This window comes from Nicotiana attenuata, unplaced genomic scaffold (genome assembly GCF_001879085.1).
Source record: "Nicotiana attenuata strain UT unplaced genomic scaffold, NIATTr2, whole genome shotgun sequence".
In the NCBI taxonomy this organism is placed as follows: Eukaryota; Viridiplantae; Streptophyta; class Magnoliopsida; order Solanales; family Solanaceae; genus Nicotiana; species Nicotiana attenuata.
This window is the reverse complement of record NW_017670485.1, coordinates 522,323-594,411: the sequence shown is the minus strand read 5'-3', so window position 1 is coordinate 594,411 and position 72,089 is coordinate 522,323. Positions and strand designations below refer to the sequence as shown.

The following is a 72,089-nucleotide window of genomic DNA, read 5'->3' as shown; positions in this document are numbered from 1 at the left end:
CCCTGTTTTGCGGCCGCACAATTCATGTGCGGTCCGCACATTTTTCAAAATCATGTTGGGTTCTTTAGCTTGGTTTGCGGTCGCAGATGGAATTCTGCGATTAGCAATTTCTTATGCGGCCGCAGAAATTCTTCTACGAACCACACTCCTTCGCTTTTGCGCCCTTTATTGCCTTGCGTTTCGGAACACTCCTTTTTGAGTCATATTTTATCATGGGAGACCAAGCTTCTAACATTCCTAGAATTTGCACAATTTAATTAGTTTCGGGAACACAAATCAATAATTTCGGACTAAAACAAAAGTAAGAAGGTGCTAATAAGCAGTTAAAATTCCCACTTATCACCATATGATACCAATATGATATACATGTATACCAATAGAGTATATCATTGCTCTGGGATATTGCTAAAACTACCTGTGACTAAACTATTGTACGAAAATAATAAAAGATGCAATAAGAGTATGAGAAAATTAAAAGTATAAGTACCAAAAAAGATACCTATTACCATATGATACCAATATGATATATATATATATATACCAACAGAGTATATCATTGCTCTGGGATATTGCTACAACTACCTGTGACTAAACTACTGTACCAAAATATTAAAAGATGCAATAAAAGTATGAGAAAATTTCCTGCTCACGTTGCAAGCTAGACATTTGCAAAGCAACTCGCTCATTCCGTATTTGACCTTTGACTACTCAATTCAGAATTCGTGGAAGTTTGTTTCCAATATGATTAGCAAAGTAACTATCCAAACTTGGGCAGCATTCATGCAACCAAATATGTAAAGCTAACGGGAAGCCACCGAGTCTATAAAAGAAGGCTTATTTTAAAACTTGTTGGAACATGAGTCGATTGTAGCGTTATAAACATCGATACCCCAGGGATAATTATTAAAATCACCGCTCTCAACCAAGTCAATGTAAGATCCTGAAATAACCTTTGTTTTGCGTAGAGAAAGTAAGAAGTTGTTCACAAAATAAAGAATTGCTATCTTCAACGCATCATCATTTGTCTCCCATTTCTTCTTCGTAAAATAGTCTACTAGTTGGGCCAATGTCATAGATGCAATCCCAAAATATTTTGAAATCAACCTATTCTCTGGTACGCTCTCTATACTTGTATCACCCTTACATTTCAGCCCAGTAATGAGTGCTAATTCACCCATACCAAAAGCGCAACCTAGAATCACTCTCTACAAACTGCATCTCATTTTTCACCTCAAGATGTACTTCTCTAATAAGTAAATGGTGCATAACCCGAGTCTGTACAATAACTGGTGGCCGATCAAAAAAATATCCAAAGCATATTTTCTTAAAGATCGGAAGTTGCGTCTTTTGTTATATCTCAATCTACCTTTGGTTTATAATCTATGTCCATAGGCACAAGGAAATCCCAACACTGCAAAACATATTCATAGAAATAATTTCAGAAATAGAATTCACTTAAAAATGCAACTAAAACAATCAAAAATGCTACAGCGGCCATATGTAACCAACATGGCATATAACTATACCAATAAGGTATACAGTTCTACTGGCTAATTCTTGGCAACTATAAATGACTATACTACTATTACATAACAGACAAACATAAAGAGAAAAATCAAAAAGGTATGCAGCTATAAAGTATTTCAACATATTGTACGATACTACTATTATTAAAGGATGAAATAAATAGTGTATCAATTAAATGTAACCAATACAAAAGGATGCAAAACCATATGATACCAATATATCAATATAGTATATAGCTATACTAATAGAGTATAGTAGTACGAGGCTGTTCTAAAAATTGCCTATAACTATAAAAACTATTACATAACACACATACACTATGTCCATAGGCACAAGGGAATCTCAACAATGCAAAACATGATCATATAAATAATTTCAGAAATAGAATTCACTTAAAAATAACACAACTAACTGAACTATAACATAATACAAAAGCATACTAGGAAATAAAAAAATAACAATGTACTATATATTCAAAAGCACAGATCTTAATTTTAAAAAAATTACCTTCTTGGGTGCGACACCAATTTTTTTCTTCTTTACTTGAGAACCATCGCTACAATCAATATAGATTGGTTGAGTCTCTGTTTTAGGCACGGGTTCACATTGGATTCCCCCTAACTCAGAATCCTTAATAACTTTAGATTTTCCCTTATCATTCACTGCAACACCTGTTATGACTGGTTCAAAATTTATTTCGCATAATGACTGGTAGGGAGTTCTATCGACTGACGAAGCATCAATATTGTTGCCTTTTCTACCCTCTAATTTTATATTTTCAGTTGTGTTTTCAATATGACTATTGCTAGGGTTAGGAATAAACACAGACGAAGAATAAAGAAATAATGAAAACTAGGACCAGACATGACTGAGGCAACGGATTCAACAACTACTTGGGTTGAAGAATGATATTGTCCACGGCGCCACCATCTACGCGCATAATGCTTTCGACCCATAGTGAAAACAACAACCCATAGATATTGATTTACAAAAGTACAAAGAAAAATACAAAAGATTTATGATTTTAAAAATCCACTTTCACTAAAATGTACTTCACATCCAAAACTTTCGCCCAGAAATTACTATTAGACGAAGAGATAGAACAAAATCTGAAGAAAAAATTCAAAAGTCGAATCAGTAAATGCTGGGTGAAATGGGTTCTCATGGTTTGGCTATGGAGATTTTGAAACTGTCTATAGAGTTAAAGGACGAAGACAAAATAAATGAGGCATTAAATGACAGTGGGTGCAGGAATTTGCTAATTACATCGGTTGTTGGATGAAATAGCTTAAGCCGGGTAAGGGAATCAGCTAATGGGTGGGCCCCTTAAATAGTCTGGGCCGCATAGGTAGGAACATTAAATAGTTTGGGCATGGGTATTAAAGGGTAAATAGTTTGGACTTAGTAGGTATAAAGTTAGATTTTCTCGGTATTGAGCTGGTCATAATGGAATAGTGGATAATGGTACTAATCTATCTATTTTATTGTTAGGTGATTTGATGATGCAGATTGACAAAGTTTATGGGGCAAACTGGAGATATATATTGCATTGCTTATCTATCTTGTAATTGTTTTTTCATTTATATACGGATATAACTTAAATATTACTAATAGAGTAAAATATATTTTTTATACTATCAGCTTAAGTAATTGCTCTCACTTTTATGGATGTGTGGTTATCCTTAAGTAATTTGGTAATGTAAAATATAAACACTCTTTTACAAAAGTAAACTCATTTTATGTTTTTTTTAATTTGAGATAAGATAAGATGACAGAGTTTAAGGTATGTACAAAGTTGAAAAAGTGTTACAATCAGTGCAACTATAATGTAACGATCCGACCGGTCGTTTTGAGCTCTAGCGCGTCGTTCAGCAGTTTAAGGCCATTAGCAGCTTCACTACAAGTATTATGACTTGCATATATGGTCGGAATTGAATTTCGGGAAGTTCGGAGTTGATTTGGAAAGAAAATTCTCATTTCGGAAGCTTTAAGTTAGAAGAATTGACTAAGATTGGAACTTTGAGTAAACGACCTCGGAATCAGGATTTGAAGGTTCCAGCAGGATCGTATGATAATTTTTGACTTGGGCGTATGCCCGGATCGAGTTTCGGATGATCCGGGAGCATTTCGGCGCCCATTGTGGAAGTTAGCGTTTTTGGAAGAATTTCATAAATTTGGATTGAAGTACATTTCAGTGTTATTGATGTCCATTTGAGATTCCTAGTCTAGAAATAGCTCTGTATGATTGGGAGCGTGATCGGAAGTGGATTTGGAGGTCCGTAGGTCATTTTGGAGTCATTTGGCGAAAGTAAAAATTTGAAGGTTTTTGAGAAGTTTGTCCGGAAGTGGAATTTTTGATATCGGGGTCGGATTCCGATTCCTGAAGTTGTAATAGGTCTGTAATGTCAAATTTGACTTGTGTGCAAAATTTGAAGTCAATCGGACGTGATTTAATAGGTTTCGGCATCGAATGTAGAAGTTTGAAGTTCTAAAGTTCATAAAGCTTGAATTGAGTTGTGATTCGTGATTTTGACATTGTTAGATGTGATTTGAGGCCTCAAGCAGGTCCGTGTTATGTTATAGGACTGGTTGGTGTGATTAAACGGGGTCTCGGGTGTGTTTCGGGGTGGTTTCGGATCATTTCGGGCTGTATTGGAATTACTGATTGCTGGTGTCTAGTTTCCTTCTTCGCGAACGCAAAGGAAGTCCCGCGTTCACAAAGAGGAGTTTATGGGGCTGCTGAGTTTGCCCTTCGCAAACACGAGGTAGTGGACGCGAAAGCGAGGCAGTAGTTGGTTAAGCCTTCACGAACGCGGGCAAGGCTACGCGAACGCGAAGAAGGTAAGGGAGAGCTGGGCCTAGGGCCATTTTGCCTACGCGAACGCGTAGAGGATAACGCGAACGCAATGGTTCTGGGCAGCTGGCTTTCGCGAAAGCGATCAGCGGGTCGCGAACGCAAAGAAGGATTTTCTGGGCATGAGATTTCTGAGCTTCGCGAACGCGAGGGATGTTCAGCGTTCGCGATGAAGGGTCGCCTGGGCAGTGTTCTTTTAAAATAGAGGTTTTGGCTCATTTTCTCTTCATTTCTTCCATGGGAGCCGATTTTGGAGCAACTTTGGAGTGCCATTTTCATCACCAAGCATGAGGTAAGTGGTTTCTACTAGCTTTGAGTAAATACAAGGTTTATATATGGATTTAGACAAGGAAATTAGTAGGAATTTGGAATTTTGAAGTAAAACCTAGAAAATTTGTATTTTTGGATTTTGACCACGAAATTGGACATGGAATTGAGAATAAATTATATATTTGAGTTCATAATGTTATGGGTAATGTTTGTTTTCGAAAATTTTTGGAATCCGGGCACGTGGGCCCGAGGGTGATTTTATCGATTTCCCGGGCGGAGTTCGGAATTGATATAAATTGAATTGTTATGAGTGTATGAGAAAATATTTATGGGTTTGCATAATTATTGACTAGTTCTGGAGCGTTGGTCATCGGTTTGAGTCGTCGGGAGGGCTTGGAGGTCGGTAATGGAATTTCGGAGCGAGGTAACTCTCCTTTCTAAACTTGTAAGAGGGAATTAACCCCATAGGTGGAATAATTAAATATGTGCTTCTATTTATGGGGGCTACGTACGCACGAGGTGACAAGAGTCCGCGCGTAGCTACTATTATGCTTAAGTCCGGGTAGTCTAGGACCCAAAAGCATGCTATACTTGCAATATTTGTAACCTTATTGACAATTTAAATTTTTTAAATCATATCTAATTGGTAAATGAATTTCTAAAAAGGTTAAACTTCATTTTCTTAATTTAAAAGAGAATTGACTTTTCTTTGGATAAATGCTCCTTGATAAATACTTGATTGAATGTTGATTGTGTTTTCCTTTTGTGGAACGGGCCGAACGCCTCGGCAGATTAAATAGATGCATCTATGGTTCGCGCCATTCGACTCTCTGGCAGTGCACAGTTTAAATATTATGTTGGATCTATCCGTACGACCTCGGCATGACTTGCGCATGCTTGTATGCTTGCCTTGAAATTTATAAATAATGATATTACCTCCCTGGCCTGAGATAAACTGATAATTGATGAAATATTAATTTGGAAATCTCTTACCGAATGAATTGTTTACCTGCTTCATGATTCCCTTGAGTTTACTGATGTTTTTAATAAATTCACGTCTGATTATATTACTGGACCACTAGTTAGTGTTGAAGTCGACCTCTCGTTACTACTTCTTCGAGGTTAGACTGGATACTTACTGGGTATGCGTTGTTTCCGTACTCATACTACACTTGCTGTGCATTTTTGTTGCACAAGCACATGTATGTCTAGTGGTCTCGGTGGGTGCAGCGGCATGGTTGATACGGAGACTTAGGTGAGATGTATCTATGGAGACGACCGCAGCCAGCAGTCTCCTTCATAGTATTGTACTTTCTTTTCTGTCCAAATTTGTATTCCAGACAGTAATTGTATCACATTTTATTTCCTAAAAATTACTCGAGCACTTGTGACACCGGGTTCTGGGATGATTATGGGGTATTTAGTATTTAAATTGAAAAAAAATATTATTATTTACTTTGTAAAGTTCACTTTCTTTAATATTTAAATTGAAGGAAAGTTATGATTTCAGAAATATTAAATGAGAATTTACTAATTATTTGGTGTTGGCTTTCCTGACAGTTGTGTCCGGCGCCATCACGAACTTTAATGGATTTTGGGTCGTGACAACATGGTATCAGGGCACTAGGTTCCCTTAGGTCTCACGAGTCATGAGCGAGTCTAGTAGAGTCTTACGGATCGGTACGAAGATGTCTGTACGTATCTTCGAGAGGCTCCTGTTAGGAGCACTTCCCTTCTTGATTCCTCATCATGCGGTTTGATTCCTCTGAGGCTTATGCCTTTATTTCGTTTCTATTCAATCTTATGCGACGTGAAGTGCTTATTATAAATTGGGAATCAAGGAATTGTAATGGTACTACAGATGTGGTACAGGATGTTTCTCCCTGCGTAGTTATTTGGGCTATTGTTCTCGCCTTTGATAAGTTAGGATTTTAATGTGTTTTATGCCCCTACTTGCCTATGCTTTGGTTATAAATTGCTACAAAATAGTCCCATAGTGCTCACAAGTTGTACTTGATTGCAGGTTTGATCGACAAAGCGACGAATGTCAAAGATCGGCTCAAAAAGGAGTGAAACCTGCTCAAGTATCTAAGACTAAGTAAGTTGAGGAAAAGAGAACCTAGTGCGGACCGCGCAAATGTGAATGCGGCTGCACTAGGAGGTTCAGAGGATGGCAGTTTCAAGTGGGCATGCTACGCGGCCGCGGTTGGATTCTCGCGGTCAGGCTCCGCGGCCGCGCTACTCTTTTACGTGGTCCGCGGAGCAGAGATTCAGAGAGCCATAATTTTGCCAATTCCAAGCAATGCGGCCCGCGCTCGTTTCTGTGCGGCCGCGCCAACCTCCACCGCGGCCGTGCTGCATTTCCACGTGGTCCGCGGTCCTCAACTTCAGAGAAGCTGAAATCATGAGTCCAAGAGCCAGTGCGGCCGCAGTCCGCGCTGACCCTGCAGGGGTATTTTTGTCCAGTTTTTCCAGCCCAGTATAAATAGGATGTTTTACCATTTTTAGGTTAAGTTTTATATTCTGAACACAGCTGAGCTCGTGAGACCGGATATTGTAGCCATTTTCGGCATTTTTGCTCTTTATTATTGTAGTTTCTTCTTAGTAATTAATTAATATGCTTAGTTCTTCATCTATTTCTTCAATTTCTGTATCTAGCATGAGTAGCTAAACCCATTAGCTAGGGTTGTGGCTCAACCCTAGTGTGGGTAATTGATGGGTGTTGCCATCTAAGGTTAGATTGATATTGGGTGTTTGTTATTTGGGTTGATTTTATCTTTTAATTAAGGATTGGTGGTTGCAAACACTGATTCTAGCTTTGTGGGTTTAACTCTTCTTGAGAAAGAGAGTCCATGACCCCAAAATTGACCCAACAAGGAATTGGGATGGACCCATGAGAAATGGTAATCCCAATTATCGGGCTAAATCTCGAGAGAGTAATCACCCTACTTGAACCCTAGTTGCTTGGTCTAATTGGCCTACCCAATTGGTCTCGAGAGAGTCAATTGGGCAAAATCACTCTCTCTATTGAGAGGTGTGAGAGTGGGTACAATTGTCAACGGTTATAGAATAAGCCCCAAATATGTCAATCTATCCTTAGTAACATCTACCCATTAATTAGCCACCTAGGCAATGCCATGACCTTAGTGCCTTTCTCTATATTAAACACAATTTAGCAATATTCTCGTAGCATAATTTAGTTTTAATCATCAGTTTTATAATAGTAGATATAAAAATCAAAGAAAAGCAAAAATGTTTGAAGTGACATTAGGAGTACAAACACAATTCTAGACTAGACAAAAAATCCAACTCCACTACTAGCTCCCTGTGAAAATTCGATCCCGAACCACTATTCGGGTAAAAGCTATTACGACCCGCTCTTCCTACCTTAGTGTAGCGTCGAGTCGGCAGCGATCAAAAGGTAGCATTCTGGCCTTTAGGGATCAAGCACAGGAGAGTTCTATTTACTTCAGATGGCATGGTTGAGGTGGTAAAGACTTTGTGGCAGAAATGGTTAACTTGGGTTGATAGGATAGACTAGTATTTTTGGTAGAAAAAAAAGGTGCAGCCCATCAGGACCAGGTGCCTTGAGAGTTTGAAGGAGCTCATGGCTACTTTAATTTCAGAGGTTCTAAGTGGTTGATCTAGGGCCTCTCTCATGGTGTCAGATAGAATTTGAGAAGTATTCTCACTGTGAACTCTCTTAAGGGTGGATGAAGTGTGGGATGTGGTGAAGAGACTCTGAAAAAAGGATCTAGTAGCCTAATTGATGAGCTTAGGATTTGTGATTTGGTTACCCACCTCATCAGTCAACCTAAGGATCCTATTCCTCCTCCTTCTGTTAAGAGTGGTGGTGTGGAAGAATTTAGTGTTGGCATCACACTACAAGAAATTGGATAATTAGTGGCGATATTTAGCAGCAACCCTATAGGTTGCTACAACAGGTATAGTATTAGCAGCGACTTTCAAAGTCGGCACAGTTTATAAATATTTTGCAGCGACTATTTATAGGTCGCCTCTGATGTGGCTAAAATTTTTAGTCCCGCTAATATTAAAATTTTGGCGCAATATTTTTTGTGGTGACTTTTGAGAAGTCGCTGCTAAATATGTATTGTAGCGAGTGGGTCGCTCCTATTGCCTTTTAAAATAACTAAAGAAAATAAAATGTGAATCGGTCCTCTCCTAATTAAACACTTTTGAACACATCGAGTCGATGTGAAGAACAGAGAAGACGCCCAAAATCGGTTCTCTCTAGAAATCGGTCCTGACAAAAGAAATCCCAAATCAAAATCCCTCAAATCTTCTCGTTTGAAATCGGTCATCTCTTCTGCTTAAATCTCACCTAAATCGAAATCCCTCAAATCAAAATGTGAATCCCTAATCTTCTCGTTTGAGTTGTCTCTATTGACTCAAAGCTTCTTCAACTTCACGTAGTCAAGAACTTGTACACAACTGGGGAAGTCGGCAAAGGGCAAGAAAATATAGAAGTGAAATTTTAACAACTCATGTATGTTAAAATCCCTAATCTTTTCGTTTTTTTTTTTTGGAAAGAAGTTGCTTTGCCGTAATCGATTTCGTGGAGGTACGGAACTAACGATTTCTCTTCCATAATCTAACTGAAAACCTTCTTATTTTGTTAATATCATATGTCTAACTTAAAACCCATATACTGACATTTTGGGTTACGATGAGTACCGACGTTAATGACAAACTATACTGACATTAATTTAGTTAATTTTTGTATCTCTGAGTGTCTTTGGACACTAACACAATGGTATCATTCATTTTCAAGGCTCAAGTATTTTAGTTTTTTAATTTACTTTTGTTGTAACTAGAGGCGGAGTCAGAATTTTCACAAGTTTTGTTCAGTGTATGCGGGATTGTTCTTGTTCAGAGTCGGAACTTCAAGTACTCATTCATTTTCGAGGCTCAAGTATTTAAGTTCTGTTCTTGATTTGGGTGTCTGGTTGTGGATATTTTTTTTGGCTGCCTTCTTTAGAAAGTTTATTTTTTTTAATATAAGGGTCTGTGCAGTGTATGAGAGATTGTTCTTGTGAATTAGCTAAAGGAGAAATTTGTTAGCTGGATTCTGCTTTAGACCTGAAACTGAATTCTGGGTAGTGGGAAAGATTTGATTTCACGCCAACCTTAAACCTTTGTTGTGCTGAAAATCCTAGGTGTTTAACTTGGGTGTGGAGTGAAATTGCTGTATGTATAGTATGAGTGAATTGGTTGACGAATTTGGATGTTGTGGATAAAATCTTGGAATAAGAGGAAGCATTCATTGCCTATTAGGAATCTTAGTTTTATGAAATGAGTTCTGGAAGCCTGCACTTTACTTGGAATTCTTGGTGGAATGGATGTTCTTTCATTGATGTTTCAAGACTTTGAAATTGTATAAGAACTGTTGTAAATGTAGCTAGTTTTGATGGTGGTTAAACCATTTCTCCACCTCCAAGTTATAGACTTTGGAATTCCATTTTCCACAAAGCTAGTAGCTTGTATACTGGAGCTACTAGCAGCACCCTTTTACATCTTGTTTCAGAATCTACTTCTCCTCAAATCGCGGCTGATAGTTGAAACTGCAGCTACCCTTTCATATTGCTTAACTATCTACTTCCTCTTTGTAAAGCTATCTGGCAAGGTAACTAAATTTTCTATTATTTTTTAGTTTACTCTTTATCTTTATGTATATTAATGTTAAAAGCGAGGTCACACTTGAATGGAGTAATATTTATTTGACTACAAAGTATTTTCTTAAATTGTTTTCTGTACCTCCATTTTTTCCCCTCTCCTCTTCTTCACCCGTACCCACTTTTTGCGGTATATATTCCCTTGTTTTCTATTCTTCAATTCTGTACATACCCTGGTTTGAACTTGTTCTTCATTGCACACAATTCGTAAAAGTAATTCTGGAATGGACTGCTTCCTTCTTGTTTGAATAATGTATTTTTGTGACTGCTTGTCTGAATATCCCTGGTATATGTTAGTTATCATATATATTTTAATTATTATAATCCTTCCACTTTTAATTAGTAAAATAATTTATTTATTTTTTAATATAGATATGATGGATAAAAGTTGATTGAATATTAGGAATAGAGTCGACCAAAGGTATAGAGATGGAGTAGACAACTTTCTTGATTGGGCATTCAGTCAACCAACGGTGAACACTATGATTCGGTGTCCTTGTAAAGGGTAATACCGCGTTCAAACTAAGGGTTGGTGTAAGAGGAGATTTATTGAGAAAGGGTTTCTGGGATTCTTATAAAGTATGGGACTTGTATGGAGAAGTGTTAGTTAGAGTTGAAACTTCTAATACTGCAGTTTGTGATGAAGCGGAAGATGATAGCATTGAAGAGGATAATATTGCTGAAATGATTCACGATGCTTGTGGATATACGAATGTGGAGGATAATAATAATAATTCAGAGGACAATGAAGAGCCAAATGTACATGCAACAAAGTTCTACAAATTGTTAGAAGATGCTGAGACAGAACTTTATCCTGATTGTAAAAAAGTCTCGAAGTTGTCTTTTGTTGTTAAACTAATTCACTTGAAGTGTCTTAACCATTGGAGCAACAAATCGATGGATTCATTATTGAGCTTCTTTAAAGAAGTTCTTCCCGAGGGGTTATTTGTGCCTAATTCTTTCTATGAAGCAAAGAAAGTTCTTTGTGACCTCGGGTTGGGGTACACCAAAATAGATGCATGTCGGAATGATTGCAGTGTCACAAATTACAACCAGAAATGAATGAATGTTCCTATGAAGAAACTGCTCAGAAATTTTTGAAGGAAATGGCTGTCTGCAAAAGCTATGAAAAAATTGCTGTCTGCAGAAGCTATCTCACCAATCTTGTCTTGTGTCTAGTTGATCTTGTAACTGTTCCAACTAAAAATAACATCTAAGATTCATGCAACTCTTGCTTTGTGGTCCAGACAACTTTTGGAATTGTTAAGCTGTTTTTTAGTACACAACATTGGTTGCAACTTCTGGCTTTGCTTTGACATAGATTGAAACTTTTAGAATTTCGATAGTAGTTGGATATAACAAATCTCAATATGTTCCTTATATATATTACTTTTGTCTAGCGGGCACAAAGCACTTAAACGATGGTATCGTTCAAGGATGGTGTCGAGCAAGGAGCAGTTACAAGGCACTTTATATTTTATCTTTTTTGGGATATGTATATGCATACAATTACAATGCACAATGAAGTGTCGGGGTAGTATATATGTAATTGACTTTTTTGTAATGATAATATTTATAATATTCGGCTTGAGAAATTCTATTGGTGTTTGTCAAACATTATTGGTTGCTTTAATATTGATAGTCAATTGATATGAATATCTCTATATGAAACTTGGTCGTTATAATTGCTAAGAAAATAACTTTTAGTGGCGACATAGTTTTGTCAAAAAATTAGTAACTGTTGCGATATAAAAGTTGCCACTGAAGGTCAATTTCTTTTGCAGCGACTTTAGTCGCTACAGAAAACATTGTGTCTTTCATGGTTAAAACTTTTGTGGCCACTTTAGTCGCTACTAAATGACATTTATAGTGGCGACATAACCTTGCCACTGAACATAAATATTTTTTTTGGCGCATCTTGTCGCTGCTAAAGGTGAATATATAGTGGCGACCCATCTAATATTTGTTCTTATGGAATAATTTTTTGTAGCGTTTTTTCCAACCTTTTGTGGCAACTCTGTCACCAGAAAATATATACTTTTAGTGGCGACTTTAAATGTCGCCACAAATATCCTTCAGTCACGGGTTTTGCTTGTGGCAAAATAAAAGTCGCCGCTAATAACTTTTAGCAGCGACTCCTAGGGATTTTGTGCTTGATTTGTTGTAGTGTCACCTTGACAAAGCCAATTGACGTTGGATTTCAGCTTCCAAAAGTCTTCCTCATTTTGAAGGATTGCTGGTTGGATTCTAGGTTTTGCAAGAAGGAGCTCAAAGGATAAACCCTAGATTTCTGGATGCCATTCAGTCTAGCTAGAAGGTGCTTCTTTTTATGGAATATGTTACCAAACACTAACTTGTTCCATGTAGTTGCATTTGACTTACAAGTGTTGGCAGCTTCCAGCAGGTCATTTGAGGAGGTGAAGCTGGGATTGAAGACTTATTTATAAAACGCAAATGTCAACACCTAGTTATAATCGCAATCTAAACTTGCGTCTCATATATCACATTTAGAAAATGCGACTCATACATCGCATTTCCAAAATGCGACTCATAGATCTTATTTCGATGCAGGAAAGAACAACAAAGAAAGAAACTATTGTGAAGGATGTGGTGCAGCTTCCTAGATTTTCATCTCGTTGCAGTAAAGTCAGTAGCAGCATCATCAAAACGTAATCTACTGCATCCTAGAACAAAAAGTTTAGTATATCGATTTTAACCAATTAGGACATTGAATATCGATAAAAAACTAAAATGCTTCTTGTAATTACCATTATAAGAAATTAAGGTGGACTGAAATTGCCCATTTTCCTAAGGTGGATTGAAATTGCCACAAACTCCCAATAGTCCTAGATATTGATCTCGTAATTTCTTCTTTTTCTTGTTCCAAAGGCAAAAGTGACATGACGTACATTTAAGATTTTTTTCGGCTGATTAATTGACAAAATTAAAGTAATAGACAAGAATGAAGTGACAAAATAATTACAATGTGGATTTTGCAACCAGATTTATTCTTGGGGAATTAATGACATTCCTTACTGAGCTGAAACGAAAGTAATTTTTCAATTATATATTTTCTTAAGTGCTGTACAACCAATGGCGTTATTTGTCATGCTTGCAATGATAATTCAATAAGTAATGTCATCAATTAAGTTAGCTTCTTTGTATTTGGGAGTTGAAATTAGTTAAAGTTAGTTACAACTTTTGCCACCAAAATTGTCGAGTGATCATGAGTGGCATGACAATAATTATACCACCGTCACGCTTTTGTTTAACTGTATCGATTCTTTTGATTAATTGGTAAAATATACTCATTTTAACTTTTAATATGATTCATTTTAAGAATTTAATTGGTTTCAAAATATTTGATAAACAAAAACTACTATTTCTTTTTTACCTTATTGCTTTAATTAGTGGAAGGTTACTGACACATATAAGAAAGAGATAAAGAAAATTTTAAGGTATGTATTCTCATGATTAAGGCCAAATATTTTTCTCCAAAAATAATAAACATTCCGAACATTCAAGACATTTTATTATGATGCCTGCTCAAGAGATTAGTGCGATATAATGATTACAATTATTATAGTCCTTTATCTTTATACTTTAGGATAAGGTTTTGTGAATGGCTATTTCCCATATAACAAATCTTAATAGACCAAATCTAATTATTAGAGTCAAAATTCGGTCTACATACCCTAAAGCAAGACTAAGGAAATTAGCCAGCTTGATTGACTCATAAAAGACATTAGACTCATAAAAGATCTATAGGGCTTAAAATCTACATACATAAATATATTACTGCCTATGTTCTATTTTATGTAACATACCTTTTTTTTTGTTCCAAAAATAATTTAGTTTTAATCTTTCAAATTGATCCTTAATTACATAGTTTAATGGCTATACGAAATGTCTATGACATATTTTGGAACACAAGTTTCAAATTTCAAGAAAAATTAAAGTGAAAAAGCATTACTTTTAGGTGTTAAGTACTTAAAGTTACGCTTATGTGAGAGCACATAGAAACTCTTGAAACTTAAAAATAGGCAATGGTGTTAGGACCGAAAAATCAGGTATCATGCGGAATCTAGCAAAATAAACCTTATCGACGATAAGTCCGACAACAAATAAGAAATATACCAAAAGAGATACAAACATTTAACGTGGTTCGGTCAATTGACCTATGTCCACGACGGAGATGAGCAATCCACTATAATAAAAGAAAGTACAAAATATCGAGAGAACAACCTCAGGAAAGGCAAACACAAGTGACACACTAACACTTGTCTTGTACAGTTCTCCCCCTAAACAAGACTCTCAAGCCCCCTACGGCTACATCGTGGATGCTACTGAATATGAATGATGAATCTTCAATTTATAGAGCTCCAAACCTTTTCCTACAAGAAAAGGGACTAGTCAAATATGGAAGAATTATACTTTTCTTTTAGGAAAAAACTTATTTATGGTAAATATGTTGTCCTTTCCTTCATGAGATAGAAAAACCAATTATGATAAGAAAATCTGGACAAACACGTAACAAATGAAAAGAGAGCGGTTTTTCTCAAGAATACCCCCATTATTGCTTTTAGCTTCTCTTGGCTTCATTTAGCAAAGTGCACTTTCTTCAAACAGAGAACAACATTCTACATATTTTATTACTACATTTGGATTATTTAACAAGCTAGTTAGATGGTGCATAAGTAATGATTTTCATTTTCATAGTAAAAATCATCACTCCTACTAGAGCTAGAGAAAAGATTTACGCTACTAAATAGACCATTACCACAAGCGACAAAGTTAAACAACATTATCAACATTGGTCAAGGGCAACATAATGATGAGGTTAAGATAAGATTTACGCTAAATTATGATTAGTGTAACAAAATGATGGCACCAGCATTGGCAATTTCATTTGGTTGATTTCCAAAATGGCACACGTGAGCCCTACCCTTGCATTCTTTCTCATCATTTATTTATCTGTAAAAGGATATCAACTTTTTGCATCCCATAATGATTTATTTATTTCTTTTTACTTTTTCTTTAAGGAGATTGTCGTATGTTTAGATTATAATATTAATGCTAATTTGTTGTTAGATCATTCATCTCGTACAGATTGGCCGGGTCAGGAACCCGGCCGAACCAATTCAGAATCTCATTTACTAAGGAAAAGAAAAAGTAAAATAGAAAACAAAACAATAGAGATGGAAGATAGATTGACAAATTAGAAGGCAGTATTTGTTGTAATGAGATGGATCACGCCAACTAATAAAGACTAAAGAGTATGATGATATGAATGAAAATACGTTGGACGTTGGGAATAAAAATATTCTGATAGAAAATATTTTGCTTTTTACGAGCAATACACAATGTCAAATCAATAGAAGCATTGTATTTCAAATATATAAAACGCATAAAGAGAAAAACAAAAAACGATGGCGCCAATCTATAAGATGACGTCTCATGGAGGACTATTTATGAGTGTTAAAAGAATGCCTTTGTTAAACCAGGATAATTTAAAGTCCTTACTATTAAATGCATTCTAGATTTTCTCGATATATTTTTACCTGTGCCAAATTGTGTTGAAAATTCCTTTTTGGTTCGATCAATATATTTCAGCAAATAAAATATGTAATTTTATACTCTGTTCATAATAGACAAAGAAATTGTTGGAAATATAATAACAATAATGATAGCAATGACAATGGCAATGATGATAATGAATAAAACTAATAACACAACGAAATAACAACAACATCAAGTAAAAAAAATACTACTTTTTTATAAGCTTTAAACTAATTAATTGCAGTGTTGGAAATTCTTTTCAACGAGGATTAGGTATGAAGTCATTTAGTAACGAAAGTTGGTATATGGCATTGGTTATGAACTAATTTGTAGAGTTTGTTATAGCTTAGTTGTCTTTAGCCATTATTCCAAAAAAAAAAAGGATATCTTATACTACTATTTAGACTTCCAATATGAATGACCCTTTTTAATATTTTTGATATAATTAAGGAAATTAGTATGAACCTTCGAATTTACCATCAACTTCTGTTGAAGTGAGGCAAAGCGTAAAAGTAAAAATAAAAAAATGAAACATTATTATTACAGACTGTTAAGGGTTCTCTTTAAACTGTGATGAAAAAAATAATTTCGGTGTAAGGCTTTGACATTATTTTTACGTCTGTTTAGTTGAACAATTTCGGTAATATTTTATATCGGATCAACATTTAATAATTTATACAAGAATTAATTTATGGGATAAGACACCTTAATGACCAAAATCACCTTAATTTCATCTTTCTATTTTTTTATTAACTTAAAAATTAAAGGTGTAACAGTAAACTATTATACCACCATATATCTCATTTCAATTGCATTTAACCAAATAATCGCTGCAAGAAATAAAGGTATTAGAATAATTTAGTACGTAATTATTACTCTCTATATTAGAATCTTTGCTAGCGCTTGGATATAGATTTGATTGAAACTTGAAAAAATAATTTTTGAAGTTGTGTTTGCACATGCATTTTATTTAAAAAAAAGTTGAAGTTTTGTGAGTGGAAGAAAAATTTTCACCAAAAATTTGCCCTAAGCCAGTTTTTGAAAACTTGAATTTTTTTGAATTTTTTATTCCAAAACATGATCATATTTCATAAAAAATAATATTTTAGATATCTTTTGGAAAAGTGAAGCCAAAATTTATGACCAGCTTTATATCATGGGAGTAATTTATATGGAGTACTATATGATAGTTTGGCGAATCAAACTGCAAGACCTATGTACTTGAGGAGGTAAAAGTAATTTCAAACTTTTTGAGTAATTTGAAAACCAATATAAACGCGCGTGGTATAGAAAATATATCCAGAAATAGGATAAAACCGGAAATGGATTTCATACGGTTAACTAAAGCCAAACAGTAATTTGCTGGCTGTGGGCCCCTTCCTTCAAATAGCTCCTATGGTTGGGTTCTTAGCAATTCAATGACACTGATGAAAGTCACTGCCTTTCTTTTTCTCTATTACTGTGAGACAACTTTGTCCAGACTAGGGACAACTTAACAGAGCTACCCTTTTGGTATCTGTAATTATCAAAGTTTGTACAAATATATATATATTAGTTGGAGTAAAACTCTTTGTATCAAAATTGATATTGTCCCTTTCCCTTATTCTTTGCCAATTTTAAATTCATGTTGGACCACTCTTATGCTATTCTTCTACACCTAAAAACACTTCCTTTATTTCTTGTGCAATTTGATATACATGCCCTTTGTTGTGTCACTATTTAGTATAGAATTGTTTACCGTAAAAATGGTAATAACAATTAAATTTGTTGATGGGACTCTAAAAATATGTTTTTATGCTAGTTGTAAAGCAGTTGATGCTATGTATATGAAGTTTAAGGACGAGATGCAAACTAAAATGGAGTCGAAATCGAACCGAAAGATAGCTGTTCAGGGCCTCGAGCTAGTTGATTTAGGGCCTCGAGGTCGATTCCCGAGCTCGGGCTCGGGCTATTAGGGGCAGTCGGGGAAGGGCTAACAGATGCGATAATATTAAAGGAGGCTCTTTATGGCCGATGATAAGCAATAAATGAAGAACAAGTATGAAGATGATAAAATAGATCAACAATATCGAGAGAGTGTATTAAAGAGAAAAGAGAGAGAGAGTTATCATATATTTCATGTAGAGTAGTTGGAGCAACATCAGTTCCCTACAAAATAGTAAGGATCCCCTTATATAGGAGGGGAACCTGACATAGTACAAGAGCATTAATTACGAAGATAAGGGGATGGGACAACTCGGTAGCACCAGGCTCTGCTAGTGCTAGTTGCACGCCTTGGGAACTCCCCATCCCCGGTATTGCCTTTAGGTCGGGCGTTGGTGGACTTCGAGGGGGAGAACTCGATCGCAACCTTACAGCCTCGAGGTCTCGAGATGATCTCCCAAAAACGCCCTGCTGAAGAGAAATCGGGCCCTCCGATTTTACCGTATACAAGAATTAAGTTCGATAGTAATTTTCTAACCATCTGGTTTAATACAATCTTGTTATTTAATGTACAATTTGTGATTCAGTTAAGTTTGCTCCTTATCAATCTATATTAATCATGATGTATATGAAACTAAGAAATAAGAACTATCAATGCTAGAAACATAGAGAGTTTAGACACATTTCAGTCTTACCTACCATATATAGAGGCACCCTCATATTTGTGCTTAGAGACATGTTAGCCATTGTAGCTCACCAAAAAATAAGAGTACCACACATCCATTATTTATTAGTTACCCAACTAGGTGTATTGGGAAAAAACTGAATTTATAATTGAAGGTGACGTGGCATGACACGTGGACTGGTCAAATGGTCAAAACATGATGATCAGTTAAGAGGCACGGGCAATATCAGATACGAGGAGAAGAAAGTTAAATAGGCACGAGATGCTATTCAAATGATACGAGTCTCGTATCTATTTACTTAATTAAAGCCAGGAGGTCAGAAGGAATTGAAGATATGAATCTGATGGCATAAAAGAGTCTAAATTCAGTATTAAATGTCAAATACGTTAGGGAATCAGTATTGAATAGGAATGATTGTGTAACGTTTCATTTAATGTCATTTAATGCTCATAATTGCCTCTTTAAGGCTAAGGCATTATACCTTTTCCTAGAAAAATCAACTATAAAAGGAGGAGGTCTCAGCATTTGTAAGGACACGAAATATCATTGAGATTACATTGAAATACAAACTTATTTACTGCTTTATTATCCTCAAAAATTTCTTATTCTTTTCGTCTCCTGATTATCAGTAACCCGATTTTTCCTCTTAATTTCTAGTTTTAACCGAAATTCTATTTTTTGGTTAAACAAATTGGTTCCGTTACCGGGAATCTGATAATCAAGCATATCTCAATCTAATTTTCTTGATTGCATCAATCATGTCGAACAACAATGACAACACTCAAGGAAACCCAGAAATTCAGACAATCCAACAACTTCAGGGAGATTCCCCACAAGGCTCTCCACAAGATTCTCCACGAGGCTCCCCACGACGATCTCGTGAAGGCACTCCTGATGGATCTTATACAGATGGACAGGCTCAATTCGAAAACGTTGAAACCATGAATGAGGCTCTGCAAAAACTTATTGCCTCTCAAGTCAATAACGCTCTCCAAGCTTTTGTTCGCCAATTGCCTGCTGTCCCACCCACATCTGCTCCGAACAACAATACTTTGGAGAATCCTCGTTCAGGATTGATTAATTCTGGCAGCGGTGGAACCCCTAGTGAAACACAAGAGAGAGACCCAGGTAATCCAGTTAATTCTGATTTACAAAGTCTAGTACTAACCTTGCAGAAACAGCTTAAGGAGCAAAATGAACGCATAGAGCAAATACCTGGAGTTCCGCCCGTGATCAAGGGTGTGGATATAGATAAATATTCCAAACAACCATGGAAGCCAAGCGCTGCTCCCCTTCCAATTCCAAAGAAGTTTAAGATGCCTGATATTCCAAAGTATGATGGTACATCAGACCCACGAGATCACGTTACTGCATTCACAACAGGTGTCAAGGGCAATGATTTAACTAAGCAAGAAATTGAGTCGGTCTTGGTCAAAAAATTCGGTGAAACACTCACTAAAGGAGCCTTAACATGGTATTTTCTTTTACCTGAAAATTCTATAAATTCGTTTGCTGAGCTTGCAGATTTATTTATCAAAGCACACTCGGGAGCTCAAAAAGTTGAAAAACGAATGGAAGATATCTTCAAAATCAAGCAAGGAGACTCAGAGTTGCTTAGAGAGTTTCGTAGATAGATTTCAACGGGAAAGAATGACGCTGCCACGAGTACCTGACAATTGGGCAGCCATAGCCTTTGCTAGTAATTTGAATGAGAAGAGTTCAGAAGCCACGAGGCGACTCAAAGAAAGCCTTCGAGAATTCCCAGCAACGACGTGGAATGATGTCTACAACAGACACAGCACAAAGATGAGGATTGAAGAAGACATTATTTTACGACATAAACCAGAAGAAAAGGTAAGCTCAAGGCGTGCAGAAAATGAAAAGAGATCCGGTAAAAACAGGTACGAGCCGTACATGGGACCTGCGGGAAAGGACTCTCGGTCAAGACAAGATAATCAAAGGTACGATCACCGACCTAGGAACAGGGAATCAGGCTCCTCATCAAGATTTGCGAATGATCGAAACACACGCGGGACACGAGATGATGATGGAAGTTTGAAGGCAAGATTTGGTGGATATAATTTCAATGTCACTACCTCCGAGCTCGTATCCGTTTTGAGGAGCATGGGAGATAAGGTACGGTGGCCGAAAGAGATGCGGTCAAATCCAAATAAGCGCAATCCAGATCATTGGTGCGAATTTCACAATGATCACGGGCATAAGACTTCAGAATGTAGATTCTTGCAAAGTGAAGTGGACCATCTATTGAAACAAGGGTATCTCACTGAGTTATTTAGTGAGAAAGGTAAGCAAGCCTACATGAAAAATAGGCAAGAACCACCAAAGCCCCCATCACCCAAGAGAACCGTGAATGTTATAAGTGGGGGAGAGGATATTTATGGAGTAACATATACGGCTTCAAACAAAGTTTCCAAAGTAACAATCACGCACGGGAAGCGAGTGCGACAGACCTTAGAAGATGAAAGTATCACTTTTGATGATGCAGATACAGAAGGAGTGATCACCCCCCACAACGATGCACTGGTAATATCTTTACTTGTACATGACACCAAGGTAAAACGAGTTTTGATTGATCCAGGAAGTTCCGTAAATATTATACTAATAAGGGTATTACGTGAAATGCAAGCTGAAGACAAAATGATACCGAAGGCGCATACCTTGTCCGGGTTCGATAATTCAAGTGTAGTAACAAAAGGAGAGGTAGTTCTAACAACTTTTGCTGCAGGTGTTGTTAAAGAAACTAAATTTCAGATAGTAGATATGGAAATGGCTTATAATATGATCATGGGGAGACCTTGGATCCATGATATGGATGCTGTCCCATCAACTCTACATCAAGTTATTAAATTCCCATCTCCATGGGGAATATGCCAAATCAGAGGTGATCAACAAACATCTAGGAGCATCAATTCCGTTGCAGATTCAATTGTTAATGGTGGAGACAAATAGCAATTACAGAATTTAGGTGAGGGTAACATGGAAACAACCTCACCTGAGCAGAAGCAAACAGATCTGGATTCAAGACCTGATACCATTCAAGAACCGGAGGAGAATGATAACATCAAAACAACGATAGAAGAGCTAGAGGCTGTGGTGTTATTTATACATTGGCCCGAGAGAAAAGTGTACATAGGAGCTAATCTTAGCCCGGAGGTAAAACGTAAGTTAATTGAATTTTTAAAAGCTAATGCAGACTGTTTTGCTTGGTCCCATACAGACATGACAGGTATACCACCGGAGGTGATGACTCATAAACTAAATGAAGATCCATCGTATCCTCCCGTCAAGCAAAAGAAAAGAAAACAAGGAACTTCAAAATAAGTGATCAAGAGANAAGTTAGCAATGGGTGAGGAAGTCCGTCCTTGGTTGGCCCAATACTTGGCAATCCCAGGTACTGTGCCAGAGTGGTTGCAAGCAGGGAAGAAAATTTTCAGGAAGACATTCAACTTTGAGGCTCGAGGGTGGTTGACATTTGTATGCAGTCGGCTTGACCCTTCTACTCATGATCAGACCATTCCACTTACCCGGGCAGTTCTTGTTGCATCTATTATGGCCGGGTACCCTATCAATGTGGGCAATGTGATGTCCCGTGTGATTTCTGTTGTGGGGCAAGAGCATGACAGGAATTATCCTTTTCCCAACACCCTATCAATGTATTTTGGGGACATGGAGGTGGAGAAGAAAAGATATGATGTCAAGACCAAGCCTGTGGCTCCTTACTCTTGGTATAGTATGCAGGGTCCGAACAACCCTAAGTCCAAGAGCTACCAGCCGCCTACCTCTGCCCCAACTGGCTAGTTTAAGGAGCCAGTTGCGGTAGAGCCTTCTACTGAGCCTTCCACCATACCTGCTGCCACTACAGTTGAGGACTTGCCTCCAGGACCTTCTTCCACTGCTGGTCCCAGTACTTCAGCTAGCCCGGGAGTGCCATCTTCCAGGACTCATCCCTTCACTGCCCATCAGTTGAGCCAGACATTAGCTAGCTTGAACAACTGGATGTCAGCTGCGATATCCAAGTTGTCCACCTTGTCTTCCACTATTCAGAACCAGTCAGCACCTCAGCCAGCTCAGATTCCTCAGTCCATTGAGGACACTTTGAAGAAGCTCCTGGAGAACTAGGAAGAGATTATGAAGACACAGGCTACTTTGACTGCAGCTGTGGAGTCACATGGCAAGGCTCTGAAGGAGCTTGCCAAGGAGCACAGGAAGATGAGGAGGTCAAGGGCTTCCAAAGAGTCCATGAAAGAGCTGCGGAAAGATGTGGATAAGCTATTGGCAGACCAGATGCCTTTAGACTTGTTATTTGGGGATCCAGCCCCTCCAGCAGCAGCACCAGTGCCACAGCCACAGAAGGAGCAGGTTCCCAGGCAACCTAGGAAGAAGAGGAAGCTCCCCAGCACAGCGGATGCAGTTATTGAGGTGGTAGTCCCACATGAGGCTTCCTCCACTTTGCCTCAGGATGCACCTGTCATCCAGCCGGTCCAGGAACAGGCTCCAGTCACAGCAGTTGAGCAGCAGGAGGCCGGGAGCCAGTCTGAGGCTCCCGCACATACGGAGGACTTAGGGACCACTGATGACCCCATGCAAACGGACCAGGCTTAGGGAGCCCCTATATCCTTTCTTATGACTTTTTGATGCTTAGTTTGATAGTTGGCATTGGGGACAATGCCAGCTTTTATTCGTGGGGGTGAGCCCTGCCTTTTTGTTGATTATCTGGATGACTGTATGTACAGATTGTTAGTTTATGCTTTACTTTGATTTTCTATTTGGTATGTATATAACTTTACATTCAATACTTTTTATCTTCTATTTTGGTTTGTATATAAAGTTAAGTTACATTTTGTGTATATTCATTCCCCCTTTGTATATTCTAATTCCCTATAGTAAATATTCATTCTATTTTCTATTTTTGCAAAAAAATTTCGTTTTTAGCTTTATAGTTAGGCTCGTAGCCTCTTGTTTTGTTTTTGACGCTTCCAATAAGCCCTTGGTTTTCTTAAGGCCACGGTTCTTTCCAAGGGTGGAGTATTGTGTGAACCGGGTGGCTCTTCCCGAGGATGGATGGAGTGACAACCTTCTTAAGGGTTTGAGTCCGTTTCTTTGATTTTTCTTTTGTTTTGATAGTAGTAGTTAAGGGTACCTCAAGCAAAGCTTCACTTGGGCCTAGCACATTTGCCTTTGATCCCATGATCAAAGACATAATGTTGTGTTCAGGATGGTGAAAGTCGTGGCTTTGAGACTCTTGCGTTGACCAAACAATCTTCATGTGGTCTTTTCGGACCATTGTGTGCTTGAATCGTAACTAAGGTCGTTGTGGGCCCTCGACTCGATGTCTTTAGCAATCCCCAAGCGTGTGTGGTGAGGAATCGAATTGAGAGTCCAAGTCCCAAAGCAATGGTCTAGAACTTGCCCTGAATGTTTGTTGAGGCGAAATCCTAGGTGAAATTTGACTTGAGAAGTGATTATAGGCTCTCCTTGATCCGAATGTTAAGTTGAACATTCCATAGCCTACCAAAAAGATGATCCCTAGTTAACCCTTTTGAGCCTTAAACCTTTTTCTTTCAAGAACCAATGCTACAAGCCTATACCCGTTCTAAATGATTACCCTCTCTTGGCACCCAAATCTTCCCTTGAGTAATGGCAAATGTCTAAGTTTGGGGGGAGAGACAAGAAAGGAAACAAAGTGGTAGAAAGGTACAAAAGTAAAAGAAAAAGGAAGGCAATGAAAAAGCAAGAAAAGAAAAAGACAAAAGAAATTCCAATGTGAACAAGAATAAAAAAGGATTCAAGGAAAACAAAAGTGAAAAAGGTGTGGAAAAAGTAGAAAAAGGAGAAATGTTTTGAATTGCATCAGAAAGAGTGACAATGTGTCTCTCTAACTCCTTGTAAAGAAGTGAAATACTCAAAAGAGTCAACAAAGTTGTGCCAAAATGAATCAAAAGAAGTGCTTAAGGGAAGATTGAACCTACTTGAATAAAAACATGTCCTACCCTTACCCAAATGCCTTCATAGCAACTCCACAAAAGCCATATAGGATCTTGATTTGAAGGAAACCTACATTAGTGGATACTTACATAAGGGGCAAGCATATGGTACCTAGAGCCGGACTTGTGACCTTCTTCTTGAGAGAGATGAGTGAAACTCCATCAACCTTGATTTGTGTGTTAATACTCTAAAAGGTGAGGTTCGCTTAGGGAGAGTTGAGGATGTGTGAGTTTGGGTTCCACAATGACCAAAGTAATTGAGATAAGTTCTGTGATGAAATGTGTCAACTCTTGATGCTCTTGTGTCACACTTGATCCATGGTTTTTCAAAGTTTAAATGTGTCAATGATGCATTCGTATTAAGGGCAATTGTTAGTCCCAATTGATGCTTGTTGAGGTTGCTTTAGGATAGCTGGAATTACTTGGATTTTCCTTTAAGGGGTGGGTCTTATTTTGTTTGCTTGAGGAAAAGCAAAGGCTTAAGTTTGGGGGAGTTGATAAGTTAGGATTTTAACGTGTTTTATACCCCTACTTGCCTATTCTTTGGTTATAAATTGCTACAAAATAGTCCCATAATGCTCACAAGTTGTACTTGATTGCAGGTTTGATCGACAAAGCGACGAATGTCAAAGATCGGCTCAAAAAGGAGTGAAACCTGCTCAAGTGTCAAAGACTAAGTAAGTTGAGGAAAAGAGAACCTAGTGCGAACCGCGCAAATGTGAATGCGGCCGCACTAGGAGGTTCAGAGGATGGCAGTTTCAAGTGGGCATGCTACGCGGCCACGGTTGGATTCTCGCGGTCCACTGTCAGGCTCCGCGGCCGCGCTACTCTTTTACGCGGTCCGCGGAACAGAGATTCAGAGAGCTATAATTTTGCCAATTCCAAGCAATGCGGCCCGCGCTCGTTTCTGTGCAGCCGCGCCAACCTCCACCGCGGCCGCGCTGCATTTCCACGCGGTCCGCGGTCCCCAACTTCAGAGAAGCTGAAATCATGAGTCCAAGAGCCAGTGCGGCCGCGGTCCTTTTTGCGCGGTCCGCGCTGACCCTGCAGGGGTATTTTTGTCCAGTTTTTCCAGCCCAGTATAAATAGGACGTTTTACCATTTTTAGGTTAAGTTTTATATTCTGAACACAGCTGAGCTCGTGAGACCGGATATTGTAGCCATTTTCGGCATTTTTGCTCTTTATTATTGTAGTTTCTTCTTAGTAATTAATTAATATGCTTAGTTCTTCATCTATTTCTTCAATTTCTGTATCTAGCATGAGTAGCTAAACCCATTAGCTAGGGTTGTGGCTCAACCCTAGTGTGGGTAATTGATGGGTGTTGCCATCTAAGGTTAGATTGATATTGGGTGTTTGTTATTTGGGTTGATTTTATCTTTTAATTAAGGATTGGTGGTTGCAAACACTGATTCTAGCTTTGTGGGTTTAACTCTTCTTGAGAAAGAGAGTCCATGACCCCAAAATTGACCCAACAAGGAATTGGGATGGACCCATGAGAAATGGTAGTCCCAATTAACGGGTTAAATCTCGAGAGAGTAATTACCCTACTTGAACCCTAGTTGCTTGGTCTAATTGGCCTACTCAATTGGTCTCGAGAGAGTCAATTGGGCAAAATCATTCTCTCTACCAAGAGGTGTGAGAGTGGGTATAATTGCGCAACGATTATAGCATAAGCCCCAAATATGTCAATCTATCCTTAGTAGTTTCCACCCGTTAATTAGCCACCTAGGCAATGCCATGACCCTAGTGCCTTTCTCTACATTAAATACAACTTAACATTATTCTCTTAGCATAATTTAGTGTTAATCATTAGTCTTATAATAGTCGTTATAAAAATCAAAAACCAAGAATGTTTGAAGTGACATTAGAAGCACAACCGCATCTCTAGACTAGACAGATAATACAACTCCACTACTAGCTCCCTGTGAAAATTCGATCCCGAACCACTATTCGGGTAAAAGCTATTGCGACCCGCTCTTCCTACCTTAGTGTAGCATCGAGTCGGCAGCGATCAGCCTTGCGAAAGGATATTCTGTCGTTTTAACTCAGTAGCTGTACTTCTGAGAGCTTTGAGGCTATGCACAGGTTGCTATTACACCCATGAACGATTATCGTGCAGTATTGATGTGATGGTAGGATGCTTGACTATGTGTCGGGGCAGTGAATGACTTGAAAGGAGGTCTACTTAGTGCATGATTCAGAGATTCGGTATTTTATTTCCAGCGGAGGAAAGGCAATCGGACTATAAATGTTCAGGGTTGGGTTGATGGAGTAATGAGACTTGGTATTCTCGAGCGTGGTGTAATTTTCATCTGCGATGTGGTGTCGTCGTCCTTGATTGAATGAGTTAAGCTCGCCGTTGTTATGGTTTACTTCAATTAGCCCTTGGGCGAGGTATTGTGAAATAGTGTCGGGGAAGAGGCTGCCAGAGATCACGGTGCGCGGTGGTTCAGGATTGAATCGGTGTTTTTGATGTTGATGGCCTGAGAAAAGACGATATTCAGAAAGGTTTAAAAGCTAGTAACGATCTGTTGGTTCAAGTGCTACGGAGATAGATTTTTATTTAAGGCAACAACTGGGCTGCGAAGGATGAGGAAGTACATGTGAGACGTGTCTTGTGGTGGTTAAGTTTTCTAGAAGGCCAGGTGTAAGAAGCAGAAGTCGAGTAGTTGCTTAAGGAAGAGGATTTGGCCTAAGTGGGAGAGTGGCAGAGTGGCAGAGTAGCACAGTAGCATATGGGTTCAGTGGCAGGATAACTACACACCTTGAGGAAAGTTTGGAATAATTTGGGGAGTTAAGTGGATGGTGATTGGGGCTACGGGCTTAACTTGAAATATTGGCTATTATACGGCGGGAGGTTGGATGCAACAGAAAAGAGTTGCTTGATATAGAGAAGGATACAACATGACTTTGAATTGGAGGATATTGTCGCGCATTTAGTTGATGTCCATGAGGAATTAATGGACTTGTACAACTAGTGAATGAGCATGGACTCAGGATGGGTTACTGATTTCATAGTAATTGTGCAGTGCAGCGTCGTTGGGAGATGGAGGCATGTAATTTCCATAGGTGGGTTATCTCCTGTGATCAGGTTAGCGGATGCGTGGCGTTGACAATGCTCTGCGAAGAATTCTACTGGCTGTACGGTAAGAGGTCAAATAGGTGAATGTGGTTATCAGAGTGTTCATTAAAGGTCAAATAGAAGGATTTCGAGGAATTTGGCGAGATGGTTGTGCCAGATCAGTTCAACGATAAAGAAAGAATCTTGGTGGGTTCTGGAGTTATGTAATAGTGGCTTCAAGCTAAGTGGGAGAGTCCCACCGCCTACGGTTGGATTGCATAATCGTCTATTTGTGAGATTTCTGGTTGTTAGCATACTGATGGGTTATTACGACTAAGGAAAGGGAACATCAGTGGTGATTTGAGAAAAGGATTTGAGGAATATGTGTTATAATTGGCCTTATCAGTTTATGTTCAGCCTTTGGGAAGATTCAGGATTTATGCTTCGTCCAGAGGTGATTTACAAGGGAAGGGATTCAGTCGGGTCTTTCATTGAGATGGGTGTTCATGTGCCAGCGGAGTCTTGGAGTTGATTATACTCAGGACCAAGCCAGAGCGTGTGACTCTCAACAACAGTCCTAGCAAATTCAAGGGTTAGAATGCGGTGCCTAAGATTTCAAGCCCGCGGTATGGTTAAGAATCGAGCTTTGGAAGCGGATTATGGAAAGAGGCTTAGAATGTTCTATGATATCTTCAGCTTGCAGTGTAGCATTTGGAGGAAGGAGAGAAAATGACTTCGGATTCACAGAGGAATTTTCAGAATGGGTGTACCAGTTGAGGATGCGAATATGCGCACAAGGAAGGTATGAGATGGTTCGGTGGGATTTGAGATAATATGGTCTCGTGATTTAAGGCCACTCAGGATGAGTGCGGTTTGAGTTGTTATGTGTTGACTGGAGTTATTATTATTTCTAAGACAAGTTAAGGATAAGGTAGAAGAAGTCGGGTCTATTAGCCATGGTTGAATTGGCATGATGGTGGCAACGATCAGTTCCTCCAGTGTGATTAGATCATGCAAGTGATTTATGGCGATTGTGTGAGGCTTGACAGCCACCGTAATTGGTTTTATTCAGAAGTATTCAAGTACTATGGCCTATTATGTGTAGGTGGATCGGGAAGGGTTATGGTGGTTTGGACCACTACTTGAGGATTTGCATGTTCTACGGTTATGAGAATTCAGTCGTGTGTTGCTATGGTTCTCTTGGAATGAGTTAAGTAAAAGGTTCAAGAATTATGACGAAATCGTGTACTATCTCATATTGGCATGTTAGGCACAGTAAGCGGCATGAAATTTGAAAGTGAGGATCAAGGTTGCAGTTCGGTGTTGACAAGGATGTCACGAACTCGAATGAGCAGGAAAGGAATTTAGATGTTTAGAGCGAGCTAGTATTGTCTTTAGCGTCACCTGAGATCAGTGCCTTGTGCAAGAGGCTTCGTGTATTGATTTATGGATCCTTGATTCGCTTTACAACATTAGTGCAGCCGATGGTATGGATGTGCAGACTTGTTACCCGGTACGGGAAATCCTGGAAGCGTGTTCCACGGGAAGATTATATAAGTGTGACATGTAGTCACTTGATTGATCGAAGATTTAGACCAAGTATGGAGATTGTGGTAATATCACTGATTTGAGAATTTATGACTGGAGGGCGCTCGGTTCGTTTGGTTGTGGATTGTGGAAGTTTGTTTCGTTTATGATGGTTGTTCTTATGTGTTATGGGAAAAAGGGGTTATTATGAACCCTTGAAAGGTTATTAGCCTAGTACGGTGCGATCAGAATCGGCTTGAGGTCTGTGAATGGATTTAAATATGAATATGGGCTCTATATCAGGCCAGATGTGTTCATTTCAGCATAGCGCTCCTCACGGAGGAGTATTCGGACGTTGGATGTTGTTTCGTCGTTGGCTATTTCATGTAACATTATATGGTGCTGTGTGAGTTGTGAAACAACTTGATAAATTTCATATGTGTTGAGGTTCCGCGTAGCGATGGTGTTATGTGAGTAGGATGGCTCTCGAGATTCAAATCATATATCGCACCTTAGTTGTGCTTGAGTATTGAAGCGTATGGCGCTATCTGTCTCCCCAGGGATGGTATTATGCACTTGGCATGCTCGTGTCAGATATTCGGATATTTCGTGGTTATGAGCACTTTAGCTCGGTAAGTATTTCCTTATAGATTTTGTGTATGGATCGGGTGGCACGCCGCCACGGGTATATTGTTTGGATCGAGTTGCACGCCGCAACAGTGTGATGTTGAGTACCCTATATTCTACTTTGTGTGTTTTGCTTCCCATTTTATGAGGTAGGTTCATGACACCTTTTCGGCTGTCTAATTAGTTACGTGGGTTGAGTAGTCCCTTCCAGAGTACGTTTTTCTTATGTATCACATTCAAGTTTGTAGCCTATTGGCACATTGTGGCATCATATGAGACTTTTGGTCATGTCTAGGGTGGCTTATTGCCTGAGCAGCTCGTACTGGGTGAAACGAGATTATTGGATCTAGGATCAGTGCGATCGGATTATATGAAGTATATTAAAGAGCAAATACCATTTTTGGTTCAGAATGAGGTGACAGTTCTTGTCAGGAGTATAGACTCAATGATTTGTTGACTCGGCGGTTGGTTCTGAATTTCTACACACCTCTTCCGTCGTGGCGGTATTGTAAGAGTTAGAACAGGACTCATATATGTCATGGGGTGCATTGCGAGCATCAGATTCGGGGAATATCGGCTATTATGATTAGAGAGTGTTATTATGGTCCTGTGAATGATGTGGTGCATGGTGTGAATTCAGCAAAGGTATGCAGTCATGTTCTGGTACATCATGGGGTGATTGATACGGTGTTCGTATGTTGGAAGAAGGCCTGGCAGAGAATTTCGGATGTTGGAACGGGGCTCTAAGGCTTATTTGCCTAAATGAAAGAGGATATCTTCAGATTTGATCGAGCTTATTTGTTCAAATAAGTTGTGGTAGCATGGGTAGGTGCACGAGGTGTTAAACAGTAATTTCAGACTACTCCAGCACAATTCTCAGCACGTTTGAGGACGAACGTATGTTTAAGTGGGGAGAATGCAACGACCCGACCGGTCGTTTTGAGCTCTAGCGCGTCGTTTAGTAGTTTGAGGCCATTAGCAGCTTCACTCCAGGTATTATGACTTGCATGCATGGTCGGAATTGAATTTCGGGAAGTACAGAGTTGATTTGGAAAGAAAATTCTCATTTCGGAAGCTTTAAATTGGAAGAATTGACAAAGACTGGAACTTTGAGTAAACAACCTCGGAATCGGTATTTTAAGGTTCCAGGAGGTTCGTATGATAATTTTTGACTTGGGCGTATGCCCGGATCAGATTTTTTATGACCCGGGATCGTTTTGGCGCCCATTGTGGAAGTTAGCATTTCTGGAAGAATTTCATAAATTTGGGTTGAAGTGTATTTCACTGTTATCGATGTACATTTGAGATTCCGAGTCTAGGAATAGCTCTGTATGGTGATTCTTGTATTGAGAGCGCGATCTAGAAGTCTGAATAGGTCTGTAATGTCAAATTTAACTTGAGTGCAAAATTTAAAGTCAATCGGACGTGATTTGATAGGTTTCGACATCGAATGTAGAAGTTTGAAGTTCTAAAGTTCATAAAGCTTGAATTGAGTTGTGATTCGTGATTTCGACGTTGTTTGATGTGATTTGAGGCCTCGAGCAGGTCCGTGTTATGTTATAGGACTGGTTGGTGTGATTAGACGGGGGTCCTGAGGCCTCGGTTGTGTTTCGGGGTGGTTTCGAAATCATTTCGGATTGTATTGGAACTACTGATTGCTGGTGTCTAGTTTCGTTCTTCGCGAACGCGAAGGAAGTCCAGCGTGCGCGAAGAGGAGTTTATGGGGTTGCTGAGTTTGGCCTTCGCGAACGCGAGGCAGTAGTTTGTTAAGCATTCGCGAACACGAAGAAGGTAAGGGAGAGCTGGGCCTAGGGCCATTTGGCCTACGCGAACGCGATGGGTCTGGGCAGCTGGCTTTCACGAACGCGATCAGCGGGTCGCGAACACGAAGAAGGATTTTCTGGGCGTGAGATTTCTGAGCTTCGCGAACGCGAGGGATGTTCCGCATTCACGATGAAGGGTCACCTGGGAAGTGTTCTTTTAAAATCGGGGTTTTCACTCATTTTCTCTTCATCTCTTTCATGGGAGCCAATTTTGGAGCAACTTTGGAGTGCCATTTTCATCACCAAGCATGAGGTAAGTGGTTTCAACTAGTTTTGAGTAAATACAAGGTTTATATATGGATTTAGACAAGAAAATTAGTAGAAATTTGGGATTTTGAAGTAAACCCTAGAAAATTGGAATTATTGGATTTTGACATGAAATTGGACATGAAATTGGGAATAAATTATATATTGGCCAATACATGTGGAGGCCCTTAAACTTGTCCATTTATTTAATTCAGACACTTAAACTTGGAATAGTACCTATTGAACACTTATGCTTGAGCTAATCTATATCTAGTGAGCACATTTTTCCGACTTGGCAAAGCATACATTTTCAGTCTCTTTGAGCTCGTTTGGTGTCTCAAAAATGGGTCGTCCATCCTCTTTTATTTTTTTCTCCTTTTCTTTTCTACAGAATTCATTATTGCTTCTTTCTCCTCAAAAAGGGTGTTCCAGTGCCATCTTCTGGTTTTCCACAAAATTCATGGTTTCTACTTTCTAGTCCTCTTTCCGTTGTTGTCTTCTTCATTTTAAAACCCATGTTAGATTCAAACTCATTGGTACCTAAACAAATAAAACCCATTTTTTACAATCATTGTTCTTGCAAGATCAAAATTACTAATAAATTACCTCAATTGAAGAACCTCATTTACGTATAAACAATACCACAACTTTCATTTATTCTACCATTAAAATCCAAAGAAATCTAGCAAAAACGGTGAACGAAGCAAATCTTGCATAATATTCCTCCTTGCTTAGCCACAAACTCAAAAGAGAGAGAAGCTTATTGAGAGATAAAAAAATGTCGTAAGCAGCTTTTTTATATCAATTCAATTATTCAATTGCCTTCTTGTTTTATGATCTTCGCCTTCGAATGAAGCAACCGCACTCTAGATGAGCTATAAATGGAAGACTCTGACAAAATCAGCATTTATTCAGTATTTTGGGGTTCGGTGACCATGGGTCAGACGAAGAAGACAAGGGAGGGGAAGAAGTATTTATTTTAATTATACTTATTTTAGACATGTGATTTTTGTTCATCCCCAAAATTTTTCATATTTTAGCACGTAAATATTTAATTTAGGCCTAATATAGCTATTTTAACTAATTTTTACTCTTTTATTTTATTTTATTACAAGAAAAATAAAAATTACAAAAATTGTTCCATTAATGTTTTGTAATCATTTTTAATCTTGTAAAATACCTAAAAAAATAGTTTGTTTTAATGGTTAGTCTTATTTTAACAGTTATTTTATTTAAGTAGGACTATTTAACAAATGATCGTATTTTAGCTCCATTCGCGGGAAAAGAATAAAACTTGGGCTCGAGCAACTCATTTTTAGGCCTAATTTTGGACCTAGCCCATAATTCTCAATCCGTAGCCCTAAATAATAGTACTTACGCCTAAAATCTGGAATCAGACCTAAACACACAAAAATACGCCTAAAAAAATCTGAAGGGGATCGAACAAAAAAGATCCCAGCGCCGTATAACTCCAAAAGACCCCCTCCCTAGGTCGTCTTCTTCAAAGAAAGACCTGAAGTTGAAGCAAAAAACCATGAGCTTCTTCTTCGCCTAAGGACTCAAACGCAGCAGACCCTCACCCAAGAACACCCACCAGCAGCCAAACACCAGCCACCTCTCAAAAAAAACACACTATACACACATCAGATCCCGAAGCTACAAAAAAATCCGCCGTTTTTTCTCTGAAAAAAGATCAAAGACACACAAAAAGCAAAAAGACCCAAAAATCAGACCCAAAAACTAACGCTACTAAGCAGCGCCGTTCTTCACACAAGGAGACCCATCAGCTCTTCTTCTTCAACAAGAGGACACCAGAACCCTCACCCAAAGGACCCGTTGTTTCTTCTCCATCCGTTTCTCTCGCACCAAACGTCCACCAGCTTCACGTCAACAGCCGGTTTTCACCACCGTTAAAACGCAGTCGAAGTTTCGGCGCTGAAAGTCCGTTCGAGTTAAAAGTTTTTCCGGTCAAGGTTCTGTTTGCGATTCCAGTCCCGAGGCTGTTATTTGATTTCAGTTTTTCTTATCTCAATGGTTATGGCTATTGTACAAAGCTTGGCTTGAAGTTTTGTTAATATATTGAAAGAGGTTTCCTTCAAATTTCTTCGGTCCAGTTTGGTTTTGAGTTTATTTCTTCCCTCTGTTTGAGTTCATCGCTGCCGATTAGTTGCTGTAATCTCATTGGAGATGCTCGATAATAATGTTTGATCGATGTCGTTTTGGTTCGAGTTTTCCGGTGCCTAGTCGAGTTTCCGTATGCGGTTTATTACATTTTGAGCTCAAAGCAGTACTACAGTTGATTTCCATGCTATACTGAGGGTACAACGATCAGATGTAGGCAGAAGAGGTTGGTTGTCATGTTTGGCCAAAGCTGGAGTGATTGCGCAGGCGACGCTGCTCTGCTTTTGCCCTTTCAGGTAATCCATTTCGAGGTTGGCTTGAATGGATTTGTTTTTGGATCTTTTTCTGCAGTAAGAGTTTCCATTGTTGCGGATATTCTGATGCAATTATGTGCTGGAATACTCTGTTTGATAATTCAACTAATCACTCAAGAGAATTAGATATTTGGAAATCTAAAGGTTTGTTCTATGACCTCTGTATCCGTCGCAATAAGTGTTATTAATATTTGCTTTTCAAAATAAGTTATCTAGTTAGCAAAGAAAGCCACCTTCCATGAGACAAGCCGTCTTGACCATATTCAACAAATAGCTTGGATAAAGACAAAGAAAAAATTAAACTACCTTAGGTACTTAGTTTTACCGCACCTTAAATTAACGTGCATATGTCCTATTGATTTGTTTCTTCGTGTTTGATTTTAAAATCGAAGTTACCGGTATGCAATTTGAATAATAATTTAAGGCAACATGGTTTGGACATTTGAAATGTGTGCTATTTAATGGGTCACGAGAGTTGGTTAAGAAACCTGCTTGGAATGTTTAACAGATTTTATGCTATTGTAGCTTAGAAAGCTCTTCATGCTCTCATTTTGTTTGTTTAATTAATGGAATATCGTAGTTTGCTTTAGGCGTGTAATTAAATAAATTATCATAGCTATGGGTACGGTTCGCGTGACTTAGTTGTGATTTGTAATTGCTAAAATTCGGGGGTGCATTTCATGTGACCCGATTCTAATTTCCAACAAGGTTAAATAAAGCGTGTCGTGAACCGCGTGTGCATTTCATGTAGCGTGGCTTACGATGTGTTTTAAATAACCTTGAAATTTCTTGAAATATTAAAAAGCGGCTAAAAAGTTTAAAATGCACAATAGATTAAAACATGTAGTAAATCGGATAATGGGCCAATTTTAATAGTTTAAGCGACCGTGCTAGAACCACGGAACTCGGGAATGCTTAACACCTTCTCCCGGGTTAACAGAATTTCTTATCTAGAATTTCTGGTTCGCAGACTTTAAAATAAAAGTCGAATTTTCTCGATTTGGGATTTAAAAGAAATCGGTGACTTGGGACACCATAAATATTCCAAGTGGCGACTCTGAAAAAATTAAATAAATAATCCCATTTTGAATAATGTCACTTTAAATGGAAAAACTCCCTTATATCCCCTCTCGGGTGGTAAAAGGAGGTGTGACACTTATTACCATGTGTCATTTTATCATTCGTTTTTGCCGAGTCAACTATGCGTTAGAATCACACGCTCATATATTATAGCGGACTGCCAAAAATGTGCTCAATAGATACAGATTAGCTCAAATATAAGTGTCCAATAAGTAGTATCCTAAGTTTAAGTGTCTAAATGAAATAAATAGATAAGTTTAAGGCCTGAACATGTATTTGGCCTTATATATTTGAGTTCGTAATGTTTGTCTTCGAAAAATTTCGGAATCCGAGCACGTGAATCCAAGGGTGATTTTATCGATTTTTCAAGCGGAGTTGGGAATTGATATAAATTGAATTGTTATGAGTGTATGAGCATATATTTATGAATTCGTATAATTATTGACTAGTTTTGGAGCGTTGGGTATCGTTTTGAGTCGTCGGGAGGGCTTGGGGGCCGGTTATGGAACTTCGGAGCGAGGTAAGTCGCATTTCTAACCTTGTAAGAGGGAATTAACCCTATAGGTGGAATAATTAAATATGTGCATCTATTTGTGGGGGTTACGTACGCACGAGGTGACGAGAGTCCGTGCGTAGCTACTATTATGCTCAAGTCCGGGTAGTCTAGGACCCAAAAGCATGCTATACTTGCAATATTTGTAACCTTATTGACAATTTAAAATGCTTAAATCATATCGAATTGGTAAATGAATTTCTAAAAAGGTTAAACTTCATTTTCTTCATTTAAAGGAGAATTGACTTTTCCTTGGATAAATGCTCCTTGATAAATACTTGATTGACTATTGATTGTATTTTCCCTTTTGTGGAACAGGCCGAACGCCTCTGCAGATTAAATAGATGCATCTATGGTTCGCGCCGTTAGACCCTCTGTCAGTGCTCAGTTAAAATATTATGTTGGGTTGGGGCCGTACGACCTTGGCATGTCTTGCGCATGCTTGTATTGTTTGCCTTGAAATTTATAAATAATGATATTACCTCCCTGGCCTGAGATAAATTGATAACTGATGAAATATTAATTTGGAAATCTCCTATTATCGAATGAATTGTTTACCTGCTTCATGATTCCCTTGAGTTTACTGATGTTTTTAATAAATTCACGTCTGATTATATTACTGGACCACTAGTAAGTGTCGAAGTCGACCTTTCGTCACTACTTCTTCGAGGTTAGACTGGATACTTACTGGGTACGCGTTGTTTTCTTACTCATATTACACTTGTTGTGCATTTTTGTTGCACAGGCACATGTATGTCTAGTGGTCTCGGTGGGCGCAGCGGCATGCTTGATACGAAGACTTAAGTGAGCTGCATCTCTGAAGACGACCGCAGCAAGCAGAGTCTCCTTTAAAACGAGAATTTACTAATTATTTGGTGTTGGCTTGCCTGACAGTTGTGTCCGTCACCATCACGACCTTTAATGGTTTTGGGTCGTGACATATAACATGGTATACAATTAGTTATTACTTTATTATCCAAATTATCATATCAAGCTAATTGATACCAATAAATACATATATTTGTTAGTTAACTATCGTTAATGTACATAACATAAACTCTAATCCATAAGAAGTTTAAGGACTCATGAAATCGAAACGCATGAGAAGTTTTACAGATCTATAGACATCTCCTCTGCGCTTATGCAATGGAACGCATCGAATCCCAGTCCTGAGCTCAGAAACTGGCAAGCATGTTTGTCCTGCAAATTCATCTTCTCCAGAGGGGTCATAATCTTTAACATCAATCCGAAGCAAAGCTAGTTCAGGAACACGAATTGGGAATTCGAATTTCTCATTCCATATTGGTATCCATTGATCGTCAACTATCCTAGTTCTACACATCTTACTAGTATCAGTAGGAACTCCCACAATTCCAACCTGCAAATTTTCAATCAATTTGTCAATATAAACTATTAGTGTATATAAGTTAAATATTTTATTAAAAGAGTTTAACATCTATTAGATTGACTTTAAAAATTATGCACTATCAAATCATCAAATAAAAGAATACATATAAACTGCCTATAATAATAAATGTAATAATTAGTCACCTAAAAGTATAGTAGACATGAAATAGCTTACCCTGGCATAGAAGTCGGGAGGGGAACAATAGTCAAAGTGTCTAAAGTGGAAGTCTACACGCCAACCTTCTCCCATGAATATTTTTACCTGTTTATATCAAAATACACATGAGACATATGTTATTCTCAAGCAAGGTCGATATTATGCCACAATGTGGCATTTCTGATTAGAAAGAAATTTGAGCTTAATTCAATCTTAAAAGTTTGTTTAAGAGGTAAGGATTTCTCAAGCCATATCAAGAGACCGTCCATTCCCTTCACCATTGATTTGGGACTCTTCAACATCCCTGCACGCCATATCAAGATAAGAAATGGATCTTGGGTCTAATTCGACTTCAAAAATTAGCTCAAGAGGTAAGGATTTCCAAGCTATATAAAGAGACCACTCATATCCCTTAACTACCGATGTGGGGCTCTTCAACCGCCTCCCCTCCTCCCACCGTACGTCCAGGACTTGAAATCTAAAGCATGGGCAAAATAATATGGGGGTAATATGGGGGTTCAACATCCGGTCGGGATGGGACTTGTTCTAATACCAAAATAAAAAATGAATTTTGGGCCTAATCAACCCCAAAAGATAGCTCAAAAGATAAAAAATAAAAATAAAAATCAAGTCATATAAAGACCACTCATCCCCTTCACTATTGATTTGGGACTATTCGAAACTCCTCCCTCTACCCCCCCCCCTCCCTCCAGCCCAGGACTGGACATTTGAAGCATGGACAATATAATATATAATTTCAACATCGGGTACGGAGTCACACTCATATCAAGATAAGAAATGGATCTTGAGCTTAACTCTAACCCTAAGAACTAGCTTATCAAGTGGTGGTGATTTTCCAAGCCATATAATTCACCCATCTCCTTCACTACCGTTGTGAGACTCTTCAACAATTTAAGTGACTAAATACTATTCATTCCATTTTAATTTAGTGGCATAGTTTAACTATGATAAAATAAAAAATTGAATACTTTTGAAACTTGTCATATTAAATATGTTGTAATATTTGTGTGGCTATAAAATTTATGGTTTTCAACATACCATAATATTTGTGTAGTTATAAAATTTTGTCATTAAGAGAAGAATGAGAAATTCAAATTCAACTATTTTCTAATTTAGGTGTTATTTTTTTTTAAACGGAACAATAAGAAAATTGTGTCATTTTTCTTAGAATAGATGAAGTGTTGCAGTTTATGAACCTTGAGAATTGTCTTCACTGGCAAGGCCATGGAATTGAAAACTTCATGACATGCGCCATCAGGACTTAGTAAAAATTCTGGTTTTTTCACATAACCACAGCCTCCGTTGGCTCGAAAAAATCCTTGCATCATCCATAGGTACTTACAATATCCCTGTTACATATATAGAAATATTTAATTAATTAAGGTTCTAACTGTAATCTTGACCCTTAGCTTCTTTTTTCAGAATTTCTTTATTTTTTATTACCCTTAACTGAAAGTATATATATGAAGGAAATGGCAAGATAGATCAATACTACTCGACCTGCATGTTAAATGCAACCATCTGAGCTCCGCGCATCCATGCAATTAGAGGATCATAGTTTGATGAGTCAATACGTGCACCCTTTGGGTACACCCTTAATATGTGTCGTTGAGTAAATCTGAAGTAAGAAAAATAATACTTACTCATCAATTCTACAGTACATAAATATAAAAAAAAAGTACATTAACTTTTTTGGTATTTAATTGGTGAGTGAAAATATTTTCTAGAAATAATTATATCAAAGACAATAAGCTGAAGATTTAATTATATATAACTTACCGAATTAGTTGATGGCCATGTTCAGTGACAGCTAAAGCTTTTTCAAGGGCTTGTTCATTCATGCTAAGACGTCCAACTTTATCAAAACTTGCATGCCTCCCAAAATTTTCCATGCCACCTTTATGCTTCGTGGCATGGATTGCTATCAAATCTCTATATTTGAGAACTTCTTCGAACTCCTTATCCTGCTCTTCATCCCTCTCCTACATACCAATTAATTGAAGGAAAGTGTTTAAAAAATATCACGTCTAAAGAGATTTAACTTATAGTATACCCAGAGGCGGTCTCGGGATTTGAAGTTCGCAGTTGCACTTTTTGATTCAACCAAAATCTGTTTTGTATATAGGGTGCCCACTATTAATATATCGCTATTTTCTAAAGACATATACATGTACATATGAAAATTTTACCGAATTTTATGGGTGCCGTTGACCCCTTTACCTATTGTATAGGTCCACCTCTGTGTATACATACACCAACAATGGTAATGTATCTTAACCCGTTTAAGAGGTAAGCTGCCTCATTTTTAGAAACTTGAGTTCAATGCAGTGACAATGTAAAAAAAAAACATACTATAACACGTTAAATTACATTGATAAGGACATGCAAAACATGTTGGGCTAAACTAGCCCAAGTACACTCTTAATATGGTGTGATATTGTCCGCTTTGGGCCAAGCCCGCACGGTTTTTCCCAAAAGGCCTCACACCATTAAGAGATCTCTACACCTTATATGTAGACTCCCAATCTTTTCAGCTACCAATGTGGGACTTTGTTCTCACACCCAACAAAACAAGGGCTAGAGAATAATAAGCACAAGTTAAACCTGAGTATTTGTATCAAGTTCATTCTCCAAATGTCCGCTCTGTGATTATTACCTTATTGTCTGATTCAGCGCTACTTTTTGGTGGTGGTTTCGTTGAAATTAAGATTTTATTCTTTAAAGAGTTTGGTGAAGGAAACTCGTCCATTTGTGATTGTGGGATGAATAGCATGGAACCAAATGTTTTCTTGACCATCTGCGTTCAAAATTATGTTGACATCGAATAAGCAAAGTATTTCAATGTTCTAATACTTCAAGGGATTACGTACGTTTTAATTTTATATTAAAAGAAGTGTTTAACTTCTACCTAAAAGATAGTTACAGGTAACCGTCCATAAAAAGTGAAATTAGTAACTTGAAAAATAAGATAAACTACCCGTTAAAATACACTTAGGTGGTAAAAATTCTTTATATTGCAGTCATGTGTTACCTTGAAACAATAAATTGAAATATATATATATATAGGTTTCACCTGAGCGACTTTTTTTTGAAGGTGTGGGTAAGGATGAAGGTGGTCTTCAAATGTTAATATAACAGGATATTCAGAATTTGAGAAAGCAACCTCCTTTATGGCTTTCAGACATTTGCTTAGTTTAACAGGAGTTGTCAGTGTCCTGCAGTTTTAGGAATAAAATAAAGACTAATTAATTGGAATATTGATCGTAAGCTTTCAATTTCATAGTGATGTTAGAATTTATCGTCGTTTATTATCTTTGGTAATCTCTTCAGTTCTATTGTCGTTTACATCTCATTGTAAATTGGATCCAGAATTTGATGTCTTTTTAAATAAGAATGAAAAAGGAAAGATCTATGTTCAGAACAGCCGAGATTAAATGAGAATTTGCTTTCTTTAACATTAAAAAGAAGGTCATAATAAACAGTCATGAAAATCTGATTTTAATTTTATATAAAAAAACAGGTAATAATAAACAGACATGTAAAATTTGGTCTTAGCTAGTGAAACAAGAAAGACGAGGATCTATATTCAATACGGAATCAAAGAATTTCTCCCCAAACAGAAATAGTTACCCTCCGTGACGAACATCGATATCATCTTTGGTAATATTAGGCCAAAGGTCCAATTCAATCACTCTAACTCCTTTCTTTAATGCCTTCTTTATTGGTTCAGTACTACAATCACTGCTCAGCTGGTTTCCAGTTAAGTAAGAGTTATGTCCAGTGTATATATAATAATGAGCCAAAGGAGCATCCATATTTTGGTGGACCTAAATAACCAACAATAGACAGAAATTAAGTAAACAAGTGTATCTAAAGGAGAATTAATTGACAAAGATAATTTTAATACCTTAGACTGGTGAGCAAAGTTATAATCACCAATAAGATATTTAAAGAAAGCATCAAGATTTAATCCTCTTTTGTGGACAATATTGTGATGATGCTTGAGGCTATTGAATATATTTTGGGCCTCTTTTGTTACATTCACCTCCTTCTGTTCTTTCTCTAAGAAACTAATTAGATTATCTATGCTCATAATCCCATTTACTGAGTAAGATTCAAAGACTTGCTTTATATCTTCTGGTATTTCACCTCCCCTTAACTTGAATCCTCGTGACCAGCAGAAGCAAACCTTGAAATGTTGCTTATTATTATTGCTAGACATTATTTTTCTCGACAGTAATTCCAATTGTTACTGCCACAGATTATTGTATCTGAATTTGATTGTTCCATTTATATGTAGGAATATTAATATCTTTGTTCGTGATATGCATGGTGGAATATTAGAAAACTTTTGGTTTCCATATTCTGGGAATTGCTTAGGAATATATTGTCCCACTTTTGGTCCCAGTAATTAAGAATATATTATGCCTACACGAAAAGTGATGCTTCTTGCTCTATCTGAAACTTTAGTAAATTGAAGAGGAAGAGCAAGTTATGTTTCTTGATGGTGGGGTTGATTGGAATCAGTAATGGAAAATTTCAGTGGCAAAGCAAAAAATTTGGGATCCAAAACAAAATGCAAGTACGCCTGGAATTCGAACTTGTGACCTAAAATAATTTTTATATTATTTTAATTTAAATCAAGGGATTCAATAAGATAAAATTTTGTTTTATTTCCTTTGCCCATGGAAATTCTTACCCCAAAAGTCAACCGAGTGAGAATTTGTTTTAGTCACCTATATATCATGTGATTCACGTCTTGTGCTTGAATTTAACGTATGGAGTTAGATGAATATAGATGGTAGATATATACAAATTCCGGTAAGTGTCTTGCATTCATGCAGGGTCCTAAGAAGGGGCGCATATCAAGAGATGTAATGTAAACAGCTTATCTTGCGACTTCCACCACTCGAATGATCCGTCGGTGGATACAAGTTTCAAGTTAAATAAATTAGTTTACTCCTGCAATCACATGATTTCTTGATTACCTAATTTTGTACGCTCGGAATATTAACAATACTTCTCTTTCTTTCCAAGATTGTGTGGTTGCAAGTGTTTCCAAACTGTCAAAGATTGTAGAAAAGGGAAAAAGAACCACTCAACCACCGTGTAGCAACTGTTGTGCATGGAGAGTACTTATTAGACCACGTAATTTTTTCTAAGTCATGAATTCTGAAAATCACCAATACTTTATAAAACGCATTCAGTAGTCTTCACAAATACAGGGCCAAATCTGTGGATTTAAAAACTCAAGTAGATGGCGAAACAGGGAAGCGAAAGCATGAAGCTTTTATAGAATCTTAATAGATAACAATGGAGGAGTACAAACGTTGTTCTTCGATATGATCTATGGCTTAATCCATCCATTGAACACTCAGAGGCGGAGCCAGGAGTTAAAGTTTATGGATTTGGGGTTCTAATTATTTTAAGTTACTGGGTTCTAATTAAAAATTTATATATATTTAATGGATTTCTAAGACAAATACATGGATTGAATCAAAGCGACAGGGTTTGGCCGAACCCGTAATTGATGGGCTAGCTCCGCCCCTGTGTACAGTACTCTTCTTATTTCATATGACAACGCAACCTTTGATTTATCGATATTAGCTCTGGAAATCTACCTCCACCCACCAGCCGTTCATGGATTTTATATAAATATATATAATAGTGTTGTCGAGATCAGCTTGCGCGCACCTCGACTATTCCACCACACACATACTACCTCCCAGCAGGGCTTAGCTAGGGTAAATACTTTTTGTCTCTGTGAGGATGAATCCTGATCTCCAAGGTCTATACATACTTTATTGACTACACGAGCTCCGGCCATTTATGGAGGTAGAGACCAAGAGAAGAAACTCCCTGATAAACGTACAACCAATACAATTAATAGGTCTGCATGCCTCTTTTGTTACTTTTTTGTATCCCTGTTCGTCCGAAACAACTCAAGCATTCTAGCCGAATCTCAATTTTTTACCTGCAACAAAGAACTGAATTTTAATTATCGTGTTAATAGTTTATGTAAAGAATCCTAAAGAGACACTTTATTAGTCTAGCAGGATACTCCTCACGTAAAATCCAATTTACGGAAGTAGCACTACAACTTTGTTTCTTGAGTTGAATATTAGATGTCGCAAGAAATGGATTACCGCTTTGGTAGGGAAGCTGATTTGGTTACTGATAGCGAAGAAGGAAGGTTTATGGGTCAAATGGGTGCATGGTTTGTATATAAAGCCTGGAATAAATTTCTGGATGGACACTCCTCCAGCAGATTGCATAAGCTGAAGAATGAAATGCGGCTCTGGTATTGTAATGATAAATACCAATTGACTTCCTCTGGTGCTTACTCTGCCTCAAGTAGCTATATAGCTGTGCTGGGGCCTTAAACAAAAATTAGTATTTCCAAGCTAGTTTGGGGGGCTATATCCTTGCCTAGCCATAGGTGTATTGTTTGGTTGGCTTTGCAGGGTAATTATAAGTTGCAGACTAAAGATAGACTATTGATGATGAACATTCCCTGTGAGAATGACAAGTGTTGTTTGTGTGAAGAGGATGTACTGGAAACTGATCAGCATTTATTTGGGGAGTGCAGATGGTTTTCTACACTCAGGGGAGAGATGCAAGCATGGACAGGGTTTGTCATTCCACATATGAGCAAAAAGGAAACATTGACAGTATCATACGGAAACATTGGAAGAAGTGTACAAAGGAGATAATGGCTGTTGTGTATGGAGCAATGATCTACCAGACATGGAAAACTAGAAATTGGAAGGTGTTTAGAGGAACTAATGTACGTATGCACTTTGGGGTCGTTTGGTAGCCGGTTAGGGGAAAAGTTATTCATGTATTAGGGGTAACATAACGTATACCATGTTTGGTAGCCATTAGTTATTTTGTAAAAAATTCAGCATAACTAATACTATGTTTGGTTGGCATTTTACAATTCTACATAAATAATACATGTATAAGTTATGAGTCAATCTGTGTGTTATTTTATGCGGGGGAGAAGATGGAATAACTAATACATGTATTAGTAATACATGGATAAAATACTGAAATGACAAATTTACCCCTATCAATTTACCACAAATCATTGCCATTTTCTCCAGCAAACTTTTCATTGTTCGTTTTCTACCGCAAATAACAATCTTGTACTATGATATTTTTGAATTACTAAATAAAGTGTGTAACAATATAGCAAGAAATTCAACCAAAATCCAAGAAAGAATTATATACACTACAATTAGCATGACCTTTTTATTGAATTTCACGTGCACTACTCAAGGACTAATCCTTGCATAACTAATGCATGCATAAGTAATCCCTGCATTACTTATTCTTGCATAACTAATACATACATAACTAATACCTGCATAACTAATACATGTATAACTAATACCTGCATAACTTTAACCGGCAACCAAACGACCCCTTTGTCTATACACAAATACAACAGGAAATTAGAGTGAGGATAGATATGTTACAATATTCAAGGAAAGCTTATAGGTGTTCTGAGTTGATTAACAAAAACTATGTAACTAGTTGGATTGTTGGAGGCCTTTATTCTCATAATACCCTTCAACCTTCATGAAGGTGGTTGTGAGGTAAAGGTGCTCTTTAGGTGTATTGGTTTTTTTGCTTGTTATGGTAATTATTTATAGCTTTTACCAACAAAAAAAAAAAGAACTTTGTTTCATGAGAACCGTAGAGAAGCAACCTGGAAATCCTATTGCATTGCAATCTTTGTATCCTCTCGACACATTTCACGTCCGTTGCAAAATATAACACTTCGACTTAGAGAACCAGAATAGTAGTTGAAGAGCCTGAGGTTGAAAATATAACATCTGTATCAACAAATTTAACATTTTTTAAGCTTAATGGCTCTCCTTGAGCATAGGCAGCTTGGCTTCATTTTGATCAAATTGAGCGTGTAGCTTAAGGCCGGTCAACAACCTAGCCGTGGATACTATACAATCATGATACAAGATATTCATCTCTTTCATTTCCCTCAGCTCCATGTCTTTAGCTGCAAGACCTGTTCGTGCAACGTCCAAATTTTGATTGGCATCATCCAGTTTACTTTGAAGTTCAGAAACTTGGACCCTCAAAGCCTTGCACTCTCTTTCCAAATCTTTCTGCACGAGTTCCATCTGTACTCATCATATCAATGCAAGCAACATAAAATATCAATATCAATATAAAAGCAGAATGCATGTTAAACGCAGAGACATGGAGGTGACATACTTTATTCGAGACTCTTTTAACCTGCTTACGAACTTTATGTATATTGCTAGACCAACACAAATGTCCTTTCCCTGCATAGATTGACATTTGTGTTGCTCTAGCAATATACATAAAGTTCGTAAGCATATTGCCTACGAACTGGACGGAAAAAATGAACCTGTAGGGAACAAGAAATCATACTTGAACATTGAAGAATGTGTAACTTAATACTCATCCCTCTTCTGTAACTTGATAGACAACATGATACATCGTATCTTACCCACGCTTATTTTTTTCTCTGGCAAGAGTCCAATAGGATCATTAATCTTTCCAACAGCAAAGAAAACTGAATTCCCATATGGATGAGTCAGCAAGCTCTGCATAAATTGTTGTTTGGCACCATCTTTGGGCAAGTTTTCCTGCAGATAACAAATGAACCTTATTTTGACCTGGCACAAACTCAAATGGAGTTCATGGATAAACTATTCCAAGGAATTTCAACATAAGTCATCGAAACACTGTTTGGTATAATTTCAAATAAGGGGAAAACTAGCCAGAATGAAAATAAAAAAGAAACAAACAGAAAGAGAATGAGCAATTGGAGAAGAACTAGAAGACAACAGTCAACCGCTGCTGGTAGTTCCCGTTTCCTGCTCACAAAAAGTGGTTGAGAAATACATGAAGCATAAATCATCTACTAGTATTTATTGGAGAACACATTGTATTATGAAAGAAAATACATGTATATTAATCATAAAAATGACAACATTAATGAAAAATTAAATAGAAAGAACTTCTCCCCAATTTCTTTGAACATGATTCCTTGGGCAAGGAGAAACGGATATCCAACTCCCACTCCCACTTTGCACGTGTCACTGCAATTTGTCTGGGTAAAAAATATTCCAGCAGCGATGGCCAATCTCTAGAATAAATAACAAAACAACTTAGCAGATAGGGGGGCACCTACGACATGTTCAGGCTTTGAGATGACTAGCAGCAGTACTACGCATAATTTGAAAGGAATAAAAGATATTAAAAACTACTAACTTGCGAGATTGAGGGCCATCAACATATCCAATGTCAACTAGAATCTGCAGAGCAGACATCTGCGCTGCATCATCCTTGCCAACAGGATAATTGCCCAGTATGTAATCGTGCTGTAACTGTGAACACATAACATCTATTATCATGAAGTAGAATCAACTTTGACTTCGAAGGTCTACCAATGAACTTAAATAATTAGTACAACTCAACTAGAAGCAAATCAACATACTTGAACATAAGATAATTGCACGAACATTGGCTCTGTAACAGCTTCATTTGACTCCCGAAGAAACTGTCTTTTTGAAAATCAGTTTACAGTGCAAAATATCCCCCTCACTTCTGTTGTTTGACGCCTTAAAGTCCGCCAATAGATTGCCAATATACTTATTGTCATCCTCTAAACAAAGCACACAAGCTTAAGATGCTAAATATTTGACCTTAAAAGACTTTAATAAGTGGATAGGAATTAGTACCATTTATAGGATCTACGAATTTAGAACCAGTAACAACCTTACGGCACTCGAACAGACTGAAGCTAGCATGAGTTGACAAATTGATTATCCTTGCAACCTCCTGAAAGAGCAAGTATATCACACGAAAGTTATAAAAGGAAAACATCACTATCGTATCCACTATAAAATATATCTGGTCTCCAAAGAAACTAAGAAAGCTAAAACAGGAACTTCTTAAATCAAGACTAACAAATTAAAAAATTGATAAAAACCATGTCAAATGATCCCTTCTGATATTAGAGGCCTTAAGCCATCAAAACATAAGTCAAACTTTGTAATTCTTGAGTCTATGAAATAAAAAGAAATGAGAAAAGAAGAAGTAATAGACAGATACCACAAAAGTTAAAGTTCCAAAACAGAATATAAGAAGCTGTCGATTTAACAGATTAGAAGTCATTAGTTACTTCTTAGTTTTCTTTTCTGCTGATAGTAACAAAAGTTTCGGGCTAGCAATGTTGCACAGTTTCGTTTCATCTTTTTTTTTTTTTTTAATTTGGTGGAAAAATTATTTATCTTGTAAAGAATTTCTTTATTTACGCCAACTATTCTTCTCATTTGTAGAAAGATAATTTCTTTACACACTTTATAAATACTTATCCCACCAGCCAAAAAATTAAGTAAGTTCTCATAACTTCATCTGTTGACTCTTTATCTTTTCACTCTCTTCAAGAGTCTGTTTTTCATTTATTCTGAATTCCAGTACTGCGTCTGCCACAGATTACATATCCAACTTTGTTTGTTCCATTCATATGTAGGAATATTAATATCAATATTCGTGATATGCATAGTGGAATATTAGAAAACTTTTGGTTTCAGTATCTGGGAATTGATTAGGAATATTAATTTCCCCTATTTTGGTCCTAGAAATGGTATATAATGCCGACGTTAAAAGTGATGCTTGCGATGTGTGAAATTTTAGTAAAGCGAAGAGCAAGAGCAAGTTATATGGAGTAGTAAATTTCTTGATGGCGGGGTTGGGAATAAATATTAGAAATTCCTACAGCTAAGCCAATAAGCCATCTCATTAAAAATTCCAACACGTTTTAGCCACCTATATGATTCACGTTTGCTTGGCTGTTTTTTCTAATTCATTGGATACTTGCTACTAGGGGTGTTCAAATCGAACCGGAAAACCGCACCAAACCGAAAAACCAAACCAAACCGATTAAAAAACCCGACTAGGTTTGGTTTGACTTGGTTTGGTATTAAGTAAAAAAACCCCAATCAAACCGACATATAAATATATAAATTTTATTTATATTTTTAAGAGTTTATAGTGATTTTTCTTTAGAAAATGTAGAAATATTTGAGATCCTCTCATGTATTAACCTGAAAGCGGAAATTAACGAAAAAATATTGTTAGACGACTAAGAAAATAACTATCATGTGTTACTAAAAAAATTCTCCCAATAGAATATTTTAATAGATCATATGTTTGTCAATTTTTTTCCATATTTACTAAACATATATTCACTTATCAAAGTTTTATCTATAATTTTAACAAAGTAAGATTGAAATAATATTCATGTAATAAAAAAATCCGAAAACCCGAAAAACCCGACCGAACCAAACCAATCCAAACCGATATAGTTGGTTTGGTTTGGTTTTGGTAAAAACCGAACCAACCCCGTCCATGTACACCCCTACTTGCTACCTTCCAGCAACATAGGCGTTAGGCAACTGTGTCCCCCAAGCTTTAAACAGATGGAAATCTTGTGCCAAACTATGCCTTGTGTAGTTACATGAACATAGATTGTAGAAGCTATCCAAGTTATAAAAACTAGTCTAGTCCTACAACCAGATTTCTTGATTACCTGATTCTGTTCGCTCACAAAGTTCACGATATCTTTCCTTCTCAATATTGTGGTGCAAGTGACGTTTCAAACTCTCAAGGACTTTATATATATATATAAAAAAAAACATCAAATGATAATCATAAAATCGATTCAACCTTCTAGCAACTGCTGTCGTTAAAGAGTACTTGAATTGTTTCGAGCCATGAACTGTGAAAATTACCTAAGTTAAAATATCGCTGATTAAGTCGTAATTGACATCAACCATTATAGATGAATAAAAAGAACTGAGAATGTAATTCTTGTTGGAAGTAAGAATTTTGAACTAAAAAAAGTTGTCCATATCTCCTATCCCGCTAGAGTTTTCCAGTAACCGCGCCTTACCCTGTTTCCATGTGCATGCCGGGCTTCAATACTGAAAGAGGTAATGCATAACATTGCACTTGCGAATTAGCAGGTAGAGAGCCAAGTGGGATTTTGTTTCTGTTTTCCAACTGTAATTATCCTATTTTCATTGACATGCTAACCTTCTCTGTTCGTTCCAATTTTATCAGATGTCTTGAAGGGACGGCACAACATAATGGTTGTAGTAAAGAGTAATAATGATGCAGTTAAGAGTAAGGTTTGTAGTGAAAATATCACTGACGCAAATTGTGAAGACATTTTTACAGAGCAGAAAACCCACTGCTCGATATTGGCATGTGCACCTAAAAGTAAATGGCATAAGCTCACGAGTGCAACCATGGAATGGAAAAAGGAAAGATTTGGTACATGCCACACACTCAAAGCTGGTTATATATCAAATTGCCCGTGATTCACTGGATCAAACTACAATCGCAACAGAAACCAACTTCTAATGGCATTTCGAAGAAACAAGTTAAATCAGGGGTATGTTCATTCGAATCATCACAACCAATACGCAACCCAATTTCTTTCTCTAGATATTCAATTGCAAGAAGCTGAAAATAAGTGAACAAGGAAACAATACCAAGATGAACAGAATAGAGCTCTATTAAATTCACAGCTGAAACTAAACACACCAGAAATCAACTTAGAGTGCATTTGAAACCAGAAGGGAGAAATTACTTCTACTTCTACCAGAGGTAATGGAAGGTGAATCCAGCATAGAGGTACACTCACTGCCTCAAACTACAATAACTACTCAAACAAGTTGAAGTTTACTAATATGAATCCTTCAAGTTCATTCTGCTGCATCTGGACTCCTTTCATTAACTACTCAATAATCTGTCCTTGGATTTTCTAAAATTAGGGATTCTCTAAATATCCCATGTAACCTCTATCATCCAATCTAGAACCAAGTTCAAAACACTCCTGATAAATACCGGGCCTAATGTAAGTGTGCCAATAACGATTAACCTTAACCCAAGCGAGTTCCTTTTGCCAACAAGGATACTTGATTTCTGTTCCATGCTTAGTTTCTATGGATTGAAAGAAATTGTTCCATGTAACTTTAAGACTACATACATTAACATACATGTATTTGTGCATCAAAACTTCTAGAGATGACTGTATATAGTATATTTATCATGTGTATCCGGTATCCAGATTCATGCGCTTTCTACAGTCACATGCTAATCAATAGAAAATCCATACTTCCCCAGAATATACGCAGAGACACAGCTGAATATACAAATGCATAACTAAATGAATCTTAATCATCCCATTTGAGTAAAAGACATTATCCCATTCCAAATGGTTTCAGTACTCAAACCTGCTGAAATAACAACTGGCCAGAAAATCAAAACTACAATATACGGAAGAACATATTCCAAAGTATAAAATACGCTCGTCCAAAGCACAAGAAGAGGCTCCTTAAACCTCAATTACTGTAAACATTTAAAACGAAATTAAGAGTTTTCTAGACTTACAAACCATATCTCACTCAGAACGATTAGCATACCTCTCCACCTTATCATCAAGATTTATTCCAACCATAGCCTCACCAAGCCCACAGCTAATTTCAGCCAGCAGTCCAGGGTCACTGTAATGAGTCACAGCTTGCACGATAGCGCGTCCCCTTTTGGCAGGGTCACCACTCTTGAAAATTCCAGAACCCACGAACACTCCGTCACATCCCAACTGCATCATAAGCGCTGCGTCTGCTGGTGTTGCCACCCCACCTGCTGCAAAGTGAACCACAGGGAGCCTTCCGAGCTGTTTTGTTTGCATCACCAGGTCGTACGGTGCCTGAAGCTTCTTAGCAAAAGTGAAAACCTCATCATCATCCATGTTCCGCAGCACCCTGATATCACCCATCACGGAACGCACGTGACGGACGGCCTCGATGATGTTGCCGGTACCGGCTTCCCCCTTGGTGCGTATCATGGCGGCTCCCTCCCTGATACGGCGGAGGGCTTCGCCGAGGTTACGGCAGCCACAGACAAAAGGAATGCGGAAATTGTGCTTGTTGATGTGGTTCTCATCGTCGGCGAGAGTGAGGACTTCTGATTCGTCCACGTAATCGATTCCGATAGCCTCGAGGATTTGGGCCTCGACGAAGTGACCGATACGGGCCTTGGCCATAACGGGGATGGTTACGGCCTGTTTGATTTCTTTGATAAGCTGGGGATCCGACATGCGGGCTACGCCGCCCTGAGCGCGTATATCAGCGGGGACGCGCTCAAGGGCCATGACGGCACACGCGCCTGCCTCCTCGGCTATACGGGCCTGCTCAGCATTGACGACGTCCATGATAACGCCGCCGCGAAGCATCTGAGCGAGACCCACTTTCACTGAGAAAGGGGATTGCTTTGTAGTCTCGGTGAGTGCACCATTTCCGTAAAGTGTTACCACACCGCTTCCGGCCATAATCGAATTGTGTGTGTGTGTGTGTGTGAAAGAGAGGAACAGAGCAGAAGAAAGGAGGAGGAGATAGGAAATGAAAAGGTGGTGGAGGAGAATAGGAGTAAAGTGGCTAGGGATTCTGTGTCTGAGGATTTCTACCTTGTTTATAGGAGTAGTAACTGCTCTATTAATTTAATTATTAATCGGCCTTTTTAATTCTGAAAAAATCTTCATTGTTTATACACCAAACAAAATCAACGTACTTCCTTATCAGTCCTCGTTTTCCCTTGTTTGTTTGTGATAAACATTTTTAAATATGGGGTGTGGGACAGTGGGAGCTCTTTTACATAAGTTTTTCTTTTACTTCTCATCTGGTTTGATGTTTGATATTCACGTTGTGCGTAGACTAATTTGGATTCTCATAAAAAAATAAATTATTCTCATTGCCTATCATTTAAATTATGTATCCGTAAAACAGTACAGTTGAATTTATACGTGATTTATTGTTAACACTCAAATTTAGCAGTGAGACGCAATAGATTGAAGAACCCTAATTTGGCAACAGTAGCAGAGAGAGAAGCTCTAAAAAGATCTTTTATTGAATGTATAAGAATCAAAAATAAAATCCGTCAATGTAATACACACTTGCTCATATATACAATTTTGAGCCGGGTATCTTAATTTACATTTGGGCCATGTTACTTAACCAGGCTGATCTCTACTACTATTTTCAGCTCCAACCCCCCCCCCCCCCTCCCCCAAGCTGGAAGGGCTGGCCATTCCAAGCTTGACAATGAATCCTTGTTGCTGCACACCAAGTAAGGATTTAGTAAAAGTATCGGCAGGCTGAGTAGAAGTAGAAATAGAGTGAAGAGAAATAAGACCAGCAGCTAATGTATTCCGGACAAAGTGATAATCCACCTCGATGTGCTTAGTACACTCGTGAAAACAGTATTCTTTGCTATGTGAACAGCAGCCTGATTGTCACAACATACCTGGACTTGACAGGGATTATCAATACCAAGTTTACCCTACAAACGAACCAACCACGTAATTTCAGCTACCAACATTCTGAGGGCCCCCTATACTCAGCCTCTGTAGAAGATAGTGCTATAGGGGTTGCTTCTTGGATTTCTAGGAGACAGGACAACCACCAAGTGACAAGAGAAACCCAGAAACTGATCTTCTGCTATCAGAACAACTGGCCCAATCAGAATCAGAGTATCTTTTCAAAGAAAAATCAACAGCATTGTTCAAGAAGAGCCCCAAACCAGAGGTACCAGCCAAATACCTCAGTACATGATAACCAACCTCTAAGTGAGGCACCCTAGGAGAAAACATAAACTGACTAAAGTTTTGGACTGTGAAAGAAATATTAGGTCGAGTATGTTGCAAATAATTTAGCTTACCAGCCAATTGTCTGTAAATGGAAGGGTCAGGAAGTAGATCAGCAGATTCAGCTAATAGTTTAACATGAGGATCCAATGGGGACACAACTGGACTAACAGTAGAATAGTTATATTCTTGGAGAAGGTCAGTAGTAAACTTATGATGACCAACCATGAGGAAGCTTAACAATTTCAAGACCTAGAAAATAATGAATTTTCCCAAGATCCTTAATTTTGAATTGGGCATCAAGAAAGTGTTTGAGGGCAGTAACTTCATAAATGTCATCCCCAGCTACTAATATATCATCCACATACACAACTACAATAGTGATATGATCCGTTGATAACTTCCTAAACAGAGAATAGTCATTTAGACTAGGCTGAAAACTCTTGGACTGCAAAGTAGTGGAAAGCTTAGCATACCACTGCCTAGAGGCTTGTCAACCCATAGAGAGACATATTTAGTTTAAAAGCTAAAGAAGCAACATGAATAGAATCAGAAGATGTGACAGAAAGACCTTGAAGAATTTTCATGAACACTTCCTCATCTAAATATCCATGTAGAAAGACATTATTTACATCAAGTTGGTAAACAGCCCAACCCCTCTTAGCAGCTACAAATAAAAGACATTTAACAGTAGTCATCTTAACTACATGAGAAAATGTCTCATTAAAGTCTACACCCTCCTATTGAGTATCCCCCCTAATTACTAACCTTGTTTTATACCTTTTAATAGACATATAGCCCTTTGTTTAATTTTGTACACCCATTACAAGGTATGTCCTTTTTACCAATAGGAAGAGGGACTATGTCCCAAGTATTGTTGGCTTCCAAGGCTTGAAATTGCTTAATCATAGCCTCTTGCCAAGCAGGTTGAGAGGCAGCTTGATGATAGAACTTAGGTTCTTGCAAGCAATCTTCAGAAGACACAGAAAGTACCCTAGAAGTAGAAGTAGTATTGCAAACATAATCACCAAGATATACAGGAGGATGAGAAGTTCTGGATGATTTTCTGAGCACAGGAGGAAGAGGAGAAGAGAGAGGAACTAGAGAAGGTTGAAGAGGAGGAGAAGAAGGTGAAGGACTGTGAGGTGATGGAACATGAAGATGTGAAGAGTCAAGAGTGGTATTAGTGGGAGTAGGGGACATACGAGGAAAGGAAATAGTAGGAGAATTAGAAGGAACAGAAGATGGAAAAAAATGAGTGGAACTAGGAGTAGAAAAAGGAAAAACTTGTTCATGAAAGATGACATCCCTGGAAAAGAAAATGCTAGAGTTAGACAGGGTGAGCAACTTATATCCCTTCTTGCTGGGACTGTAACCAATGAAGATAAAAAGAATGGTTCTAGATTTAAATTTATCCCTATATGGCTTAAGCACAATAGCAAAACAGAGACAACCAAAAGTCTTAAGGTGAGATATACTAGGTTCGGTTCCATAAAGAAGTTCAAAAGGTGATTTGTTTTTCAATAATAGAGAAGGAAATCTATTAATAAGGTATGTGGCAGTCAGGATACACTCTCCGCAATATTTGACAGGTAATTTGGATTGGAACAGGAGTGCTCTTGCGATCTCAAGAAGATGTTTATGCTTCCTTTCCACAATACCATTTTGTTGAGGTGTGTGTGGCAAGATGTTTGATGTAGTATCCCATGGGCAGAAAAGAAAGATATGGTTGTGGAGCTAGAGCCTAACTCAAAAGCATTACCAGACCTAATCACTTGTACTAAAGAATGGAACTGAGTTTGCACCATAAGAATGAAAGATTGCAGGATAGTAAAGGCATTACCCTTAGAGGACAAGAGACGTGTCCAAGTTGATCTAGAGTAATCATCCAAAATAGTCATGAAGTACTCATAACCATTATATGTTTGAGTATGGTAAGGGCCCAAAGGTCCACATGTATAAGTTGGAAAGGGGAAGTGGAGTGTATTTCACTATCAGGGAAGGGTAGTCTCTGTTGCCTAACCATATAACATATAGGACACTAAAAGGACTATTTCTTAGACAATTTAGAACACAGGGAAGAAATAGTTTTCATTTTACTAAAGGGAAAATGCAAGGTCTAAGATGCCATGAATGATCAAAGGATAAAGCAGGAGAAGAAACACAAACAGGAGACTCATCAGCAGTCACAGAATCAGAAGAAACAGGGCAATGTAAAAAGCTACTGTCTTATTCATATCATTGATGGAATTGGCAATAATGGTATTTACAAATAAAGTTTTGAAAATGGAGTTGCGACTAGAAGTGAGTGTAGCAGTGTTGAGAACATAGAGACCATTTTGAAGACTACCAAGTGCCACTGGCCTCTTCAGAAAAGGGCCCTGCAAAACATATGCAACAGAAGAAAATAAGCTAAACAATTTATTTGTAGAATTAATTGAACAAGAGAAATCGGGTTATATCGAAAAGAATGAACTAGAAGCACACTGGTCAAGGAAATCTTAGGAGTTAAGGTTAGAGTGCCAGTGCATGTCACTTTCACTTTGTATCCATTAGGCAAAGTAACCAGGTAAGGAAAAATAAGAGGCTTAACATCAGATAAGAAGGAAGAGTATGATGTCATGTGACTAGTTGCACTAGAATCTATAATCCAAGGACTATTCTCTATCTTAGAAAAATTACAATCAAGAAACCTAGAACTATTGAAAGTAGGGTTACCTATCAAACTTGCAAAATTGGCAGAACCAACAGTGATTTCTTGAGGACCAGTTTGCATTTTGGATTGTTGTAGAAGATTCATTAAGTGATCAAATTGCTCCTTAGTAATGATTGTACCTCCAGAGTCTGAAGACACATGCTTAACATCTCCACCACCATCTTCAGGCTGACCCTGAGATTGTGCATCAGAAACATGAGCAAAAGTTACAGCTCTTTTGAACTTTGTTGGAAATCCAGGTGGAAAGCCATGGAGCTTGAAAATTTCAATTGAGTGTCCAGGCTTTTTACAGTATCTACAGACCAAATTATTTCTCTTAGCTGTGTCAAAATTGACTCTTCTGAGCATAGGGTTTCTGTGTGCTAGTGGAGGATGCCACAAAATCAGAAATGAAAGAAGGAATAGCAGCTTGTACTGTGAACCGGCTCTCATCATTTACGAGCATGGTATAGACACTGTCCACACCAGGTAGGGGCTTCATCAAGAGAATAATGCACCTAATTGTGGAGTAGGGCTCATTGAGACCCATCAGAAACTGATGAACTTTTTGATCTTCATCCAGTTTCTGAAACTTTTCCTTGCACCCACAAACATAATCAGGATAAAAGATAGCAAATGAAAGTTCATCCCACAAATTTTTGATCCTGTCGAAATAGGGAGATACTGGATGTTCCTTGAGAAATAGATGAGATTTCCTTTCGAATCTGATATATCTTGATACCACTGGCCTGTCCAAACCTTTTTTTAATTTCATTCCACAATCTTTCAGCAGATTCTGTGTACATAACAGTTTTCCTAATCTTTCGATCTAAACTATTGAGTATCTAAGCGATTACCATATTGTTACATCTGGTCCAAGGCTCAAATAGAGGGGAACTGGGGCTAGGTTTTGCAATTGTACCTTTAATCATCCCTAATTTGTTCTTATAAGATAAACCTAGTAACATGCCCATTCGCCAGCTCCTGTAACCAGTACCATCAAATATGGTAGAAACCAACACCATACCAAGTGAGTCATATGGCAAAAGATATAAAGGGGAAGATGGATGTACAGTAGTATCATCACTACCAACGGTACTGTCGACAGGAGTCGAAGTCGAACCCATAGCAATTTACTTAGGGTTTCAGCAAGAGATAAATTATACCCACACTCTATTGAATCGATTCACAAAAAAAAAGACAGTAAAGGAACAACACTGATAAATTCTTCAAATACTTGAAGGAAATATGAGGAATCAGAATACCATAATTAGCAAAGAAGAAATTGATCGAAGACTTGTCATTCAAAGGCGAAACCCACTGACGAAGAGTTAATCCATCAGAGAACGACCAAATCCTCACACAGCTACCGTAAAAAACCAACAGATTAGCTCTGATTGATCCTCGTAGTGGCTCTGATATCATGTTAACACTCAAATTTAGTAGTGAGACGCAATAGATTAAAGAACCCTAATTTGGCAATATTAGTAGTAGAGAGAGAAGCTCTAGAAAGATCTTTTATTGAATGTATAAGAATCAAAAATAAAATCTCACACTAACTAATATATACAATTTAGGGCCGGGTATTTTAATTTACATTTGGTCCTAAATACAAGTTAGGCATGCTACTTAACCAGGCTGATCTCTACTACTATTTTCAACCCCAACATTTATAGACAAGTGAATCGATTTGATCCCAAAATGATAAATAAATTAAACAAGAATATAATGCTTAGCGTTAAAATCGAGATAAAATAACAGAAATCCTAATTCCGGGAGCAGAGCTTCCGGAGGCACTTGTAACGATATTAATAAGCAAGAAGATAAAATATTTTTGAGCTTTGAACAGTGTATATTATGAGCTTCTCAGAAAAATTCTCTCCCTTTACAATGGTTGTTGAGCTTACTATTTATAGTTGTTCATGGGGAACAAGGTCTTAAGATCAAGCCCCTCTTAAATGACAATTATGGGGCCATTGAATAATATGTAAAGATATGCAATTAATGTCATATTCTCTATGACGGACTAGTACTTAATGATATAGAATATTCTCCATTATATGATATCCGGTGGCAGACATTTATTTTATCTTTATGAACATCATTCCCTTCGGGAACAAATGAGATTGCTGCCTTCGGACCTGATTGCCATTTGCCTCGCTTTCCATATGCCTTCGGCTCCACCTGTCACATTATTATGCGAGCATTTAATATGAACATATTTAATATCATATTTAATTATAAAAAATTATACAAGCCTAAAGTTGTCTATATATATATATATATATATATATATATATATATATATATATTAAAAGCATTAAGCCCCTATCAAAATGTCGTTCGCCTTTTTTACCTTTCAAAAGTTAATCTCACACCAGACAAAATAGTCATTTAATTATTTTCCTAATATTTAGGACTTCAAATTAACTAAAATTCTATTTAAGAAGATCCTAATATTTAGGTCTCCAAATTCAATTAAAATTTACCTTATTAATTTTTTTTCTTATTTGACCAGTTTTTATAAATATCCTTTGTTACATTTCGCATTTTCGTACGTTAAGTTTTGTCGTAAGTTAATCAACGTAAGCTCGGGAATGATATTATTTTTTAGGATATAGGTATTTATGCTATTTATAACAGGTAATAAGTAAGTTCCGTGAAGGTTAGAGGTTAAAAAAATCGAAGAAAATGAGTTTCTTGAAATTTGACAATTTAGGATAAAATACGGTCCAAGCTATAATATCCCGTATTTATGGACTTGTGCCATACAATATACCACATGACCATGATAGTAAGGTGTATAAAGTATGTTAAAAATAATTAGTATTTTAAGTAAATTAAGATATTACTTAATTATGTGGGTAATGGGTTAATTAATAATTTTAACGGGAGATTAACAAACTAATGAGGAATTTGTGAGTAAGAAATTAGTGGAGATACCATCTCCATGTGGAAGCAAATGAGAGTATTAATCAAGCCTAATAGTGACTAGATAAATTAGGTAGCTAGGTGGCACGTTTGGGGAACTAGTTGGCAAGTAATCACATAAAGTGGGGCCCACAACCCATTATGATAAAAGGATGTATATGAAACCATATAATTTCAGTTTTGGATTAGTATTAACGTGATTTTCATGTATATAGCTGCAACACAATTTTGAATTATAAAATAGCAATGTGACTTGCAATTCTAAGGGAGCACGGTATAACCTTTCTCAAGAATATCATACGGATTTTTCCCTACTTCTATCTCGCTATTACATGTTTTGTCGCGTTTGATATGTGTTGGAAGGATTGTCAAGAGAATCGGCTCAAGTATGGTAAGGCTATCCCTTCTTTCCTTTTGGCATGATCCATATGATACATACAAAACGAGCAAACGCGGAACTTTCACAAATGACTCTATTCATAGAAGTCATAGGTGTGCCTATGTTCTTGATTCCCTCCTACTATCATATCATTTGATCATGGGTCTCATGACATTCCGAGAGATCTTGTTGACTTACTTCATTATGCATTGCATTCATTTATACATGTATATTGACCCATGACCAGATGGTGTTATATACGCATATAGTATATGTATATGGGGCATGGGGAAATGTTATGGCATTATATACGCACCACCACCTGATCAGTTGGTATACGTTGATGATTTTGCCCACAGATGTCGAGATGATATGATGGGATGCCCTCACAGGCTTGATGATGATATGTATGCATATACCTATGCATGATACGACATTTATATACACATGCATGACATTATAAATGTTTTAGGATTCACAAAGCTATTTAGATTTACAAGTGGAATCCTTTAATCCATGTTTCTTTTATGTCTTTTATGTACTGATTTTCATGCCTTACATACTCAGTATATTATTCGTACTAACGCCCCTATTTCCTAGGGGTCTGCGTTTCATGCCTGCGGGTGCAGGTAGATAGGCTGACGTTCCCCCTTCTTAGGATCTTTGATCAGTGAGAGTTGGTGTGCTCCACTTGATTCGGAGCTGCTATTGATTTTGGTACGCTATATTTTTATGTAGATATGGTGCGATTGTATGTAGATATGGTACGACGGGTCCCGATCCCGTCCTATATACAGTTGTACACTCTATTAGAAGTCTGCAGACAGTCATGTATAGTTGGATAGTATATGACGTTGTCGGCTTCTAGTTTTGGATACATAGTTGCCTATAGCAACCTTGTCGGCTCGCCCTACCGTATTCCGCTTGTATATGTATATATGTCCTTTGGGCATATTTTCCTCACGTATGTTATTCATGTGATTTTGCAGTTTATTGACAGATTTTATACATGACCTACCCTTAATTCATGTTTATATCTTAGACGCATGCTTAGGGGTGTTCGATAGGAAGGACTCGAGCACTCGTCATGGCCCGTCGATTTGGGTCGTGACATCCTTTTGGAGTTTGGTATGTGGCCATTAGAGTTTTTTTAATTCTTAGCCTCTTAGGTATATAATAGTATTTTCTTCTCCAAATTGCCAATAAGATTACCTAAAAATATGGAACATCTATCATCAACGTATGTTTGCTTTTTCCTATTAAATTTTTAAGAGTTTTGATTTAATCTTAACTTTGTATTTCTAGAAGTCTGAACTAATATGGTGTTAATTTAGAAATAATTTACAACCATACTATGTGAATTTGCAACTACAGTTAATTTTTTAAACTTAAGTTAAACTAATGTATTTGAAACACTTGAAATAACTATAAATTTGTCCTCCCCCCCCCCCCCCCCCGATAATTTTGAAAAATTAGCATCAACATTGTGAACTCTTGAAATTTTGAAATTGTTATTAGCAGAGTGCATTCAGAGTGAGTTTAGGATAGTATTGACTCTTAATTGGTATTGGATGAACGTGCAAAGAAGAAAGTTTAGACTTAAATCAATAAGAATCCGGGCAACGTTTTCACACAATAAAAGGTTCATTTGACTATAATTTTGATTAACTTTGAATGGAGAAATATTTTATTTTGTATAATGACATCATGAACATAGACTTTACAAGGAGATGCTGGATGAGATACAACACTGTATTGCGGAAATTTTATTCATATTTATAAAGGTGACGTGTCAAGATACATGGATTGGTCAAATGGTCAAAGAATCATGATTAGTCACGAGACAGGGGTTACAACAAATAGGAGCAAAAAGAGATGAAGAGGCACGGGACATCAGCCAAGAAGTAATTCAACGCTCGTACCTATTCAAGACATTTAAAGCTCAAAGATCGTGAAGAATCAAAGGAATGAATCTGACAGCAAAAAAAGATCCCAGATACAGCATTTAATGAGTATTAAATATTGGAAACGTTAGAGAATATGTACTTAATGTATATGATTGCATAACGTAACATTTAAAGTCATTAATTGCCCATAATAGCCTTATTATGATAAATGTAAGGCTCGTATCCCCAAAAATAGCTATAAAAGGGGAAGGAACAAACAATTGTAGAAACAACGAAACACTATTGGAATATACTTTGATTTACTTGCTTTATGATCATATTATTCACAAATCTCTTTCTCTATATACTTTGCTGATTATCAGTAACCCGTATTCTTCTAAATTCTAGCTTTGACTACAAATCTATTTTTTGGTTAAACAAATTGGTTCCGTTACCGGGAATCTGATAATCAATTATATCTCAACTTGATTTCTTTGTTGTATCAACTATGTCGAACAACAATGACAACATACAAGGAAACCAAGAAAATCAGTCGAACCAACAACTTCAGGGAGATCTGCGAGATAATAATGCATTAGATCCTTCTCCACAAGGTTCACCACGACGATCTCGTAAAGGAACTCCTGAAGGGTCTCACACTGAAGAACAAGTTCAATTTGAGAATGTTGAAGCTATGGATGATGCTTTACAAAAACTTATCGCTACTCAGGTCAACAAAGCTTTACAAACTTGTTAGTCAATTACCTGCTGCTCTACCCACACCTACTCCAAATAATAATACTTTGGAGAATCTTCGTTCTGGATTGGTTAATTCAGGCAACGGTGGAACCCCCAGTGAAACAAAGGAGGGAGACCCAGGTAATCCAGTTAATTCTGATTTACAAAATCTAGTACTAACATTGCAGAAATAGCTTAAGGAGCAAAATGACCGCATAGAACAAATACCCGGAGTACCGCCCGTGATCAAGGGAGTAGATATGGATAAGTATTCTCAACAGCCTTGGAAGCCAAGTGCTGCTCCTCTCCCAATGCCAAAGAAGTTCAAAATGCCTGATATGCCAAAGTACGATGGAACAACAGACCCACGAGACCATGTTACAGCATTTACAACAGGTGTAAAGGGCAACGACTTGACTAAGCAGGAAATTGAATCAGTCTTAGTCAAAAAACTCGGTGAAACGTTCACTAAAGGAGCATTAACATGGTATTCTCTTTTACCCGAAAATTCTATAAATTCTTTTGCTGAGCTTGCAGATTCTTTTATCAAAGCACACTTGGGAGCTCAAAAAGTTGAAAAAAGAATGGAAGATATCTTCAAGATTAAGCAAGGAGACTCAGAATTGCTTAGAGAATTCATGGACAGATTTCAGCGTGAAAGAATGACATTGCCACGTGTACCTGACAACTGGGCAGCCATAGCCTTCACAAGCAACTTGAATGAGAACAGTTCAGAAGCTACGAGGCGCCTCAAAGAAAGCCTTCGAGAATTTCCAGCAACGACGTGGAATGACGTCTATAACAGATACAGTACAAAGATGAGGATTGAAGAAGATATTATTTTACGACATAAAAAAGAAGAAAAAGTAAGCTCAAGACATGTAGAAAATGAAAAAAGATCCGGTAAAAACAGGTACGATCCATATATGGGACCTGCGGGGAGAGACTCACGATCAAAGCAGGACAATCAGAGATACGATCACAGGTCAAGGAATAAAGAATCGGGCTCGTCTTCCAGATTTGGGAATGATCGGAACACACGTGGGTCACGAGATGATGATGGAATTCTAAAGGCAAGGTTCGGTTGTTACAACTTTAACGTAAGCACCTCTGAACTCATAGCTATTTTAAGAAGCATGGGAGATAAGGTACGATGGCCAAAGGAGATGAGATCGAATCCAAACAGACGAAATCCTGATCATTGGTATGAATTTCACAACGATCACGGGCATAAAACAGCAGATTGTAGATTTCTGCAGGGTGAAGTTGATCATTTGTTAAAACAAGGGTATCTCACTGAGCTATTCAGTGAAAAAGGTAAACAAGCATATATGAAGAACAGGCAAGAGCCTCCAAAACCACCTTCACCCAAGAGAACTGTCAACGTTATAAGTGGGGGTGAAGAGATCAACGATGTATCATATAAAAAGGTTTCAAAAGTAACAATTACCCACGGGAAGCGGCCTCGACATGTCTTGGAGGGAGAAAATATTACGTTCGATGATGCAGATGCCGAGGGTCTATTAACTCCACATAACGACGCACTGGTAATATCTTTACTTGTACATGACACTAACGTGAAACGAGTTTTGATTGATCCAGGTAGTTCTATGAACATTATTTTGATACGAGTATTGCATGAGATGCAAGCTGAAGAAAAAGTAATACCAAAGGCACATACTCTATCTGGGTTTGATAATTCCAGCGTCGTTACAAAAGGAGAGGTAACGCTCACCACATTTGCTGAAGGAGTCATCAAAGACACAAAGTTCCAGGTAGTAGACATGGAGATGGCTTACAATATGATTCTTGGGAGACCATGGATCCACGAGATGGACGCCGTTCCTTCGACTTTGCATCAAGTCATTAAATTTCCAACACCATGGGGAATCTGTCAAATCAGGGGAGATCAACAGACATCTAGGAACATCAACTCCGTGACAGACTCAAGCACGAAGGGTAAAGAAAAATAGCAATTTCAGTTGAGGATAACATAGCGTCAACCTCAACTGAACGAGAACAAACAGATGTAGATTCAAGGCCCGACTCCATTCAAGAACCAGAGGAAAATGAAAACATCAAAACGACGATAGAAGAGCTGGAGGCTGTGGTTTTGTTTATACACTGGCCAGAAAGAAAAGTGTATATAGGAGCTAATCTTAGCCCGGAGGTGAAGCGTAAGTTAATTGAATTTTTAAAAGCTAACGCAGACTGTTTTGCTTGGTCCCACACTGACATGACAGGTATACCACCGGAGGTGATGACTCATAAACTAAATGAAGATCCTTCATATCCTCCAGTCAAGCAAAAGAAAAGAAAGCAAGGAACTTTCAAGAATCAGGTGATTCAAGAAGAAGTCCAAAAATTGCTAAAAATTGGCTCTATTCGTGAGGTAAAGTATCCTAACTGGTTAGCCAACACTGTTGTAGTTCCAAAAAAGAACGGTAAGTGGCGGGTTTGTGTAGATTACACAGATCTTAATAAAGCCTGCCCTAAAGATTCTTTTCCACTGCCACACATAGATCAATTGATTGATGCAACTGCAGGTCATGAACTATTAAGTTTTTTAGATGCATATTCAGGGTATAATCAGATTAAAATGGATCCAGGAGATGAAGAAAAAACTTCCTTCATAACAGACAGGGGGACTTACTGTTATAAAGTAATGCCCTTTGGTCTAAAAAATGCAGGAGCAACGTATCAGGGGTTAGTTACCAAAATGTTTCAAGAGCATTTGGGTAAAACTATGGAGGTATATATAGATGATATGCTTGTTGAAACTCAGCATTCAGGAGATCATATATCGCATCTATCTGAAACCTTTAAAATTTTGCGAAAATATAACATGAAGTTAAATCCTGAAAAATGTGCATTTGGTGTGGCATCAGGTAAATTTTTAGGTTTTCTTGTTTCTAACCGTGGTATTGAGGTGAATCCTGCACAGATTAAGGCCATTGAGGCAATCCCTGAAATACTTACAAGCAAAAAAGAAGTTCAAAGATTAACAGGGAGGATTGCAGCCTTGGGAAGATTCATTTCTAAATCATCAGAGAAATGTTTTCAATTCTTCTTAGCTCTTAAGAAGCAGGATCGATTTGAATGGAACGAAGAGTGTCAGCAAGCACTCAAGAATTTGAAAGTGTACTTATCAAATTCACCATTACTAGCAAAACCAAAGGCTGGGGAAAGACTGCTCATTTACCTTGCTGTTTCAGAAGTAGCGGTAAGTGCGATTTTGGTTCGAGAAGAACAAGGTAAACAATCCCCTATCTATTATGTTAGTAAATCTTTGCTGGATGCGGAAACGCGGTATCCTCAATTGGAAAGGCTTGCACTTGCATTAATCATGGCATCTAGGAAGTTAAGGCCTTACTTTTAGTGTCATCCTATTGCTGTAGTAACCGTCTATCCTTTACGTAATATATTGCATAAGCATGAATTATCAGGTAGGTTGGCTAAGTGGGCAATAGAGTTAAGTGAATACGAAATCACGTACCAACCTAGAACTGCTATAACATCACAAGTGTTAGCTGATTTCCTGGCTGATTTTAGCCACGACATGCAATTAGAAGCACAGAAAGAATTACAGGTGCTCAATGGAGCTAATCCAGGAACTTGGACTTTATTCGCTGATGGTTCATCTGATGTAAAAGGAGCAGGTTTAGGGATTATTTTGGTACCACCTACGGGTGAAACCATTCGGCAGGCTATCAAATGTCATTCAATAACTAACAATGAGGCAGAATATGAGGCTGTGATTGCAGGTTTAGAACTGGCATGAGAAATTGGCGTAAATCAGATTACAATCAAGAGCGATTCGCAACTCGTGGTTAATCAAATGCTGGGGACTTATACAGCCAGGGAAGCAAGGATGCAATAATATTTAGAAAAGGTGCGGGAGCTAATAAGGCAATTTCAAACTTGGAAAGTTGCACAGATACCAAGGGATGAAAATCTTGAAGCAGACGCCTTAGCTAATCTCGCATCTGCGGCTGACGTGGCAAGCAATGCAAATACCTCAGTTATTCATTTATTTCATTCAGTTCTCGACCCTAACAAGAATGAGGTAAATTTTAATAATTTAACTTGGGATTGGAGGAACGAGATTGTAGTTTTTTTGCAGTATGGAACCGTCCCTGATGACAAGAAAAAAGTCCATGCTCTTCGAAAAAAGGCTGCTCGCTACTGTTTAAATCAAGGTAACTTATATCGTAAAATGTTCGGTGGCCCCTTAGCTAGATGCCTCAGTCCTTCTCAAACAGAATACGTAATGAGGGAAATACACGAGGGGCACTGTGGAAATCACGCTGGAGGAAGATCATTGGTAAGAACCTTAATCAGGGCAGGTTACTATTGACCAAAAATGGAAGAAGATGCGGAAAGTTTCGTGGCCAAATGTGATAAATGTCAAAGGTACGGTAACAACATGGATAGACCTGCGGAGTTATTACATCCGGTCACCGTACCATGGCCATTCATGAAGTGGGGAATGGATATCGTGGGTCCCTTACCACAAGCAAAAGGACAGGTAAAATTTTTGCTCGTACTTATTGATTATTTTACTAAATGGGTAGAGGCAGGAGCCTTCAAACAGGTACGAGAAAAGGAAGTCAAGGACTTTATTTGGCGAAATATCATATGCCGATTTGGTGTACCAAAAGAAATCGTATGTGACAACGGCCCTCAATTTATCTGAGCTCAAGTCACAGAGTTTTTGAGAGTTGGCAAATTAAAAGGATTACATCTACACCATATCACCCAGTGGGTAATGGGCAAACAGAATCAACAAACAAAGTCATAATCAACAATTTAAAGAAACGATTAGAGGAGTCAAAGGATATTTGGCCTGAAGTGTTACCCGGAGTTTTATGGGCATATCGCACAACAACAAAAACGAGCANGAGGAAGAACCAGGGCTAGGAGAAGGCATGGCAGAACCACCACCACGAGAAGATCCCAAGCTACGAAGTCTACCACCCCTCCTATGTCTAACAGGGGCATTGGGAAAATTGTCTAAAATAGGAACTCTCCTAGGGTTAGGGTTCGAAGAAGCCATGACGAAGAAGATTGAAGTGAAGAAGAAGTGAATAAAAGATTTGAAGTATTAAAGTGTTCAATACGCTTTAAGTGGTAAAAGACAAGGATGGAAATTATATTTATACTAGTGAACAACCGTCAGAAGGGAAGAATACAGTAATGGAAAGTCCATAATAATGATAACTGACACTTCGTGAACAGGGAAGCCGAAAAGAAAGCCTAAGAAGGTGCTGCACAATTGTAGGACCAATAAGAAGATGACATGTGTCCGGCGCATTAAATGGAAGTAATAAGTGAGGCGTCAACTCTGTCAGAGCATTAATGGTGACAAAAATTCCCCTTTAATGAAATCTACTTCCCATATATTCAAACTGATGAATAAATGGAAAGTGGGGGGACTATCTGTATTGGGGAAATTTTATTCATATTTATAAAGGTGACGTGTCAAGATACATGGATTGGTCAAATGGTCAAAGAATCATGATTAGTCACGAGACATGTGTTACAACAAATACGAGCAAAAAGAGATGAAGAGGCACGGGACATCAGCTTAGAAGTAATTCAACGCTCGTACCTATTCAAGACATTTAAAGCTCAAAGATCGTGAAGAATCAAAGGAATGAATCTGACAGCAAAAAAGAGCCCAAATACAGCATTTAATGAGTATTAAATATTGGAAACGTTAGAGAATATGTACTTAATGTATATGATTGCATAACGTAACATTTAAAGTCATTAATTACCCATAATAGCCTTATTATGACAAAGGTAAGGCTCGTATCCCCAAAAATAGCTATAAAAGGGGAATGAACAAACAATTGTAGAAACAACGAAACACTATTGGAATATAATTTGATTTACTTGCTTTCTGATCATATTATTCACAAATCTCTTTCTCTATATACTTTTCTGGTTATCAGTAACCCGTATTCTTCTAAATTCTAGCTTTGACTAAAAATCTATTTTTTGGTTAAACAAACACCATAGCATATTCGTATCTTATATAATAAAATATTTATAACGATAAATATTATAGAATTAATTACACTAAATTCATTCGGAAAATATTGAATTCAGCTATATATTAGATCAATGTACTAATATTTTTTCATCATTTAAACATATATTGAGTTTAGTTTTACCTCCATTGCTATTTTTAATAATTTGTACACATTTTATATTGATTAACGTGATGCACACGTGCATCGTACGTACACTAAAACTAGTATCATAAAATACTGAAAGTGAGCCTCTATTTCATCTATCCTTTCCCGATATGATGTGTGACATCCTCATCAATCTCCATATTCCCCGGTATAACTAACCCAAGGTACTTGAAACTTCTCATAGGGATGACTTTTGAATCCAGCATCACATCCCCCATCCGCTTCTTGATTCGCACCACTGAACTTGCACTCTAATTATTCTGTTTTGGTCCTACTCAACTTGAAACCTTTAGACTCTAGAGTCTGCGTCAAAACGTCTAACCTCGCGTTATTACCGTCTCTCATCTCGTCAATCAGTACAATGTCATCTGCGAACAACATGCACCATAACACCTCCCCTTGAATGTGACGCGCCAACACATTAATTGCCAGTGCAAATAAAAATGGGTTGAGATCTTACATCTTATGTAACCCCATTTCAATTGAGAAGTGGTCTGATCCCCCTTCTACTGTCTGCATTTGGATGTTAATTCCATCATACATATCCTTAATTACTCTAATGTATGCAACAGGTACAGCTTTAACCTCCAAACATCTCCATAGCATCTCCCTAGGGACTTTATCGTAAGTTTTTTCTAGGTCGATGAACACCATATATAAGTCCCTCTTCCTTTTCCTATATTGCTCCATAAATCTCCTAACAAGGCGAATGGCTTCCGTAGTCGAACGCCACGGCATAAATTCGAACTGGTTCTCGAAAATAAATACACTCCTCCTCACCCTCAACTCTACCACCCTCTCCCATACTTTCATAATATGGCTAGCAGCTTGATACCTCGATAGTTGTCACAATTCTGGATATCACCCTTATTTTAGTACAAAGGGATTATCGTACTCCACCACCATACATCGAGCATCTTTTTCGTCCTGAAAGAACATTAAATAACCCAGTAAGCCACTTCAAGTCTGCCCTACCCGCACTCTTCCAAAATTTTACCAGATTTTCGTTTGGCCGGGTCGCTCTTCCCCTGCTCATCTTACGCATATCCCTCACGACCTCCTCAACTTTTATACGCCTACAATACCCAAAGTCTCTTGGACTCTCGAATGTTCCAGTTTTCCCAAGACTTAATAGTTAATATGAAGTAGATAAATAATTTTAAATATTTATTACGGAAGACTATAATTATGTTTTTATTTTTATTTTTATTAAGTAAAATTTGAAATAAAATACTTTATTCTTTTTATGGTTTAAATATATCAAAATATTATTCAGTAAATATGAAAGTATTTACCCCAAAAGTCACCATATTTAGAAATCTATCATGAAAATAAACATAAATAGTACATATATTAGGAGAATAGCATGTAGAATAGCTAAATATTAGGTTAAATGAGCAAAATTTTAGGTAAATACTGTTATGAAATATTATTTTGTAGTGGATGTCTATAACTCCTAAAGAAGTTACTCCCACTACTCTTCTCCATTATGTAGATAACTCCCACTATTTCTCACCATTATAGTTGTAACTCTCACACCTCCATAACCTCCCCATGATCTTCCTCCATGATCTCAAATGTTTAATGTCATGTTTATGGCATTCTTTTGTATGCCTCTATGTAATCCTATAAATAGAGGATTTTGGCATCACATTGTATACACTTGAATACATAGAAGAAATAAGATTCTCTCCTCTCTTCCTCTCTACATTGTTGTCTATTTTATTGTTCTATATTGTTACTTTGAGCTAAGTTTCGTAAGACGTTATCAGCACGGTCTCTATCCAATTGAGTTACTACATCTACAAAATTGTCTTACATCAGAAAAAGCATATGTCTGCTGTGCCTGATATTCCTCGATCTGGAAGAGATGAGTTTTTCTTTTCCATTTAGCAATTTCAAATAATGGTATGAAATATAATAAAAGGAATATCAAGGTTGAGGAGACTAGTACATCGTGAAAAGGCATATAATGCTAAGATACGTTTTCTAATTTTTTTTAATTAATTCATTATCTTGTTAGTTTTTTTCAAAGGTTCTTTATTTGTCGGAAAAGTTTCCAATACTAAGTATTACTCTGTAAAGTCGAAAATACTTAGATGTAAATTAATTTCTACTCCATGTTTTTCTTTCTAATATTTATTGTAAGTTTAGTCTAATCTCTTTCACCTAATGTTCAGGTTAGATGTTATATGAGAATCAGAAGCATATAATGATGCAGCTAAATATTACATACTAAACCAGAGACCAAACATGTACATAAATTAAGGAGCTACGCCAGCTTTTGCAAAGTGATTTGAAGAACTTTGATTCCTTTGTTACCAGTAAATAGATACTTATTGTGTAACACATATATGAGTTTACTTTTATTATCATTAAAAGTAGTATACCATGAAAGTCTCAAGGGTGAGTCTACTTTGGCATATTATGCCATTAATTAAGGATAAGACGGTGGGTTTGAGTCCCAACGCACCATGAGGGTAAGACATCAGGTTTTGAGTCCTGATGATCCATGATTGTAAAAGTTGGGTTCGAGTCCCAACTCATTATGCCCTAACATGTCTTTATATGGATAAGGCATTGGGTTTGAGTCCCAATGCACCATATTGATGATATAATGATGACTAAAGAAAAATAATATATTTTTCATGAAAAAGCATAAAGTTTGTCCCACTTGATTTGCTCCATTCTTGAAGTGAATGTGAAAACGGTGCATAATAAGTCTAAATAAAGACAAGTGGTTGACCAATGAACGTGGGCGTGCCAAAGATCAAATAATAACAGTCATCATTATGGTAATTGTAAAAAGGAGAACGATAAGGGTTCTCAAAATGGTCCTTCAAAGGTGAAGGAATATGTATCAATGTGGTCTGTTAATACGAGACACGTTCATATGATTATAATCCATTCGTTGAAAATGTGACAGGTGATAAGCATTGTAAATGCAGGCTCATTCCTGAAAGTAAATGCTGAAATATATATGTGATAAAAATTATGCATAAGAATGTGCTTATGCATGGTTGGATAAATACCACAATTCACCTCTAAGGGAGGTTTGAGAGAAATAAAGATAATGAATATTACAATATGGTTACATGAATATGTCATTGGTCGCGTACACGTGGTATGCCAAAAATGTTTTACCATGCCTTATAAAAAGTTATTAAAGGCAAAAGTAAAGCAAGAAATGAGTCTTGTCTATAATGATTTTGATTGTGACAATGATAAGATAATTTTTTCCGTGGAGGAAAAATTCACCACTTGGATGGTGGTATAAAAGATCTTGTAGTACAAAATTATTGAGAGCTCCGAAAGAGCGAATTTGTTACTACCGGAATAAATAAAATTATTCATGGCATTGGTGGTAGTAAGTCTCAAAAAGAAACTTTTTGAGTTTCAAATATATTAGCCAAGTGGTTGGCATATTGAGACTATAAATGAAAGGAAGATTGAATATCTTCATATTACTATATTTATACCGGGTAAATATGAAAGGTTACCCGATTTTTCTTCTATTTGTACTATAGATGTATAAGCATCGTGATGGAATCACATGCCATAAATAAACTAGAGGTTTATTGAAACAAATATTAGTTGGCATGACCGGTTGACCATCCCGGTTCAATTATGATGTGAAAACTGATTGAGAATTCACATTGGCATATATTAAAGAAATAGAAGATTCTTTTAGAATTCTCTTGTGATGTTTTTTTCTCTCATGATATACCAGTTAAGTTTGGGATTGAATCCCTTGATATCTGGAACGAATAAAAGGTGATATATATGTATGGGCCCAATCACCTTCCATGTGGATCGTTTACTATTATATGATTTTAATAGATGCATCTATTGTATGGTCACATGTTTATCAACTTGCACTTTGGTTTTTGCAAGGTTGTTTGCTCAAATTATTAGAGCATAGTTCCAGAATATATATTATGATAATTTATCTTGATAATGCTGGTTTAAATCCAAGTTGGTTTAGAAGAAATTGTATGCCTCCAATTATAGCTAAACCATTGGTTATGAGAACAAAACTCCAAATAGAAATTTTGTATTAAGTATATTATTTAATATACAACAGCACTTGTA

At 37.5% G+C, this 72,089-nt stretch overlaps 4 protein-coding genes and 1 long non-coding RNA gene across 6 annotated transcripts; 1 reads left to right on the top strand and 4 right to left on the bottom strand.

Moving 5' to 3' along the window:
* Positions 1–33,198: 33,198 nt before the first annotated feature.
* On the top strand, positions 33,199–36,437 carry LOC109240106. Its single transcript, XR_002070003.1, has 2 exons — positions 33,199–34,382; positions 36,190–36,437. It is a non-coding gene; the product is annotated as an uncharacterized LOC109240106 (long non-coding RNA).
* Positions 36,438–36,854: 417 nt separating this feature from the next.
* On the bottom strand, positions 36,855–41,711 carry LOC109240105 (phosphoinositide phospholipase C 2-like). 2 transcript variants are annotated; one of them, XM_019406729.1, is made up of 9 exons: positions 41,364–41,711; positions 41,087–41,283; positions 40,530–40,671; positions 40,113–40,253; positions 39,236–39,438; positions 38,957–39,074; positions 38,653–38,805; positions 37,454–37,540; positions 36,858–37,249 (listed from the first exon to the last, which is right to left on the bottom strand). In XM_019406729.1, exons 1-9 carry the CDS (start codon positions 41,676–41,678, stop codon positions 36,947–36,949), a joined length of 1,659 nt encoding a protein of 552 aa, XP_019262274.1. In that variant the 5' UTR covers positions 41,679–41,711; the 3' UTR covers positions 36,858–36,946. The 2 variants fall into 2 exon arrangements, with proteins under 2 accessions (XP_019262275.1, XP_019262274.1); XM_019406730.1 differs by lacking the exon at positions 40,113–40,253 and having other exon boundaries at positions 36,855–37,249.
* Positions 41,712–45,264: 3,553 nt separating this feature from the next.
* LOC109240103 lies at positions 45,265–45,848 on the bottom strand. The gene is made up of 2 exons (XM_019406727.1): positions 45,698–45,848; positions 45,265–45,603 (listed from the first exon to the last, which is right to left on the bottom strand). Exons 1-2 carry the CDS (start codon positions 45,821–45,823, stop codon positions 45,328–45,330), a joined length of 402 nt encoding a protein of 133 aa, XP_019262272.1. The 5' UTR covers positions 45,824–45,848; the 3' UTR covers positions 45,265–45,327.
* A 577-nt stretch (positions 45,849–46,425) lies between these two features.
* LOC109240104 (kinesin-like calmodulin-binding protein homolog) lies at positions 46,426–47,300 on the bottom strand. Its single transcript, XM_019406728.1, has 4 exons — positions 47,194–47,300; positions 46,950–47,117; positions 46,724–46,839; positions 46,426–46,598 (listed from the first exon to the last, which is right to left on the bottom strand). Exons 2-4 carry the CDS (start codon positions 46,974–46,976, stop codon positions 46,445–46,447), a joined length of 297 nt encoding a protein of 98 aa, XP_019262273.1. The 5' UTR covers positions 46,977–47,117; positions 47,194–47,300; the 3' UTR covers positions 46,426–46,444.
* A 3,367-nt stretch (positions 47,301–50,667) lies between these two features.
* On the bottom strand, positions 50,668–52,098 carry LOC109240102 (probable pyridoxal 5'-phosphate synthase subunit PDX1). Its single transcript, XM_019406725.1, has one exon. The coding sequence runs from the start codon at positions 51,852–51,854 to the stop codon at positions 50,925–50,927; it is 930 nt and encodes a 309-aa protein (XP_019262270.1). The 5' UTR covers positions 51,855–52,098; the 3' UTR covers positions 50,668–50,924.
* Positions 52,099–72,089: the final 19,991 nt, after the last annotated feature.

Coding starts and splice junctions, on each gene's coding strand:
- LOC109240102 (XM_019406725.1), bottom strand. CDS start 51,854: ATGGCCGGAAGCGGTGTGGTAACACTTTACGGAAATGGTGCACTCACC.
- LOC109240105 (XM_019406729.1), bottom strand. CDS start 41,678: ATGTCTAGCAATAATAATAAGCAACATTTCAAGGTTTGCTTCTGCTGG. Junction 39,075..39,235: donor CATGGCCATCAACTAATTCG/GTAAGTTATATA, acceptor TTCTTACTTCAG/ATTTACTCAACGACACATAT. Junction 37,250..37,453: donor CTCCCGACTTCTATGCCAGG/GTAAGCTATTTC, acceptor GAAAATTTGCAG/GTTGGAATTGTGGGAGTTCC.
- LOC109240103 (XM_019406727.1), bottom strand. CDS start 45,823: ATGCTTACGAACTTTATGTATATTGCTAGAGCAACACAAATGTCAATC. Junction 45,604..45,697: donor TTAAAAGAGTCTCGAATAAA/GTATGTCACCTC, acceptor TGATGAGTACAG/ATGGAACTCGTGCAGAAAGA.
- LOC109240104 (XM_019406728.1), bottom strand. CDS start 46,976: ATGTTCGTGCAATTATCTTATGTTCAA. Junction 46,840..46,949: donor TGCAATTATCTTATGTTCAA/GTATGTTGATTT, acceptor ATGTGTTCACAG/TTACAGCACGATTACATACT. Junction 46,599..46,723: donor GATGGCCCTCAATCTCGCAA/GTTAGTAGTTTT, acceptor TATTTATTCTAG/AGATTGGCCATCGCTGCTGG.